This window comes from Dipodomys merriami, unplaced genomic scaffold, assembly GCF_024711535.1.
Source record: "Dipodomys merriami isolate MVZ:Mamm:240054 unplaced genomic scaffold, mDipMer1.0.p SCAF_59, whole genome shotgun sequence".
NCBI lineage: Eukaryota > Metazoa > Chordata > Mammalia > Rodentia > Heteromyidae > Dipodomys > Dipodomys merriami.
In genome coordinates, this window is record NW_027206168.1 from 5,039,935 (window position 1) to 5,098,597 (window position 58,663).

Sequence of the window (58,663 nt, forward strand, 5' to 3'; positions counted from 1 at the left end):
CTGTGAATGTGTCTTGGACTCCTAAGCATTCATCTTCAAGAGGCCTTCAAGTGACAGTCATGAGAAGGAGGGAGGGAAGAAAGAGGGTCAATATAGGTTAGGTAATGAAACACCATGGTTGATGCTTGGGGACATTCATTATTCTTTGACCTCATGATTTTGTGGGTCATTCTCTAGCCTGTCTTGATATTAGTCTCTGACACTGTCTGTTCTTTGTTGTTTGTTCTCCTAGGAGCAAAGAATAATTGATGCCTGATGATTTCTATGACCAGACTAAGGTGCAGTTTTCTCTGGGGTCCTTGGCAGAATAGTATTTTGTGCATTCACATGTTTGGCCACGTGGGAAGATTTCCTTGCGCCATCCACTGTATCATTGCTTTGTCTGGAACAGGATGTTTAGGGGTTGGCCTGTAGCCCTCATGTGGCCCTTCTTTGAGGAACCATTGCTCTGGAATCACAGTGGAAACCTATACCTTGTAGGAAGTTCATATGCATGTGCATGTGCACACATGTACATCCCCTCCCCCCACTGTTAGTATTATCCCCACCTTTGGTCCACCCAGACCTGAGCTCCTCCCTGCCCTAGAGTTCCTACCCAAGGTGATATAGACTACACACTTACATTCCAAAATGAAGAATTCAAAGGTAGAAAGGCATTATGAGACCACAGCAAGGCTGAGACCCAGCAGGATAAACATCCACTTTTCTAGCTACATGTCTTGCAACTGGGGCATGAAGTGAGATGCAATGGGCTTGGGCAGCCCTGACCCTACATGGTCTTGTTGGCTGTGGCCCACAGAGCATCTCTGCTAGGGTGTCTCTTCTTGCTGCCTCTGGCTTTCTCATCAGAAGTTCCATATTTCCTGGATTCATCAGTTTTTGTCTCCCTGATTGCATCTTTTACTTCATATCCACAGCTTCATGCATTAACTTCTCAGAGAGATTCCTTACAGATGTGTGTGTGTGTGTGTGTGTGTGTGTGTGTGTGTGTGTGTATGTGTGTGTGTGTATGTGTGTGTGTGTGTACATGTGTACCAGTCCTGGGGTTTGAACTCAGGGCCTGGGCAGTGTTACTGAATTTTTTTTTCACATAAGACTAGTGCTCTGCCATTTGAGCCACAGCTCTACTTCTGGCCTTTTGGTGATTAATTAGAGATAAGAGTCTCAGGGACTTTACCATCTTGGAACTGTAATTCTCAGATCTCAGCCTGATGTGTAGCTAGCTAGGATTACAGGCCTGAGTCACTAGCACCTGGCTCCCTATGGGGATTTTGATCCTAGTACATACTGCCTGGTCTCCCAGGGTTTCTTGTGAAATCTTGATAGATTCATTCATGACCTTCTTACCGTACATGCCTGCAAAATCAGCCTCACATATGCAATACCAAGGTTCACCACCAGTAGGGGCTGTTGTCAGTCATCAGATTACAGCTGCTGTGGCTTCTGAATGTCTGAACAGCTAAATGTGGAGCAGCCTGGGGTCACAGATGCCTAGCAGTGTTCTGTTCTCTGGGGGAAAGTCTCAAATGGGTGTATATCCTTAAGGTTACCATGGGTGAAGCCTTGCCATTTCCTGGGATGGCTTCAGGGCTGTCTTTTTAGTGGTATCAATATCTTAAGTAGCCTCATTTTCTTTGGCCCAACATTACCTTTGCTTATTTTCTAGCCTAAGTACATGTTTTACCAATCCTTTCACTTTGCTCTTCTTCTCTTTTAAAAATTTTTTATTGTTATTATAAAGGTGATGTACAGAGGAGTTACAGTTGCATAGGTCAGATAGAGTGAATTACATTTTGGGCAATACTGCCCCTTCCCCTGCTCTTTCTCAGTTTTCCCTCCCATCCCAGTCACAAGTAGTATAGTTCATTTTCAACATAGTGTACAGTAAATATCACTGCTGCATTTATTCACCTGTTGTGCCTCCGTTCTCCCAAAAAGCAGATAAAGGAAAAAAACAGAATAAAACGGAAAGAAAACAGCAAAAGGGAAAAAATGCTCTTGTTTTTGTTTCCTGGAGTTTATTTTGATAAATATTATTTTGTATGATCATATTCATATAAGCATGAAGCCTTTCTCTTCCTCTCCTAAAAATGTCATTCTTTGGTCTCTATGTGTGTGAATGCCTCACTGTAAATCAGCCAGAAGCAGCCACAAGTAACCATGCCACAGATGGAGCACTGGGCTCTCTTCTGATTTTCTTACCAGGTTTATCTGTCTGTCATGTGCAGTGGGGGCTCCAGGGCAGTGACTAAGTAGAGAGGGAGAGAAAGTCAACTTTTGCTTTTGAATCCTGGGTGGGATTAGTATGTGTGTGTTAGGCTTTGCTCTCATGAGTTGAAGACAATAATTAATTGAATCTGTAACGTGATTGAATCTTTTGTAATGTTATGATTCATTGGAATCATGGTTGTGTCACCAAAGATGGATGACAGTCATTTAGTACCCAACTACTAGCCTATCCCTGGATACTTGTGCCATTTTGCCCTGGTCAGTGACACAGGAAAGAATTTCAGGCCCAGAAATGCAATAGATATGGTAAGGCCCTAGCAAAGCTGTATTCAGCAAGTGCAGGAGAAAGCAAAGACACATTTCCTAGGCAAAGTGCTAGCACTGAGCAGAATGCAATGAGACTGCTAGCAGCAGGGGTTAAACTCTAAAGTTAGGGAGTGGCTTAGCTTAACATTCCTTTAGATTGGAAATGCTCCCTTATTCTGAGAAAGTGTGCACATCTCTTTGTTGTTACAATGTTTTGATATTTCCACTTTGGCTCTGACACATTAAGCCTTGGTCAGTTTTGACTAAATCAGACATATATGTTCCAAAGACCCACATTTAGTAAAAAAGGACCAACACTTAACATGTCAGAGCCAGAGTGGGAACATCAAAACATTGTACCAACAATGAGATGTGTATCCTTACTAAGAACCTTGGTGCTATTCCTGAGATTCTTTTGCTCAAGGCTAGTGTTCTATCACTTGATGCAGAACTCAACTTCTGGCTTTTTGGTAGTTTATTGGAGATAAGAGTCTCACAGACTTTCTCCTGCCTGGGCTGGCTTTGAACTGCAATCCTCAGACACTAGCCTTCTGAGTAGCTAGGATTACAGGTATGAGCCACCAGCACCTGGCATCATATTAACAAAGTTTCAGTTAACACCCACCATGTGACAGGTACTGTTGGAGGAACAAAAAAGGAAGTGGTAGCAAGACATTCATGGCTCCTTTCCTTAAATGCCACTATGTAGTGTGGAGGAGACAAGCAGTGAATCTGCAGGAATAATATCACATGTTGAGTCCTGGGATCAGGCAAGAGTGACACAGGATGATAAAACAGCATGGGGCCCTGCTACCTAAGCCTAATGGAGGACATGGCACTACTTTCCAAAGGAGGAGAACTCTCAACTAAGACTAAGATTCCATCCCCAAGCATCCTTCTTCTCCAACCTTCTTCTGAGAATCTGAGAATCGATTCCAAATCCCAAATACACAACTGAATCAATAGAAAAGCCAAGTCCAGCATGGACAGCAGCAAAGGCTCACATCCCCCACTTCTTTCCTTGTTCTGATTGAGAAACACAGAGAGCCAGATGCTCTGTGCATCAGCAAACTGCAGCTGCATGTTTTTCCTTTCACTGGAATCCAAGTGGTGCCCTTCACGAGTTCTAGGCATTGACTAAATATTTTAGGTTGAAATACTCAAAGAACAAACATGGTGATACACTTGTAAGAAGCCTTGAGAGGAATCTTGCCATCTCCTGGACATCCTTGAGATGCTGTTGTCTCACCTGTACCTGCTGTTACTTCTTGGCCTGTGAGAGCTATGGAGGCCATCTGTGTAGTAGCCCTGGCCCTGGACATGCAACACCCAGCAGAGGTTCATCCATAACTCTAGAGCTGGAAGGAAACTCGGCAAATTGTCTATGGATGGAGAAACTGAGGCCCCAAGCAAGGCCAGGAAGAACCAGCACTCAAACATAAGTGCTGAGATTTCAGATGCTGAGCTTTCAGGATCTCTCTGAGTCTCAACTCTTCTCCAAGAGTTCCCTGATCAGGTGAGGATGGGTCTCATTCAGGGCTTGGTACAATTGGTCTTTGCAGGTCCAATTCCAGGACCGGCTGAAGCTGAACAGCTTCCGCATCTGGGCTGGGCTGGTGTCCTCAGCCCGTACCTGCTCATACTGCTCCTCACTCAGTATCTGTCCATGCAGCAGGTCCAAGACTGAGTCCACGGATGTCACTCGGTCCACAAGCTGCTTCCGATGCCTGTCCACAAAGTGTGTCAAGGCCAGGCTACCTGAGGATAAAGGTGAAGCTGGGAATAAGCAAAGAAAGTCTCCCTCTTTCTCTATTTGTGATTCCTACTTCCCTCATGCCAGCACCCAGCCTGGCATTCTGCCTCATCAGGAGGAAGGAGAGGTTCATGATGGGGAATTTAGGTTCTGAGTGGGGAATGCTAGGACCTTTGTGGACAGAAGCAATAGCAATGGGGTGGAACTCTGCCCACCCCCAGCATGTACCTCTCCAGCCCATCCCTGCAAGGCTGGTGATAAGAGGAGCCCCTTTCTGCCCTCTTCTCTCCCTTCTAGGACTTTATGCTGCACCTGGCAAAACTACTGACTCCTGTGTGTTCTGAGATCTGTTACTGACCTTTGGGGGCTGGAGGTACTAGAGTAGTTGGTGATCTGAGATCTCCTGGAAGGAAAGAGAGATGAAGAAACTTGTATAGATTTGTTAGTTACAGACACACATGATACACCTTGAAACTCCCAGCCACCTCTGAGATGCAAGTTTCAGATCAATTCTGATAGAATTGTAAGGGCTGGAAGGACCTTAAGACATCATGTAGGCAGATGGCTTCCTTGTGCAAGTGGGAACCTTAACACCAAAGGCTTTCATCATAAACTAACAAGGAGAGAAGATAGCTAAATGAGCAATAGAAATATTTCCTACATTGGGCTGGAAGGTAGCTCAGTGGTAGAACACTTGCCTTGAATGCCTGAGGCCCTGGGTTCTTTTCCTCAGCACTCCATAAACAAAAAAAAAAGCCGGAAGTGGCACTGTGGCTCAAGTGGTAGAGCGCTAGCCTTGAGCTGAAGAGCTGAGGGACAGCACCCAGGCCCAGAGTTCAGGCCCCATGGCCGGACCGCCCTCCCAAAATATTTCCTAAATCATCTCTAAAATCTACTTGATTTTATCTTATTTCAGAATGAAGAGGTAAAGAACACATGAGGTTTCTTGCTAACCATTGTAAACTATTTGACCCCTTATTCTTAGTAGAAAGCTACTTCCTTGTCCTTGTTTCATCTTCTATATTCGCATGCTTAATATGTGTGTCTACAATTTGATTTCAGAGTCAAGAAAAAGAGTACCTTAGCAAACAGGACTAACAAAAGGGTTTTAATAAAAAGTAAAAAATTTAAAAAGCAACAGTAACAACAAATACTAAGTGTTAAACAAGAGCAGAGGAGAGAATGATGGAGATCAGGGTTACCCTGTGAACAAGCCCTGAGAGTTTGAACACCCCCTAAATTCTGCGTGACCTAGCAGTACAAGGTAGTGGGCACTAGGATCCTAAACTGTGATAGGAGCCCTGGATGGTCATGATGCAGGGAGGAGGGCGTCTTCCTATCACTGCTTACTGAACCAACTTGGTCCACTTTGATTTATATGTAAAATACAGCAGAGAATGTGATAGATGATTGGGTGGCTATGTAATCACCCAATCTCAATTAAGAAAAAAGTGAGAGAAGGGATGACTTAGGAGCGATGGGCGACAATGTTGTCAGACACCTTGCATTCATATACTGTTTTGTAGAATGGGACCTTCTTTATACAACTACTTAAAGATAATAAAAATTAAAATAAAGAATTAAAAATGAAGAATGAAGGAAGATGTAAAGATGCTTGACATATGGAGAGACATAAGGGAGGCCATGGTCCCTATTTATTTTAGTATTAGTAGGTTCTTTCTTTAGCATTAGTGAGTTCTGTCTTCTCATCAGCTAAATATGGTAATACACATCACACCCCTGTCCCTCCCACTCACTGACTCTGTGTCTTCCAACCCTGAACTCTATGGACTTGTTCCAGGTTTACCTGGTTTCAGCAAGGTCTCCCATATTAGAGTCCTATTTTTCTTCTCTTCCATTTTCAGCCTGATTGCTTTGTTCAGATCACTAACAGAGATCTCAGAGAAGAGCTGGGATACTCCAGGGCTCCGATAGCACAGCTCTAGTTCCTAAAGAGTGAGAGAGTCACCATGTGAGAAGCGAGTACTCATCCTACCAGGTCCTTTCTCCTTTGCCACCTTCTTGGTGCTGATCAACCTCATAAACACTGCAGTCAGGAGCCACCTTCAGACCACATGTTCTGAATCAGAAGGATGAGGACACAGCTGGGCACCACATTGTCCAATCAGGTATCATGTTGAATCATATGCTCACATATCCCAAGGCAGAACCTTCTCTACCATGTTGCAGGAGCCCGATTCTTCCAACTTCCCACTGAATCCATGTCTTGTCTCCACCTCATACCCTCACTCCTAATGTATCCTACCCTCAACTAGTTTACAATATACCAAAAATTTACATTCATTATCTTTCCTAAGTTACAGTAAAACCAAATCACGTGCTTTCCAACAACTCCCAAAGATACTCCTTCCCAGTTTTCTCAAACTCAATAATAGTACAGGCATCTCCTTTGCATTCAACTTTCAATTCTTAGCATCATCCTTGAAATCTTCCTTTTTCTCGTAATAGCTGTTAATTTGCCCTGTGCTATTGCCTCTACCTCCATAATTAGTTTAGACACCTGTTACAAAGCCTCATCATCCTTCAGGGTTGGGTAATTCCTTGTGTTGCAATTCCCCTAAATCTACCAACTTTCCTGCTTGTCTTTGCTGTCCAGGCAACCCACCATCAGTTTTCATCTGTGATATCACAATGGTGTTTTGAATTTTCCTCTACTTCTACAACTGTCCATTCATCAAACAGACTCCAGACAGTCAAGGCATCTTTGTTTTTCTGGAACTGGATTTTGTTATGTTGCTAAGGCTGGCCTCAGCCTCCAAGTGCTGAGATTATAAACATGTACCACCATGCTTGTCTAGCTTGGTGCATCATTAAGAAAGTACTGTGTTTGAATTTGGCACCCTGGGTATTGTGTATATATGTTCAGCAGAACTAGGGAAGGGAAGGGAAACAGCAAAACTGTGACACAAAGGACAAAGGGGGAACAGTATTACTCACAAGACAATCTGTTGGAAATGATCTGTATAACTTGTGGGGGAGGGGAGGAGGAAAAGAGGGAGAAAAATGAGGGTTAACATTAGACAAGAAATGTAATCACTACTTTACTTATGAAACTGTAACCCCTCTGTATGTCACCTTGGCAAAAACAAATTTAAAAAAGTAAAGAAGGTCTTGTTTGATCATGTTTAGTACCTTTTTAAGGACTCAACATTGCATTTAATACAAAATAAAAATTGCATACCAGGGTCAATTAGACCAATGAGCCCTGTGAGCTCTTCCTTTGGAATCCATCTTTTGGTATATGTACTAGTCTCTTCCACACTAGCACCTTTCATTTCTTTATCACTGATAAGTTCAAACTTGTTCTCGTACTGGTGCTTTTGAATACATCTTTTCATCCTGAGAAGCTCTACTATAAATCACCTAATGGACAAGTGCTGTTGTTGGTTTTTTTAATCATTTTTTAAAAATAAAAGCATTTTAGTCTCAATTCAAGTGATATCTCAGAGGTGCATTCCCTTACCCCCCTGACTATGTTACTCAATTCATTGCCTCCATGTTCTACTTCACATCATTAGGTGTTACTGTGCTTCATCAGGCTGCAGCCTTTGTAAGTGGACAGCTTCTGCCTGATATGTTGGGTAAGATTGGTGTTCTGATATTTCAACATCCTTCCTCATCTTTTATTCTACTCCTGACCCTTGCCTTTCATTTATCTTTTTTTGCAGTTTCTGTGGTTTATTTAAGCACAAATAAAGGTGTATGTGAGCTATCCATTTTCTTCACTGTGCAGCCTGGCATTGGGATTGGTGGCTCTGATGGCCAGCTGGGCTGCTCTTTCCATGATGGCTTTTTGGTTCTTGGGCAATCTCAGTGCACTAAGACTCATTGCACATGAGCAGCCCTTCAAGATCCTTGAAGTTGTGGACCGGTATCCACAGGGCAGCATTTGCTTTGTTTTCTTGTTGTTCCCATAACCAATATTTGGCATCAAGATGTGGCCCTTGAATCTCCTCCACAACCTGTTGTCAATGCCCCTGGGTTTCTACCAGTTACGCTTAATGTTGACTGGTGGATGATGAACTTCTTGGTCCTCTTTGTGATGACCTTGGACCTTACCTGAGGCCTGAGGGTGGCCATGATGTCTCCAGCAGGAGGAGAGGACAGCCACCTCCATACACAGCACCAAGGAAGAGGCTTTTTATGAATCTTTTTTACCATTAAAATGTGTATAGGGGGGGATGGGAAGGTGGCTCAGTGGTAGAGTGTTTGCCTTGCATGCCTGAGGCCCTGGGTTCGATTCCTCAGCACCACATAAGCAAAAAGAAAAAAGCGGGAAGTGGCGCTGTGGCTCAGGTGGTAGAGTGCTTGCCTTGAGCTGAAGAGCTGAGGGACAGCGCCCAGGCCCAGAGTTCAGGCCCCATGACTGGCCCCCCCAAAAAAAATGTGTATATGGGCAAGGCACAAGTGGCTCACTCCTTTAATCTTAGTGATTCAGGAGGCTGAAATCTGAGAATCATGGTTTGAAGGAAGCAAAAAAGTACATGAGAGACTTAACTCCAATTTACCACCAAATAATTGGAAGTAGAGCTGTGTCTCAAGTGGTAGAGTGCTAGCTTTGAGCAAAGATTGCTTAGGGACAGCACACAGACCCTGATTTCAAGCCCCAGGATCAGCACCATCATAAAACAACAACACAAAATAAAACAAAACATAAAAACAAGTAGTATGCTTCTTTTTGTGATTTCAAGAAGAACAAAATTCTCTTGTCATTCCCAGAATATAGCTGCTGCTCTGAAGCTAGCTGACCATCAGGTCTGTCATTCTCCATCTTACCCTAAGGAAAAACTCTAACAGCTATTCTTGGGAAGATTTTCACTAGAGTCAATACTTGCTGTACTTACGTTTGTTGCAAATGGGATAGTTTATGACGGGTATGAAAAAAAATGGTGGTGGCATTGTTTTCTTTAATGGACCCAGTTGATTTCGAATATGTTTTTACTGCTAAAGTTTTATGATTTGGGTCCTTGGCTTCCAGACTTCTTGCGACTAACAGCTCTTTCGGTTTGCCCATTGCCTGTGATATAGTTGTGTGAAGCATCCTGTCTCAAGTCTCAGATGCTGCTGCTCAGCTTCTGTCATGTCCCACTCATCTGGCCCTCGTTCATCTAATCACTGTGCCATGATGCTTCTCTGATTCTGAGCAGCAAACCCAGACAGGGCTGAAAATGGAGAAATCTTAGATTCAAACCTAGTGGTCCACTCTCCTCAGCCTTTGGTCAAAGAGTGTGTATGTGAGAGATATGGACAAGAGTAAGCAAAAAGGAATTAATGCAAGCCACACAACTGCACTTCAGTGCCAGTAAAGACTGATTTGAGCATGCAGCTCAGCCTGTACTGAAGAATGGACACACATCCACTCCACATGCGTTAGGAGACAGGCATAAGATATGGGTAGTTCACCCTCAAATCCCACTGTATGTAGTGACTGTTGCCACATTGACAACTTTCTGTTTGCGTCAATGTACTCTTCTAAGAGGTAAAAGTTGTTGAGATTTTCTAATATGAAGTTGTCCTACTTTCTGAAAATGCACAACCTAGAGTTCAGCTCTTTCCTTAGACTTAAACTCACCCAACAATAGACAAAAAATCCTACAATTCCTACTTTTTTAAACATTGTTTAACTGAGAAGCTCCAATTCCCTGTGCATGTTTCCTCTTCTGTAACAAATAATGTACCAGGTGGGTTCAACTCCAGGTGTGCTCACGGTGCATTCTGATTGGCAGGCATTACCAACTGCTAGCCCAGACACTGCCAGTGCCCCCAAGCAAATTCTTCTTCCAAATCATGAAGGTGATTAATTTTCCTGTGAACCATTTTCCTCCTATTTAGTAGCACTCAACTCAACACCCTCCTCACATTTTGTCCTGCCTCATTTCTTCCCAACAGACCCTGGGAATGCCTGAGATTTCCCCACAAGTTTTTCCAGGCACACCATGATCCTAGCAAGGGACAGATGCCTGGCTGCTCACCTGGGGGATGATATCCATCTTCCCAGATCCAGATACAACATAGCGAGAACCCAGGTACAGGGCATCCAGTGGGGGTGGCTTGTGTATTCTTACAAATTGAAACTTTTCTTCTTCTTCATCTATGGCCTAAGAAGTGTACAGAATAATGATTTAGGGAGATTTCTGCCCCACAGCTTCTAGTTTGAAGGAGGAGAGAGAGAGCAAGCACATCAGTGCATTAGTACATTCATTTGGGTGAAGAATGGCTATCACATCTCTGTACCCTCATTCCCCTTCTTCCATAATTTGACAATTGGTGAGACCACCCTTGCCTTCTGCCATGTTAGATGGGAATAGAGTCACTGACAGAAGGAGGAAGAGGATGGAAAAGGTACAATCTGGGGCATGGAGCTTTCTTGTGCATTTTGCTCCTGGAAAGATGCCACAATAAGTAACCAAGATATCAATGATGGAGCAGGGAATACAGCTGGGAGAACCCTTGTGTGAGGGGCATGGAGCATGGCTAAGCAAAGAACAGGACTGGTCACCCTTGTGCAGGTTCCTGCTTGGGAGAATCCCATCCTCCTTCCCAGGTGAGAGCTGCAGGTTTCTGCTGTGTTTCCTGTTTCCTGTGAGCCCACCCTGTCCCACTCCTCCTGGTTGTCAGTGTCACCTTCTGAATGCTGCAGTCACAGGGGATCAGGTAGAGGTGCAAGGTGACTTCATCAGGACTCAGGTAGTAGTACAGCAATGTGGTGCAGATGATGGGGATGAAGTGCCGGGCGCCAGGAATCATCCTCAGTAGAACTCCTATTGGTGAGAAGCTGGGATTCTCCAGGACTGCACAATGTGGCTCCACCCTGGCTGGCTTCTCCAGCAGCATCCCCTCCTCTTTAAAGTGGGCCACGTTGAACTGAGAGATGTCCACATGCTCACCTGTCAGAAAACAGATTTGAGAGTTGTGCACTTCAGGTCCCATCAGGCTTGGCGGGGACAGTAAGATCCCAGGGTTTAGGATCACAGATCTTCCCTGGGACCCAGTGTATATAGTCTGAATGACTGAGTCCTCCTAAAATTTCCATGTAGAAATCCCAACCTTTCCCCCCTTTTCCCATCAATGTAATGGGGTAAGGCAAGAGCTTTGGGTGGTGATCAGGACATGGAGATATTAGTGAATGGTACTAATTTCCGCATGAAAGAGTTCCAAGGAAATTCCCTGTGAAGGTGCAGCTGGTTGACAGCACCTGTGCATAGGAGTATGCTTCCTAGATACTGAATCTACAGACATCACCATCTTGGATCTCAGCCTTTAACAATTTGATAAATCCATATGGTATTAATAGTGTTATCTAGGGGCTGGGAATAGATCTTAGTGATAGAGTGCTTGCCTAGCATGCATAAATGAAACCTTTTATTGGATTCCTCAGTATCACATAAACAGAAAAAGCCAGAAGTGGTGCTGTGGCTCAAATGGTAGAGTACTAGCTTTGAGAACAGAGAGGCTCAAGAACAGTGCCCAGCCCCAGGACTGGCAAAAATATAGTGTTACCTAGGATATGCTATTTTCTTATAGCAGCCTATAGAGACTATGGTAGGGAAGGAAGAATGGCCTCAGATGCTGTGGACCATCTGGTCTCTGGAGTGGGACTATCACAGACACCTTAGGCCTTGAGTCAAACTCATAGATAAGCCAGTCCCAGGCCCTGGAGCTGAACAGACACAGAACCTGTGGTTCCCTGTGCTGCTGTGGACTCTCCCTGTAAGTGGTGGTGGCAGGTTTGACTCTAAGCAGGTAGCGAACTGTAGGTGGGAGGGGCTGTGGGAAGATGGAGTGACCAAGGGCAGACTCCACTGATCAAATGTCTGGCCACCATTGAAACTCTTCTATTGGGAAGCACCATGGCATCCACCATTGTGGAGGTCATGACTCCCTCTTAGGAAGCTGCTACTTCCTGGCAGGTCTGTCAGGGTTGTCTAAGACTTGAATAAGTATGTGCTGCTAGCCAGGACCTTGAGTTCAGAGAGGTGAAGTTGAGATAAAGGGACAGCTGGAAACAAGTTTGGATGTGTGATAAACAATAGCAATATTTTATCATTCATGGACTTTTTTGCCTCAGCCCTTACCACAGATTGATTGATTTTTCCTGGAAAATATGCTGCATTTCCCATATTTCTGGGATAGGCAAACACCTAGACATGCATTTAAATGCCAATGATCCCAGGCATTGATGTTATAATATAGAAATAACGTGATAAATATTTTAATGATAGAAGGCTCTTTTTGTTCTCTAAACAGTACCTACATATTTCCTTTAAGATGTTTCTTCATAAATAGCTCTTTGAGAACAGAGACTATGTGTGAAGCACTTTGCAAATTACTCTTTCTAAAGAAATCGATGCTGTTGCTTTATGCAGTCAATGAGCATTAGCTTCACTTGTATATGATTCAGTGTCTTTGTTTATTATTCTACCTTGCACTTCGGAGTTCATGTTCCATTTTCTCTAGGTACATATTTAAGACTTTTGTTCAGGACATATTTGTTTTTGGTAATCTCTCTGCTTTTAATATATTGTAAAGATCTTTTTAAACTCAAAATAATTGTATTTTTGTAATTCACAGTTCTTGATGGACAGTTATTTCTCAGGACCATGAAGACATCTTTCCACTGTCCTCTGCTTTCCACTGTTGCTGCTCAGGAGTCAGTCAACATATCTCTCTAAGTAAGCTTTCCTTCTGTAGGCAGTAACCTTTGCTTAACACTTGGGATTGACAAGTTTTGCTATAATGTTGATTTGTTTCTGTCCCTTTGTTTTTTCTTTTCTTCTTTGCACTTTTTAAGTTCTCACCCTGAGAAGTCTTACATTTCACAGTAATTCCCTTGGTAATTATCTCTTTATCTGTCAATCTCATCTGTTCTTATTTTATCATTTGTACTATTTCTTGCTTCATGTTCATATTTTACCAATTTTAAGTGTATTTTGGACACATATATATGTTCTATTCCTGATAATATCAGAGACTAAAGTTTTAATGGGTTGATTTGTATGATGCAGTTTTCTGCTGGGTTTCATTTCTGGTACACTGTAGTTTTTTTGTGATATTTACTTTTTTCCCCAGACATTGTCTTGATATGTATCTCAGACTGGAACTTGTGATCTTCCTGCTTGAGCCTCTTGTGTCCTGGCATGGTGGTTATGAGCCATTGTACCCAACTTTCTCTGTGAGGAATGGAACTGTGAACTTGTATTTCTTACCGGAAAAAATAGTGGTTGGCTATTTTGACCATTGTCCATTTTGAGCCATTTTTGTGTGACTCCAGATCTTAAGTGTAATCTGGCAACATTATGTCTTCTCCCTGCCTGACAGGAGGTGGTAGTTTCTCAGTGATGATTGACTCTGGGTACTAAATATTTTTAATTAGTTCCTTTGGTCTTAATTTGTACACAGACATGTATTAGAAAATATTTTAAAATGGAGGTACTGAGAGAATTCTATGTTTCCTGATGAGACTGTGGATGTAAAGAGCACTGAATAAACTTCAACTAATTATCGCTGAGGACATAGCTTTATATTTGGGAAACTACAAGGTAAGTCTAGGCAGAAATAACTGTATGACTTGGAGACATATGGTTCCAATTATGTTTAGGGAAGTAGGGGATGAAGAACAGTCTCCAACTTCCATACCCTCTCCACCTTGCTAGCAAGCTCTGGGTTGCTCATCCTCTTTCCTCACACTCTATACTATGTTATATCATTTTTCTGGGCCCTTATTCTACCAATCTCATCCTATGTTTCCATTCTTTACCTTGGAGGTCCACAAAGTGAGGAAGGTACACAGCAGCCACAGTTCCTTGCTCAGCCCTGATGCCAAACAGAGGCCCTGCTATCATCCAGGTGTGCTGCAGCCAAGTCTTGTCCAGGCAAGTGTCCCAGGAACAGAATTCAATGGTGATGGTCACTGCCCTGCTCACCATAAAGCTCAGACCCATGTTGGGACAGTGGTAGAAGCCAGCCACAGGGAAGTGAACACTGTAAAGAGGGAGAGGCAGACATCAAATTACACAAATCCACCAAGCCCCTTCTGGATGCCAAACACAGTAAAGCAGCTGTGGGTAGTCCAGAATAGCTAAACCTATTCCACCAAGGTCACAGGTTTAGTCCTGGCTCCTCTGCTCTCTGAGGAACTCATTTAGCTTTCCTGATCTCAGTTTCCTCATTTATAAGTCGTAGTCACCATACCTTACAGAGCTGCAAGTGACGAGTAATTTAATGTAAATCAATAGATTAACACCTGCTTGGGAGCAGCTGGTCAATGCTATTATGATGGACATGACAAAATAGGAAAGTGTTCTTATTTTTTAAAGCGTATACCTATGTTTGGAAGAGGAATTTTACCAATAGTGACTAAACCTACATGCTATTGCTCATGAGCAGGCTTTGTAGCTGAACACAGATCAAAATGATTTTTCCCAAGGATCCCCACTTGGTGTGTAGTTGGGTGGTCAGATGATAGCTTCTGAAGTCGAGGTGGAGTGCATTGTTCTTCCCTGCTGAGGCAGTGCCTGTGGCAGTGAATGACAAGTGACAGCCTGTTGGATTGAGCTCATGGTTCTGGCTAAATTGTTAATTATGAGACTGGGAGACCTTGGAGGACAGGGTTGCCATGTTCCTCATGACTTCATAGGTATTCTTAAGAAAAGGGTGCTTTGCACCTAGTGCTTATGAATAAAGCAGGAACATACAGATTATAAGATACTGAAATGAGATTAAGGAGAGAAACCAATCAAATACAATGAGAAGTCCTTATCAGAAGCTGGTTAGGACAAATATCAGCAAGAATGCACCTCCCACAAAGGAGAAAAGGTGAAACAGACTGCATTTAGATAACAGGAAAGACTTAATGCAAGTTTTTTAGGAGGCAAAAATTACGTTGGATTAGGAAAAAAAGGTCCTTATTTGTGTTAGTTGAGGTGTATAAGGGCCTAGTTAATGCTTAAAAAAATCATCTAATATCTGGATTTAATATCTGGAAGAAAGTGATTGAAAGTCATTTGGAAAATGATCACTGGAGCTAGATCAAGGAACAAGGATATTCCTAACATGTTCAGCTTTTGTGTGTGCTTGAAAATTTTATAATACTCCTATTTTTCCCACAATCAAAGTACACATTAAAAGCATGCTGTCTGAAAATGGGAGTCAGGAGACCGTGGGGAAATTTCAGCGTGCGGTAGCAGAGCCCCTCACTCACCAGCACAGGTGCCTTTCGCTGTCAATCAGCTCAGTATTCACAGGCCCTATGGGACCCAAGAAGACATCTTCTGTTCCTAGACAATCCCCGGTCAGGATGGTTTGTGAGGCGGCAGTAAGATATGAGACCAGCTCTGATACTAGTTGGGCATCTTTCTCTGGAAGAGCAGGACACTTTATTTCTAGACTGTCCAATGAGGTCTTCCCAGGAATTCATAGCTGGCCTATGCTGGGCTTTTCTCAAGCCTAGCCTTCCTAGGTAAATCAGGAGTGTGTTTGTGGCCTCTGTCTCTGCTGCTGTGATCATGTTCCCACTTTTAACTATACCCATCCCACTATCCCGCTGGCCCACACTCTGCCTACTTCTCCGTCCCACTGGTATAGTCTTGTACTTCCCACCATGTTGCCTGTCGGAAGGATGGAAGAGAAACTTGGTTCTACAGATGAATGGACATGGATAGAGAGAGTTTCTCAGGCCTCAGAAACCCAGAATAGAACATCAGACATGGGACAGGGTCTGACAGAGATACAGATGATGGAGGCAGGTAACACCAGCTCCTGAGGCTGGGAAAGAGGATAGATTTTTCTCTAAGCCCTTGGAGCACATGATCTTGCATGAGATGGACTCTTCCAGGTAGGAAATCTTCTCTGGCCCACATGATGGTCAGTTGATGAAGAGGAAACTCTACCACAGTTGCCCCTCCCCAAGTCCCTTTAAATACCTGAGTTTAGTCTCTGCTCCTTGAGTGAGGTGAGGCTGTTATCTATCTCTCCTCCATCTGATCTCTCAGTAAGGGTCAGCTCACTCGTCTTCCTATAACAGAGAGATGTTGACTCTCCCTTAGATGTAGGGGATATTTTTCACAAAAGATCCCAAGCACCCTACATTACTTTAGTTCTGTAGTTTCTTGTTTCCTTCTTACCTCTGTTTATGCACCATCCAATGACTCTACCTCTTGGCTCTAGAGCAGCTGCAAAGGCTCAGCCCTGGCTCTGGGTCTGCCAGGCCCAACACTTACCACAGTGTTGACATGAGCAGCTCAAGTCTCTCTTCCTCTAGAGCCTTCAGTTCCTCCTTCACTGTGTCACTCAGAGAGGTCTGGTCTAGCCTGCAAGCACAAGGGGAACTTGATTCTCCTGGGTTCCACATCACAGGATCTTCAAGCCCTCAGGCCCAGGACTCTGGACTCTGAGACCTGCTGGAGGCATCTGTCTCAGTCAGGTCCCTGGGAATCAGGCTCTGAGGAGGGTGACTAGGGATTGCTGTTGGGCTAATACCAGGTCAGAGGAAGGAAGGGCAGCCGAACTGCGCAGAAGTAGGCATTACCTTCAAGGTAGACTCAGTGTAGGCACTGGTCAGCTCACAGGGAGTTCTGAACCCAGAATGACCCTTTGGACCTGTCCTGAGTTGGGAGGAGGGGCTGAGCTTTTATGATCTATAGGGCTCAGGCTTCTAACAGGTCATCCAAGGAAAGAGACAGGACCATGGATGAAGTTGTTCATGTTAGTAGAATGTGAGCCTGAGCAAGCAGCATTCTCAGTGCTGGGAGGCATTTCTTAGTTCATGAAGAGACTTTGAGTAGAACTTTAGAACATGTAGAACAGCTGTGCACAGCAGGGGCCTGGGTTTTCTCCTCAGAACCTAGAAGATCTGCTGAAAGGAGAGTCCTGGTTTCCATCTTACAGACTTCAGGAATTGTAGTTTCCATCGGATCTGGGATGGTTACAACCCTCTCCGGGCCTGTCCATCCCCATCACTGAGTGAGGACAGGTCGTTCTTGCTTGGTTGCTGTGAGGCAGGACAAAGCATCTAAGAAACCTGCACCATGATCATCATTACTCTGTCATGGCAGCTCTCCCATGGGAAGGTAATGGAATCCTGAGAGTGTAAGTTTGCCTCTGTCCACAAGTCTTTCGGGTTTATGAGGACAGGAAGGAGGTAGAACCTTCTTCTACAAGATTTATAAAAGCCAGCTTTCCTCAGAGGTAGCCAAAGTATCACAACTTAGTATTGAGCTATGACCTGAATACAGATCTACTGGCAGAGACAGGTCTGGAGAGGAGAGGGGATGCAGCAGAAGGTGATGGTTCTGAGGGCTTGGTAGGATGCAGGCTGGGGAGTAAAGTTGACCGGGTTGTTAAGGTCAGTGTCAGCTGCAGGAGAACCAGCGAGCAGACACTTTTTATTTTTGATGCCATTAACCTGTTCTGATTACTCTGTGAAGATGAAGAACTGGCTGAGGGAAGCCACTGGGCGTGGAATCCCTTGACCCTCTCAGCTTAGGAAGGGACGGGGTTCTGAATATGGAGACTGAGCACATGGCAGCGCCTGTCCGGGAGCTACAGAAAGCCTCACCTGGTAGCTGTCTGTCAGCTTGGATTAGGAAGACAATGGAAGAAACACTTGAGAGACAGATTGGGGAAGGAGGGCTTGTTGAAAGACAGGCATGAGGAAATGGAGATTATCCTGGCTTGTATGAACCCCAGGGCTCAGTGTCAGCTTCACATGGCATTGTCCAGCCTCTGGTGCTTAAGCTCCCCTTTTATTCTTCAGGATTGAAAGCCTTGGAGGTCCACTGATATAATTCTAACCTGTGCTAATGTTTAACTTTACAGTATCTGTATTTTGCTTCACAGTGCTCAAAACAGCTTATGAGTATGTTTTTTTGGGGCTGATGGGTGGTCCACACTTCTCCCCTCTTCAGTGTGTCAGCCACAGGAGGGCATGTCCCTCCAGTTGGTTTCTAGGGCCTGACCTACTGCTTAGCACACAAGAGCGATGCTGTGAATGAAGGCATGAGCAAATGAATGAGTGCAGAAGCTCTGGAGTGAGGAGAACTGGGAATCTCTAAAATCATACTGCCTCAATGACATGAGCTCTCTATCATATCTGACTCTGCACACTGTGCACTAAAATGCATTTTAATTCATTGTAATCCATGAGGTGGAAGTGATACTCCCATAACATACAGGTGGAAACTGAATCTCACAGAAGACAGTGATTTGCTCAAATCACATGGTGTCAGCGTAAATGGCCTAGCATGCAAGGACTGGCCTGACTGAGCATTTACTGTCCCTTTTCTTCACCTGTAAGGCTGCCAAGAACCTCCCCTCTGCCCTTCTTCTGCACCCGGCGTAGAAGGGACCCCCATGGCCTTACCGTAGGAATGTGAGTTGGCAGGCAGGATGCTTGAAACGCTGGCAGAGCAGCTTCACACCAAGGTCACCCAGGTCATTCTGACGCAGGTCGAGTTCCCTCAGCCTGCAGCTGTTGCTAAGCACAGAGGCCAGGTCCTGGCAGCAGCTGGAGGAGAGGCCACATCTTGCCAGCCTGCAGCAGAGACACACAAGCTCACTGTCCTGAGGGCTCTCTCATCTATGTAAGTGGAGTCTAATTCATGTTCTCTGTGGATCCTGAGGTGTCATTAAAGGAAGAGAGGCTTTCCTGGCTGAAGAGACCTGGGAAGTTCTCATTTCCTCATTTAACCAAGTCCTTAGGATACAGCAACCACCCTTACTTCTGATAAAATTCACAGGAATTTGGCCAACCATCATCTCATCCTTGTGTTAACAATTTACTCAGTGTTCTAGCTGTAAACCTGGGTTTAATTGTTAACTACACTGGCCCTGCCAAGTACCTATAGGCAGTGAACAATGGCTCCATAGAGATGTGTGGAAGTTAAAAGAATCTCATATCCAGGAAAAATAAATCAGTGAGTTTCTAATATAATAACTAATGTTGAGAGGAATACTAAAGGTTTAGTGGAACTGAGGATCAATCTTGGCTCCCCAGTACATGTGGAGGTTAGGAGTCAGTGCTGAAGAGCCGAGGGACAGCGCCCAGGCCCAGAGTTCAGGCCCCACGACCATACCCCCCCGCAAAAAAAGAATTCCCACTCTTCCTGGGATTGCTGAACCCCTGATATTAGGAGATCTCAGCTTGCTCTCATGTCCTTCTTCTCATCCCACCCACCTCTTGTTCAGGAAGATTGATGGGAAGCCTGCAACGGCTCTGTGAAGATGAAGATGTGGTATAGGGATAAAGGAGAGAAATGCAGGTAGAACCAGGGTTATGAATATCTGATCTTAGAAGCCAAAAGTGACCTCCATATAAACTGAAAGAGTGTGTGCACGCATGTGTGTGTCTGTGAATAATTGTGTGCAGTAGGGACAGTAACTTTTTGTGTTTTTTGAAGAAGTGTGCTATAATGTTTTAGTACTGTGTCCTGACAATGATGCAGCAGGCACTGAGACACAGGTTTTATTCTGGCACAGTGGGAAGTGTAGAATATGGTGAGTTTCGGGCCCTTCCACAGGAGGATGTATCATTGGATCAAGAGTTGCAGATGGAGACCTGACAGGCAGCTGTAAAGGTGCAGGAAGGAGGCAGGGAGCTGACCTTGGGCCAGGTTATGCTTCTTTAGATTGGATACCAAAGACGTCTCCCGCTTTATCGTCCCCTTCTCTCCTTCATCAAATAATAACTGCCTGCCCATTAGCCCCACCTGTATACTTTTTGGTTCCTCTGGACTTCCTTACATATCTGAAAGTCCAATGTGAGCTGTATGGAAGGTGTGTCCTAGCACTTGGCATTTGAGAGCACTTGTCCACAGACAATTTATATTTCGTCACTGTTCCCAGTGTTGAGATATCAGCGGTACCCCCAGAAAGCCAGCATCCAGGCAGCATCTGTTAGAATAGCTCATTGATTACTATCTTTAGCAAACTCTGGAAAGATTTTTCTTTAGATGGTGATAGGGCTTGAACACAGGGCTTGTCCACTGTCCCTCAGCTTTTTTGCTCACCACTTGGAAACACAGTGCCACATCTGATTTTCTGGTGGTTAATTGGAGATTGGAATCTCATGGACTTTCCTGACCTGACTGACTTTGAACCATGATCCTCATGTGTCAGCCTCCTGAGCAGCTAGGATCATAGGCTTGAGCCACTTGTACCTGGCTTCTTTTTTTTTTTTTTTTTTAAAGAAAAATCTTTGGAAACTGGCTGATCCTTTTTTTCTTTTTTTTTTTAATTTAATTTAATTTTATTTGTGAACATACTGTACAGAGGGGTTACAATTGCATGGGCAGGATAATGCTGTACCTGGCTTCTAAAGATCTTTGTTCACACTAATAACTCTGGTATCTCTCCAAGTCTTGGTCAAAGAGTGAATCCATAAATATTTGATGGCTACAGAAACCAAGCCAAGTTCTGTACTTAGCTTTTGCCTTTGATCTCTTGCCCATCTCCGTTTTTGGGAGAGCCCAACCCAGCTCTGACTCACCTTAAGTTCTCCAGGTGGCACTGGGGGTGTCTTAGGGTCTCACACAGACTCTGTACTGCAGAACAACTCAGTGGATTGCCACTTAAGTCCAATTCCTTCAGGCTTCCACTGACCTTGAGAGTGGAGAAGAGAACCTTCCACGAGGTATCAGTGAGTGGGGCCCACATGGACCTGAGGCAGAGAGAGGACCAGGAGAGCTGTATCATGGGTAGACAGGGTCTGAGCTGCGCAGCCTTGTACAACAGTGCAGGTTTGTTCCGTGAGCACCAGGCCTCCATGGACAGAGACATTTCCAGGACTGACTATCCTACATAACTGCCCTTTGTCCCCAACACCTGACCCCTCCTCTATGTGGCTGCTCATTCTATCTCTTAAGTTCTGCTTCAAGCTACATAATGATACTCTTGTTTCTTTTCAGATATCTCCACTTCAGTAGCCCAGTAACTCTTGACCCAGTAGGTTTCAATAGGTCTCTAACCATTCAACTTTTCCTCAAGTCTGAATAGCTTGTATGGACAGGGAGATGAGACTCTGAAGCCAGCAGGTTGCATGGTAGGTCTGGTTCTGTGACTATTTATTCATCTGTAAAACCAAGGTAATAATAGTACCTGCTATGAAGAGGGTTTGTGAGGATTATGAAGTCTTTCTGAGTCCCCCAAAGATGTACATTCTGTTGAAACTTTTAACATTTCAGAAATATAAACAGTGCATATTCTTCAAAAATGTTACACTTTTCCAATCGTGACTGTAGCAAAAGTTAAAAAGTATATTTTTCCAATTTAACAACATGAATTTAATGTGAAAGATACCAATGAATAAAATTTGCAAGCGATATCTTTTTTGATGCTAGTATCGCATTTACATTGTTTGAAATAAAAATTAAGACTTGGTTATCCAAATGCATGAGGTTTAATTATGAACCAAGGAACCCGGAAGCCTCTCGTCCACCATCCTCACTCCTTCCTATCACAGGCTGCTACACAGCTGGGGCCAGTCTTCCCCAGGTCTGTGTTCAGCAGCCTCCTTCCTGCCCCCTGCCCTTCCTGGCTGACTCAGGGCCTCTCATTTCCTTGTACTTCAGCAGCAGAAGCTCCAACTTTCCCAAGATCCTCTCCAATCTCCACAAGCCGTGGTCCATTCCAAACTGGCTGGCTCTGACCTGGTGTCCCTGCACTCTCTGGACTCTGTCCTATTCCTGATCAGAGCTCTGCTGAAAACCATGTCAAGCCTCAAAGTCAAATCATGTTATCATCATGAAAAATTAGAAACAAACTTACAGATAGGAGAACAGGGCATTGGTGGGATCAGCCATAAAGCTCCCCCAAGGGGACAGCACATGGCCATGGGACTAGTGTCATATCAGCCTTCTCAGTAAAAGGAGGTATAGCCTTGATATATTAACATCACTAACTAAAGCTGATTACAAGATAAACTATATAGCATGGCTCAATTTCCCTATAGGAAGGACATGGAAAAATGACTCCGTAGGTATACTTCATTACTGCATGATGAAATTGAGATTTATATTTTCTTTTTCTTTCTTTTTTTGGTCTGAGACAGGGACTTGAATTTAGTATCTGATGCTTTCACTCACTGGCTAGTGCTCTACCAACTTAGCCGCACCTCCAAACCTGTGACTGACATTTCCTTCTTCGTAATTATCCTTTCTCAAAGAACATGGGTTTTTATCATGATAAACCTCTTTAAAAAGTCTGAAAATAGAGGAATCATATAAGTAGACCATTTCTTCCTTTGAGATCTTTCCCTTTCTTTTTTTTAAATTTAATTTAATTTTATTTGTGAACATACTGTACAGAGGAGTTACAATTATGTGGGCAGGATAATGCATACATTTCTTACCAAGCATTGCAGCCTCCTCCTTTGTTTACCCTTCACATCCCTTCCCAGCCTCCCCCCTCCCCAAGATCTTTCCCTTTCTGCTCCCCATGTTGATCACTTCTTCCTCTGTACCTTTGTTATTGTATTATATTGTATCTCTGTATTGGCATTGCTGCCTGATGTGTCTTCTCTCCTAGTTTCTGAGCACTTTAGGGATTTTGCTCTTCAATTATGATATTTAAGGCCTGGAAAGCTTAATGCTTAGTAAGAGAATTTTTGAAGAGTTAAAATCATCAGCTAACACACCACTGCCCAGGGCTGGCATGGTGAGAGGCAGGAACTCCGGGAGGGGACATTCTCAGGGTGGCTAGGTTGAGGGTAGTTAGAGAGCACTACACTTCCAAGCTCCCACTTGGATTCAGGTTGACTGCCTACAACAGACATAAACAAGGAACCAGGATTGCAGGGAAAACTCAACATTTCTTCTCAGACACCTGTATTCTGAGGTGATGAGAAATGGTCTCAAGGCCAAGGTCACTGAAATGGGGAAGGGAGTATCTGAAGTGCCTGAGTGACAATTTCTCAGAGAAAGCCAATGAAAAGAGAGGCCCAGAGGCAGGATTTTCTGAGTCTTGGAGAGGTTAGGGCCATGTGAAGATCAGCATGAAGTTAGGAGAGTGACCAGCAGAGGAGGTGGTGGCCATCTTAGAGCTAGGAAGAGGGACAGCAGGACTAGGCAGGTCTGTCACACAGTCGTACCAAAGCTCTTGGGTGGGCAGACAATGGACGTCAGTTTGGGCAGTTAGAAGTCACCAATGACCTCCATTCAGAGAAATGGGGTCAGATTGAGCGTGTTTCTGGTACAGCACAACGGGGCTCTTGAGACACAGAGTAGCTGGAGGAAAGGGTTTGGTGGGATACTCACAGAACTACTCCAGGGAATCTCTGTACTTGTCTCTGTGGTCCAATCAGCTGAAGCCTCTTCACATGGCTGCAGAATTTAATACAGAAAATGGCCACCAGAAGCTCCATGTCTGTACGGAGGTAAATTCTGGCTCTCCTGAAGCTTTGCATAACTTGGGTCAGAAACTCTTCATCCTGAGTCTCATAAAAACAGTGAAGCACTTTCAGCGAAAATGGCTGCTGGTACCTGGATTTCATCTGTGCCCAATATAGCAGCTCCCGTTTCTCCATCTGAGGCAGTTGGTGGGTAATGGATTTTATCTCTTTTTTTACTTTTTCACTTAAAAGACCAAAGAGGAAGTGAATGGTTGGTTCTTCAAACAGGCTATGCCTTCTATACTCTACTTGCAAGTCTTTCTCTGCTCTCTGGAAGATAGGATATTCATCCCATAAGGCAAAAAACACTGTTGCCAGGAACTCCTGGAAACATAGGTGAGTGAAGCTGTAGCTCATAGATTGGTGTTCTTGAAGGATACCAATCCCTATGAAATTGGAAATGACATCCTGTCCTAAATCATAAATCCTCAAGTCATCTATTGTGAATATAGTCTTTCTAAAACGGATGCCTTCAGCAGCCAGAGAGCAGATCCCCCTGAGATGTGTCCTCAGGAGCTGGGCTGGGAGATTCTGGACAAGGTAGTGCAGACAGAGGGCTGTGGTGGTTTGGGGGGTGAGTGGAAGCTCCTCCCCGCGCTCCATCTGTTGCTTGAGGCATGTGCAGACCAGCCACGACACCCAGGGAACCAGACACAGAGTCAAGAGTTCGGAGTTTGACTCAACCAAGCTAAAGGCTCTGAGTGCTTGGCTCTCATCTGGGAAATATTTGTAGAAATATTCCTTCCTGCTGAACTCAGCAAATCCCAGGACTTCCACCTGACATGGCTGCTTCAAGAAAGGGACAAGCTTAGAGAGAGCTGTGGTCCGCGCTGTGATGAGCAGGGAAGCCTCAGGAAGCATGATTCTACTCAGCAAATTGCTCAGTAGTATGTAAGTTGGCTGACGCTTGCTCCAGTGCAGACCAAGGTAAGATATCTTCCTCTCTACAGTCCAATGTAGCTCATCCACACCATCTAAGATGAAGAGCAGCTGCTCTGGCCTAGACAGGATCTGATGAATGGGAATTTCTGGGACAGCTGGGTCCTTTTCAAGAAGCTCAGCCAGACTTGAAATGCCACGCTGGTCTAGCTCCCTGCAACTGATGAAAAAGATGTGCTGGAATCGGTCCCTGTACAGCCACCCTTCTTCCCAGGCTCCTCTCATCTGCCTGGCCAGAGTCGATTTCCCAATTCCAGCAGGCCCATATAGTATGACTGTTGGAGATTGTCCCTGAGTGTCTAGACTTGGGCCAAATAAATCTCTGATGTCAATCAAATGTCCTCTCTTCTCCACTTCATCCTGATACCAGCTCTTCCTGAAAAGGGGCTCCTGGTCTTTGGGGTAAGGTTTTTGTAGAAGTAGCAGTTGAGTGAAATATTCATTTTTCCAAGGGAAAGACTTCTTTGTCTTCTGGTTCTTGGATCTTATTTTTCTGGCTTCTAAGTAAGGGAGGGTAGAGGGAACATAAATGAATAGGTTAGAATGATTTATGATTTATTTGTTTGTTAAACAATGATGAACTTTGTGCAGACTCTAAGCTACATATCACATCAGCTGCAGACCGTGGAGCATTCTTGGTAGCACAGTGAGGGAACATGAACTTAGACAGAGAGGATTTTAGTTCAAATTCTGATGTGACCAAACCAGATGCATGAATTTCTTTCCTTTTTAAAGTATGTATCAAGGGCACTGCTTCAGTGGCTAGAATAAAGACTGAATTTCCACTGTTTTTTGGTTTCTCATCTCTGACTACTTGAAGGCTATGAGAGCAGGCTTAGATAGTTGCAATGAATGCCTATAAAACATACTTTGGGTGGTGAGGTATAGGGCCTTGTTTTCGGGGCCTGGAGCTCTCTCTTAATTTTTTCACTTGAGGCTGGTGCTTGACCCTTGAGGCATATTCCCCCTACTGGCTTTTTGTTGATGAATTGGAATTAAGAGTCTCATAGACTTTTCTGTCCAGGCTGGCTTCAAACTGTGATTCTCAGATACTGAGTAGATAGGATTACTGAAGTCTAGCAAAAACCAACATCCTATTGTTCTGTCTTTACAAACATATCTCTACCTGTGCTTCTAATATTTCAAAAAATGCCATATGGGTTTTGTACTTGTTCTGAGATGCTATTTTATTCAAGTGCTCCACCGAAGAATTCCCTGAGAATTTAAAGTCAGGTGAAAAAATGCAATTCTTTGTTGAGAGGTGACATTGACCAAGACCCATTGTATTCATTAACTGCTTTGTTGAATGGCCACACCTTTATACAGCTAATAAAAATATTTAAAATGCATTTCTATAGAATCAGCCTTTTCTTATGTATGAAAGCTACCATTAAATCCATTTCATATATATCCATTGTGGTACTTGCTTGGACACTCATCACTAATATAAATATCTTTTATGCCTACTAATTTGTCCTCCCACTTTTTTCATTTCAATTTTGTGTGTATATCATTTTAATGGTTAGTTCATTTGCATGTTTCTGTAAGATGATTCTAGTCCTTTCTTCCTTCCTTGCTTTTTCCTTTCTTCCTTCCTTCATTCCTTCTCAAGCCAGATAGACTAAGAAAAAGGGAAGTATAGTCAGCTTACAACAAATACAGGAGATATTCCTTCAATTCCATTAAGATTATGGGAACAAAGTCATTTGGTGAAACAGGAAAACTTAAGGAAACTGAGGCCTGGTGAAAGAAACTTGGAAATATAGTATTTAGAAACATAGAAATGGTATCATTGCTTCAAGAGACAACAGGTTGCATTCATTCCTGATGGATGTATTTATGTATGCCTTTCTGAGAAGAATGCCTTCCCAAACTTAAGCCACCTGGCTTAAAATGCAAATAGCCAGGTGCTTCCTTATCTCAAGGATAGGATTTGTTTTTTGGCAGGATGCATTCTTACTTGGAAACTCAGAAAAGAATGCCAGATGTGGTTAGAGTAAAGACAAAGAAACCAGCTTTGCATAACTTGAAATGTAGACCCCCTGCCTTTATCTTATAAATGCCCTAACAGGCCAAGGAGCAGTATGTCTTTCACTATAAGTGCAGGCACTCTGGGGCTGTGGGTTTAGCCCAGGGGAAGTGCGCCCACCTGGTGCGCGCAAGGCCCTGGGTTCCATTCTCTGTCCTGGAAAAAAAAAAAAAAAGAGCATGCACTCTGTTAGAGTGTGCTCCAGCCCTTCTGAGTGTTTGTCTGCTTGCTTGCTTGTTTACTTAACAAAGCTCTGCCAAGTTTTCTTACCATATTGACTTGTCTAGAAAATTTTTGCAATCAAAGTCAAGGACCCTAAATGAAGAATTCCTGCATTTTTTTGTCGGTAGTGGGGCTTGAATTCTGGTCCTAAGCGCTGTCTCTCAGCAATTCAGCTCCAGGGTAGTGCTCTACCACTTGAGCCACAGCACCACTTCCAGCTTTTTCCATTTATGTGGTGCTGGGAATCGAACCCAGAGCCTCATGCATGTGAGGCAAACCCTCTACCACTGAGCCAACTTCCCAGCCCCATGAATTCTTGCATTTAAAGGAAACTACTCAACTCATCTCCTCCCAGTGACACTTTCTTCCTTCTTCCCTATTTTGGATGAAGAGTGGTATGACTTATGAAGTTAGTCAATATACATGGAGCATGGACCACATTTTAGAACCATGAAGTCTATGAGTTTATTCCTAAATTCATGTAGAACAAATCCTATTAATTGAACATCTCTAAGATTTCCAAGGTGGCATCTCCTAATGCTGAGAGGCAGTATAATTGATGGTTAAGACCATGCCACTGGACCCTGTGTGCCCGTGGCTTTGGTGTACCTGTGCTCATTACCCAGATGTCATAGGGCATAGGACTTCAGTGCTTAATAAGATAGAGATGTGGACTATGGTGAAGGAGACAGTGATAGTTTAATTCCAGCTCTGCCACTAACTGTGTGACTTTAACTTTAGAGCTTTGCTCATCTCTACAGCGGGACAATAGTTGTCTTTGTCACAGAGTGGTTGTGAAATTGTAGAGCATGCAAGTGAAGCCCTGGGACCAAGGCCTGACCTGGAGTGAGGTCATTTGAAGGGACATGACTTGTTCTAGACACTTGGGTAGAGAGATGCTGAGGGCCCCTGTGGGACCCAAATACTGCTCTCCTGATCCCAGCCTAGTGTCCTGCCCACTAAGCCAGGTGGTGTGTTTCCTGTGCTGAAGAATGAACCTGCATTTTAATACCCCAGGCTTCTTGGAGGCAGTGTCAGAGCCCATTGTTGAGACTTCCAAGGCAGGGTTGGTAGAATTATTTCAGAGGATTTCTAGGTCTTTTGTGTTCAGTCTTTCAATCAGGTCCCCAGGGGATTGACTCTTGGTTCATACCTTTGTTGTTCTCCTCAAAAAAAAGTAAAGAAAGAAAGAAAGCTGGTGCTGGTGGCTCATGCCTGTCCACTAGCATTTTAGGAGGCTGAGAGCTGAGGAATACAGTTTAAACCCAACCTGGGCAGGAAAGCCTATCTCCAATTAACCACTAAAATGCCAGTGGTGGAGTTATGAGTCAGGTGGTAGAATGGTACCTAGCAGATGGGAATGTGTCTTGCTTTTTTTTTTTTTAATGAACCCAGTGTGGCTCCCAGGGCCTACTGAGTTCTCCCCACCTCCCTAGAACCCCTTATTGTGAACTATCATCTGAGCAGTTCTTGAGAATGCACACACACTTTGAATCATCTAAATTTAAACCATCCTTTTTAGCCATCTAAATGTGACCTAAATGTTCATCATAATGAACATGACTGCCTTCTACTGTCCACCATAACACCATTCAACATGTGTCCTTGACAAATTATACTTAAGCTTCAGATCCCTTTCCTTCCCCACTCTTTGTTTCTCTGACCCTGCTCAGTGTTGCACGGATTCTTCTACAATAATGATTAAAGCCTGCTCATGTCTGCTGAGGTCTCTGACTTCTTCTTGATTGTTCCTAATGCTCATGATTCAGTTTCCAGCAGATGGCTCCCTCCCCAGGAACAGTGTTGCCCTGGAGGATTCTGGTCCTTGTAGGGGATACAACATTTCTCTATCTCTCTCTCACCATCTCCCCTCTCTTCTTTCCTCCCCAGAGGCCTTCTGAGAGACAGTTGGTCCCTCCTGCTTACTATAACTGAATGATGGTCAGAAAGGGACCTGGAATCCCTGGTTCTAGCTGCTGAGCTGCCAGGAAAGGATGCTAGGCCTTGACCTAGGCATATTGACTTGACGGGCAAACTCAGTTGTAAGAGCCTCTCTCTCTCTCTCTCTCTCTTTCTCTTTCTTCTTCTATCTTCTCCTCTTCTTTCCTCTCTCCTCTTTCTTCCTCTCTCTTTTTTTCTTTTCACAAATAGTGGCTTTCAGAGAGCCAGACCAACAGGGGGGATTTTGCACCCCTTTGAGCCTACTAACATGGGGGATTTTGCACCCCTGTTCATCCCATCCAATTATCCTCCCCACCCTGTGGCCAAATTGTTGGCTGTGTGCAACTAGAAGCCTCCATCCACACCAGCTCATGGCTTCAGCTGCCTAAGTAGGTGAGGGAAGATCTTGACCTAGGTCTTTATTGACTGGATTTGTAAACTCTGTTTGTTAGCTATTTCCTCTAGCCCCACCTCTCAATAAAAGTTATACCAGAGTTGTTTGTTTTTATTGAAGTCAATGGCTTCACAAGGGAACCTTCACAAACCTTCCCCTGTATTGGGTGGCGTGGCTGTGACAATACTCGTCAGTGTCCTTGTGAGCCTCACCTTTCTTCTATGTGAACTCTGGGAGTCAGTGGAGTAGCATCCAGAGCCAGACATCCAGGCTCCTAACATTGATAACACCATTCCTTGTAATCATTTTTTATTCTTTCTTTTTAATCAATTTAGTAATGTCTGTAGTCAGATCTCCTGGCTTCTGCCAGTGTTAATTCTATCTATAGTGATCATTCTTATCTTAACCTTTTTATATTACTAAAAAATATTTTCAGAATTTTTTCATCCATCTCATAACAACTATCATACAAGCCACCACCAAGGAGCAAGTCAAGGCCATCCTACTACAGTAGGCTACTACTAAAGGCTTCGCTTAACACCTCCCTGACCAATGCAGAACTGGCCCCTGAAGACCCCGGCCCCAGTGACCTCTTGGGGCCCCTAAGGCAGAAGGAACTAGCCAGAAAAGACCACAATGTCCTTCAACTTTTTATATCCCTTCAGGGTCTCAAGTGATGGGAATCTGTCTTGATTGTTTTTATAACCCAATGTGCTCCCATGGCCCACTGAGCTCCCTTGCCCTCCCTGGGACCCCTTATCAGGAACTCCCATCCTGAGTAGTTCTTGGGATCTTCTCACCTAACACAACATAAAATTCAAATCACAAACACACCTAAATTTAAATCATTCTTTTCAGCCACAATAGATGGCAATGTAGACTTTTGGCCTAAATGTTTGTCATAATGTCTACTTTACTGTCTGCTACCCTTGACCTTAACTCAATTCAACATGTGTCCTTGACAAATTGTACCTAAGCTTCAGACTTCTCCCCTCTTTGTTCCTCTGATCCTGCTTCGTGTTACATAAAGTCCATCTGCAGCCATGATTAAAGCATGACTTGTCTCCATTTGATCTTTCTGAACACTCATGACTCAGTTTCGTCACAGTATCCTTGAGCAGAAAAAGCTCAAGGACAGTGCCCAACCCCTGTGTTCAAGCCCTAGGACCATAAGGACCTGAACACACACACACACACACACACACACACACACACACACACACACACACATACACACACACACACACACACACACACACACACACACACACACACAGAGTCAGTCAGGTTGGCCTCACCTATGTGGTAGTTTTCACCTGCTTTAGCAAAAGGCCGTTGTATCTCTAATATTGTTAGATTTCTTGACATTGTGTCACATCCATAGACTTTTTCTGAATGGATGACCCGTGTATCTGGGGATGTTGAATGTTGGGCTCCTTGTCTAGTGATTGATGTTGTTGGCGTTCCTGAGTGTGATTGAGAGAGAGGTTTTCTGGAGAGAAAAATGACAGGAATGAAATGAGTTAGGAGATTTGCTAGGGCAGTTGAGGAACTCCATGTTTGATGTGATTTGGGGGGACCCTTGACAGAGAATGGCCTATGGGGAAGGACACAGTGAGGTTGGAGGCTTATTAAAGGCAGGGGCAGGAGACAAGGCACTGAGGCTGGGTTTCTTTACATTACTTAGGAGCCATGTCTTAGCAGTGGGCACTAAGATCCTACAAATGCCCTGCAGCCTGTACACAATACCCCAAAAACTCATGCAGAAAGTGAAGCTCTCATATGTGCTGCTAGGAAAGGTTCTGATCTGAGATACAGGGAATCCATGCCCATGTTCTGGTTTTCACTGCTCCTCTGTGTAATTACCATTCCCCTCTCAGTCTTGGCACTCACATGGGGGGCTATGAGCTTCCACCCTGCAGTTATATGAATCGTGATCAGAACAGTAGCAGTGGCAATAGCAAAAGCAATAGAAGCACTCCTAGTTGTTGAACATTGGACTCTGGTAAATGTTTACTATAGACGATCACTTTTACTTCCTACAAATCCAAGGGGTTCATCTCTTCATTTTACAGATGAAGAAACAAAGGCAGACAGTGAAGTGATTTCCCCTTCAGCTCCCAAATATGTGTTCATAACTTCATTGCTGAGCAAGCACTCCTCTTGGAAGCTAGTCTTGAACTCATATCTATCCCTGTAGTGCCATTCTGAATGGCAGTCTCTCCCCTGTTCAGCCCTGGAAGACTTTATCCTGGGTGTTATGGCAATCACATGGGGTCTGGGAATGCACTGGAGTAGAAGAAAATGTGGGACTCTGTTGTCCAGTAAGGCCTCCCCAGTCATCCTCCCAGCTTTGGCCTAGGGTGAGCTGGAGTCCTTGGACTAGGGCCATGCAAGTCACCACCTGAGGAGAAGTTGGCAATTAGGTATCAATAGTAGTGGGTTGGGGTCTTGCTTACTCACTTGATATCCACAGCCGTTAGGCCTTGGGCCACAACTTCCATCGGCCCATAGGTGCCACGTACCTGGGGTTAGATCCTTGGCTCCGAACTAAGCCATCAGTTCTGAGGTCGTCTTCATTCCACTTGCTTTCTGTGACTGAGCCATTTTTCCCCTGGAGGTGCTCTTCAGGAGTGCTTTGTTGAGCAGACATAGCTGGAACTCTTCTAGAGCCTGCTTCTGTGGTAGCTCCAGGTGGTGGCCCCCAAAGCTTGGCTTGTTCCCTGTACAAGATCTCCTTAGAGACAAACACAGAGGGTAGGAAGTGAAGGGCATGAGGCAGTCAGAGGACGAGATCTCCCTGTGCCTTGGGTCCTACCACTTCCGAATGTGAGACTCTTATTGTGTATAATTTCTGTTTGCTGGGTAAACAACTCCTAATCAGCATTCAGAACCCAGTCTGTAACCCCCAAGGCATCAGCTAAAAGATGGTGTGGGTGGAGGGCAGCAGAGAGATAGGAAAAGTCATAGTAAAAAGGAGCCCTGGGAGACTGGAAAACACTCAAGGTGGTCAGATTATGTGGGGCTCCTGGACAGGGCCCAAGACTAGTCAGAAAATGTGAAGTGGAGCAGGAAACAGGAGGAGGATGGGAGGATAATGGATCGGAGGCTGCAGGAGTAAGGGACAGCAATATAGGGGAGGGTGGTACTCACTGATTAGCATTAGGATCCTTGCTGTTCCATGCTTCAAGATTCCTGAAATCCCTTCTTGAGCTTCAGTGCTTCTGGTAGCCTGTGTGTGCTGTGTACTGTGTGTGTGTGTGTGTGTTTGTGTGTGTGTGTGTAGATTCAATGCTAAGGCTAAGCTCAGAGCTCAGGACTGCACTGGGCTGCCCTTTTTCAAGTGTCTTCAGAAGTCTTTAGGTCCTAAGCCACAAAGAAATGAGGAAATACCTTCCTGTAAGCCAAGCAGGAAGTACACGTCACTCAGAAAACAACCCCCACAACTTCGAGGGTGTGACCACGGAAGGGGCTGTGCCAGGACAAACCTCCACAGCAGCAGGTGCATATATAGCACACAAGGCACACAAGCGTCCTGCCACCACCCAGAACTTGCCTGCAGAGCTGGGGCACAGACTCCAGCCCAGGACTGGGCTCAGGATCACAGGGCCCTGTGTCTACACGGCAATTACTAGTGGAAACTTTAGAGCTGGGCCAAAGGTTAGTTACTGCTTCATCACCACAAACCCAGGCAGGAGGATGACTAGCACAGAAGTTCTTCCTCTGTCACATGAGCAGCACTCCAGGGCTGCAGAATTGAGAAGGATGTCTCATCACTCCATCTGCTGCTATGAAATTACTCTGGGAATTTTCTGTTGATGTCTTTGTTTCCTCTGGGCTAGGAGACCCCATACCTGATGAGCTGCCTCCATGTGCTTAGACCCTGACTTCCTAGGTGATCGATTCATTTATCTAAGCCTTCACTTGAATTTTTAAAAAAACATTAAATGGGAAATTGTAGGTTTTCTTTTTCATTGTAAGTTTTCTAAGAAACAAAAGCTGTTGAACACAGATCTGACCTTTTGGATAGTGTATCTTTTCTTTTGTCTTCAGCCTACATTACTCTGGGCAGTAATTGATTGCCTGGGTACCAAACTCTTTTGTTGGCAGACCTACGCAAAGAGGTCCACTTTTTGCCAGAGAAATAATTGATGTATATCAAAAGAAACACCATGACAATAAGTGAGAGGGTCTGGAGGCACTGCTCTAGGAACAGTAGTGGGTGCTGAGGACCTGAACTTATCATGGCTGCAGGTGAGAGGGACACAGGTGTGGCTGGAGCAGGTTGGGTTTTGTTAGCCTTTCTCCTGAACACAGTGGTGAATGATTGCTTTTTGTTTTTGTTTTGTTTTGTTTGTTTTTTTTAGGACAGAGAAAGGAGATTTATTCCATAGTCATGATGGAAAGATAGCACTTCAGTACATCTTCAGCAATCTTTAGAGGTATAGAAATTAGCTTCATATTAAATAGGAAGAATTGGGAACAGAGGATAAGAGTAGTATACATAGTGAAAACAATCCTAAGCCACAGGTGTGTCTTGATTGACCATTAGCTCAGGCTTGGTCCCAGGAAGGATTCTGGAAAAGTCATGGTCACTTTATTATTGGAGAGAACAGGAGTGATTTAGGTCTCCTGAACTCTAAGATAATAAAGAGAAGACATGGTTTGCTGGAGGGGCAACTTTGCTTCCCATGTAAGATGGTTGTCATCATTGAATCTTCTCTTTTCTCTGGTGAACAAATGATGTCAAAGAAACTGCAGCAGAGAACAGCTCAGATCACAGGACAACCGAGACAAAGCAGAACTTTTAGTTCACTCACAGTATCCAGCAGAGCACCTTTTAAGTGGTTGTCTATTAAAATGTCCCCCCTTCTGTTTGAAAGTTCCCCAGTCTGGAAGAAACTATACTTGCATGGAAGGAGACAAACCACTGAAATACGTAGGTCAGAATATAAGAGGAAATAAAAGTTCGGAGGATATGCAACTGAATCAATTTTCTGAGTTCCTCTATTTTTCTTTTTCTGATACTGGGGCTTGAATTCAAGGTCTGGGTGTGGTCCCTGTGTGTTCTTGCTCAAGGCTAGTGCTCTACCACTTGAGCCACAGCTTCAATTCTGGCTTTTGGGTGGTTCATTGGTGCTAAGAGTCCCTTGGACAATCCTGCCTAAGCTGCATTAAACTGTGATCCTTAACTCTCACCCTCCCTAGTAGCTAGGATTATAGGCGTAAATCACTGGTACTGGTGCTCAGCTGAGGTCCTCTTCTAAATAATCCCATGTGAGCATGGACTATTAAAGATGTTGGGAAGCCAAGTGCCAGTGGCTCATGATTGTAATCCTAGCTACTCAAGAGGCTGAGATCTGAAGATCAGGGTTCAAAATTAGCCCACACAGGAAAGTCTGTGAGACACTTATCTCCAATAAACTATGCAGTAAAAGCTAGAAGTGGCATTGTGGCTCAAGTGATAGAGCACTAGCCTTGAGCAAAAGAAGCTCAGCACCCAGGCTGAGTTCAAGTTCCAGGACTGGTGAAAAAAAAAATACAAATGTTTGGCTTTTCTTGAGTGGATCCTGCAGCAGCTGGCACAGTGCTACTGGCATGGTACCTTCTCACAGTACCCCTCCCCAGTCCAGTCAAATACCCTATTGTGGTCTTGGCAGCTTGCTCTTCTCCATCTCTTCTGCTCTTCTCCATGTGGGCTCTCATAAGGGCTCATCTTATTGGACTTCCTGAGCACAGAGATGTTCATTCTAACTCAGTCTTGGAAAATCTAGACCCACTGTTGGGTCTTTGTCCGTCCTACGAAAGACGGACAGGGTCCGAGGAAAGGTAAAGTTTGGCCGCTCCCCCATCCCCCAGCCACCCTTAGCCCAGGAGACTATCAGACCCAGCAGGGAGTCAAGTCAAGCAACAACTCACTTATTAACATAGAGCAAGCCCTTTTTAAAGCAAAAGACTGAGTGGGAGGAGAGGAAATGGAACCAACTAATCACTGTAAAGGTCACACCTTATCATGCACTTAAGCTTACAGGAGCTTTTTACCAACTGAACTAGACAAATCAGGCTCTGCCCACTCAACTTCCTCTCAGGGCCATCTTTGCTTCCTGTGTTCCCCACATCCCACTAGAGGTTCAACTCCTGGATTTGGACTCAGCCTATATCTCTTTTTGTTGATCCTGTCTCCGAGACTGCCCCCTCCCTATCCTATCCACCCATATATCCTTACCAAAACTGACATCATCCTGACTCCTCCCTCAGGGCTGTGTTTTGAATGTGTCCCTCAAGTTCATGGATGGGAACATTAGTAGTGGAGAGGTGGGAAAATTAAAGAAGTAAAGGGAAGATGAAGATTAGCCCCCATGAACAGACAATGATATCATCATTGCAGAAATGTTTATATTATACTCAGAGAGGGTTCTGTATGGAATAAGTTTGGCCCCTTCTTGATCTCACATGTGTGTTCTTTGTTCCTTCCACCTTGTGCCATGAATGACAGAGCAAGAAGTACATTTCTAGGTAGAGGCCAATGGACTCATTATTTGATATGTTGAATTGAAACCTATTTGTACAACCACTTAAAGATAAAAAATATTTTTATAGATAAAAAGAACATGAAATGATCTCTCCCTTCTATAGGTATTTTATTTCAGCCAAACAAAATGAACTAAGACATTTGCCCGGCCTGAGGGCTAATCACTTGACAATGTTTCCCTTGTAGCTCATTTTTCTATTATGTGCTCGCCACTTCTTAAGGCTTCATCTCAGTCCCACAGCCTGAATAGGTGACTAGAACAATGGCAACATTCTTGCCCAACTAATTGTAACTCCTCTGTACAGTATTTTCACAATAAAAAATAAATAAAAATTAAAAAAAAGTTTCCCTGCTCCAGCCCCCCTCACATCCAAGTTCTATGCAGTAGCTGATTCTCAAATCCCAACATATGCTGCTACTGCTGAAACCCAGTGATGTCTTTTCTATTGGATCTGGAGAAAAAAAGTTCTTGCCATGGTCCAAAGGGTCATACTATAGTCCCTGATCCCATCCATTCTTATTGGTACCACTTTCTTCCTATTCACTGCTTCTAGATTAGTGCATTTTAATATCACCTGGAAAGCTTGTTAAGAGAGACTTATTGAAGTCAACAGTCCTCTCCACAGAGATTCTGATTTAGCAGGTCTGCAGAGCAACCTGAGATCTCACTCCTGAGTACTATTGAGGCAGATAATGTGGCATGGACCACATTTTGATTAGCACTGTTCCACATGATATAGAACTTAAGCAGGGAGGTAGGAAATCTGAGGGCTGACAATTATGACTTGAATGTTGATAAAGTCACATCCTGACCCACTCACTTAAAGGAATGGTTCAACATAGGCTTGTTGACCTGAAGCCCCTGAGTCCACCAAAAATACAAACCAAGACTAGAAATTCTTTAACCTGTTTTGCAGAACTGATGAGGCAAAACCCAGGCTCTGGAAGTAGATGACACATTAACCCAGCTTTCCAGGACTGGCTATCTCCATAGACTCCAATCAAAGCTTGTGGTCTTAGAGTCTTAGCACAGTGCTCCTTCATGAGTCTGGCCACTCTGGTATTGGAGGGTGCATTTTAGCTTGCTTTCACTTTGCTTTGCACTAATAAACCTGCTTCCAATGAAGTCTCCTCTATGTCTACTCCTGAATTCTTCCTTGGATAAGGACTCTGCATTAAATGACCTAAATCTGGTGACATATTCTGCTGAGCAAACACAAAAAGGTGGACAAGACCTCCTTACCTGGGATCAAGTGGTTATCTTCTTTCGATCCTGATAACCTGTATCTATTCCTATTCATCTTGATGCTTGCTTCTTTTTCTCAGCTACTTCATCTCATTTCTATTTCCCTACACTGTTCCTCTGGAGGGGAGGGAAGGAATTTTTTTATTATTAATAAGATTTTTTATTGTGAAAATACCATACAGAGGGGTTACAATTACATGAACAAGGTAATGAGTACATTTCTTGTAGAGCATTGTTGCCTCCTCCTTTTTTTCTCCTTACCAAACCTGCCTTCCTATCTCCCCTTTACCCCCCTCTCCCCCACCACCAAAGTTTGTTTTTAGACATAGCATCTTGTACATTTCATTGTTGCAATGGGTCCACCTGTATCCCTATTTAAACAATGTGTTTTTTCCCTTCCCCTCCAAAAATTATACCAACATCTAATACAGTGAAAACAGGGGTTATACCATGGGTGATGGACATACAAAGCAACAAAAAATCACCTTATAAGTATATTAGAAACAATAGCAAGAATGAAAAACCATTTGAGTCCTTATCTTGGGATTTATTTCACATAACATCAACTTATCTGAACTTTTCTGCTTCTCTCAGACATATACAAGTAGTTGTAAATAAAGGAAACCATGGAACCTATGTTTCTTTGGGACTGGCTTACTTCACTTAATAACACCCCTTTATGATGAATGCTCTGGAAAAACTAGGAATCCATGGAACATTCCTTAATACAATAAAGGCTGTATATGACACACCTACAGCCAGCATTATATTTAATGGTGAAAAACTAACGCCATTTCCTCTTAACTCAGGAACGATACAAGGATGTCCACTCTCTCCACTCCTCTTCAACCTAGTATTAGAATGCCTAGCTACAGCAATAAGACAAGATGCAAACATAAAAGGGATCCGAACAGGGAAAGATGAAGTACAACTCTCTCTCTTTGCAGATGACATGATCCTGTATTTAAAGAATCCTACGGCCTCCACTCCCAAATTACTCGAGCTGATTCAAAACTTTGGCAAACTAGTAGGGTATAAAATTAATCCTCAAAAAATCAATGGCTTTTCTGTATGCCAACAATGAGAAGAGCGCGGCTGAAATCAGGAAAGGAATTCCATTCGGAATAGCTCCACAAAAAATAAAATTCCTAGGAATTAACCAAAGAAGTGAAGGACCTCTATGATGAAAACTTTGAAAACCTGAAAAAGGAAATCAAAACAGAACTGAGAAAGTGGCAAAACCTTCCATGCTCCTGGATTGGAAGGAGCAACATCGTGAAAATGGCAATACTTCCCAAGGCTACCTACAAATTCAATGCAATACCTATCAATATTCCATCCTCATTCTTCAAGGAAACACAAGAGGCAATCCAAAAATTCATATAGAACAATAAAAGACCCTACATAGCAAAAAGGATCCTACCAGAAAGAACAGTGCTGGAGAAATATCAATACCAAATTTCAAACTCTACTATAAAGCCATAATAATCAAACCAGCTTGGTATTGGCACAAGAACAGACCTCTGGATCAATGGAATAGAATTGAAAACCCAGAAATGAACCTACAGACCTATAGCCAGCTAATCTTCGATAAGGGAGCTAAAAAATAGAATGGAAGAAAGACTACCTCTTCAGTAAATGGTACTGGCAAAATTGGTTAACTACATGTAGAAAACTAAAGCTATATCCTTATATATCACCCAGCACCCGAATCTATTCCAAATGGATCAAAGACCTCAGAGTCAAAGCAGACACCTTGAAAACATTACAGGAAGGAATAGGAGAAACCCTAGGTCTCTTCGGCACAGGCCAAAATTTTCTTAATAGAGACCCAGAAGTGCAACAAATCAAAGAAAGGTTGGACAAATGGGTTGCATGAAATTGCAGAGCTTCTGCATGGTAAAGGACATAGCTAGTAAGTTCAATAGAAAGCCCACGGATTGGCAGAAGATCTTCACTAGCCATACAACGGACACAGGTGTCATATCTAAAATATACCTGGAACTCAAAAAAATCCCCCAACAACAAATCTTCAAAGAAACAACTGCCCAATAAATAAGTGGGCTAAAGACTTCCAGAGAAACTTCTCTGAAGAGGAAAAAAGGATGGCCAATAGACACATGAAGAAATGCTCAACCTCTCTAGCAATAAAAGAAATGCAAATCAAAACAATACTGAGATACCACCTCACTACAGTTAGAATGGCTGTAATCAAGAACTCTAATAACAACAGACGCTGGAGGGGATGTGGACAGAAGGGAAACTTACTGCATTGTTGGTGGGAGTGTAAACTTGTTCAACCACTTTGGAAAGTAGTGTGGAGGTTCCTCAAAAGACTCCACAAGATCTCCCCTATGACCCAGCAATCCCACTTTTGGGCATTTACCCAAATGATCACAAACAAGACCACACTAAAGCTACCAGCACAACTATGTTTATTGCAGCATTATTTACCATAGCTAAGATATGGAACCAACGCAGATGCCCCTCAGTAGATGAATGGATCAAGAAAATGTGGTATATATACACAATGGAATTCTATGCCTCCATCAGAAAGAATGACATTGCCTCATTTGTTAGGAAATGGAAAGACTTGGAAAAACTTACATTAAGTGAAGTAAGCCAGGCCCAAAGAAACATAGGTCCCATGGTTTCCTTTATTTGCAATAACTAGTATATGTCTGTGGAGAGGAATTATGTGATTATTTTTGCCTCACAGTAAGCAGACATTTCACTTTAGGGCAATGCTTGATTTTCACTGAACATTTAAATGTTTGTATGATACATTGAGGGGAGGGGGGCCTTGGGAAAGAAGAATAAAAGGGTTGACATTGACCAACATGCATTGTACTCATAAACTGATATGTAGAATTGAAGCCCCCTTCTATAACTATGTAAATGTAATAAAATAAAAGTAAAACAAGTTTGTTTTATTTTATTTACTCTTAAAAGTCAGTGATCAAAGATTTCCTCTCATGTGTGTCTTATATACTACTTGTTCTGTTGTTATGATGAAACACAGGTTCCCCCTTGTTTTACCCCTCCCCGCCTCCTGGCCACTCACAGGGCTTGAACTTGGGTTCTGTCCTTGAGCTTCTTTTGCTGGACTTTTCTGAGTTGTTTATTGGAGATAAGACTCTCACTCACAGACTTTCCTGCCTGGGCTGTCTTTTAACTATGATCCTCAAGTCTCAGCCTCCTGAGTAGCTAGGATTACAGGTGTGAGCCCCCAGTGCCCACTTTGAAACATACTTCATTAGAAGTCTGTCTCATTCTTCAGGAAGAAACTTGAAAAGACTAGCATTGTTCAGACTTAGCTCAAGAATACGGGCCAGAAGATGAGAGATCAGAGTCTGCTTAAGAGGGAGAACAATTTTTTGGCTGTCTGCTGAAAAGCTACGGTGCCCACAAAAAACTTGGGAAGTACTCTCCCAAAAGGTTTGCTGTAGGTACAGAAGATCTGCACATTAGAGCAAGGAAGGTAGCCATCAAAGAAACCCTGTCTCACATGCAAGCAAAAGAGGCATTGGAAACAACACTGCCCTCTGCCCCAAAAGATGCGGACCTGTTGACCATGTCTGGCTAAAGCTGAGGGTCCCCCTAAGGCCATTTACAGCAGAGAAGAGGATCTCTAGATAAACCCAGGGGTGAACAAAGCATGCTACATTCATATCAATATGGGGGACCATCTTTACATCTTTCTTTTATTCTGAGCCCTTATTTTATAAAACCTGTACTGTTTTGAGTAGTTATGTCTTGAGTAGTTACTGCTTGGTAGTTATGTCATCGTCTAATGTTTGCTGGAATATAATTCTATAACTCTTTGACTCATATAAGACAAAAATGGTTAAAAGGGTCTTTTAACTGACAAGTAGAAATAAAAAACACATTGCTTTTATGTATGAAGATATGGTTACATATTAGAGGAATAGAGGATGAGACGAGAGAATAAGAGTAAGCACATGCAAAATACTATGATGAGATGCCTTGGTACAGCTAATATAAACTCAAAAAAGAATGATCAGATTGTAAATCAGGCTTTTTTTTTGGTCCAGTCATGGGGCCTGAACTCTGGGCCTGGGTGCTGTCCCTCAGCTCTTCAGCTCAAGGCCAGCGCTCTACCACTTGAGCCACAACGCCACTTCCAGCTTTTTTTCTTTTTTGCTTATGTGGTGCTGAGGAATCAAACCCAGGGCCTCATGCATGCAAGGCAAGTGCTCTACCACCTTCCCAGCCCAAATCAGGCTTTTTTGAGTAGAAGGTATCAGCTGAAGTATGGTGGTGAATGATCAAAGTACATGTATGAAAATAGAACAGTAAAACCTGGTAAAATGTAAGAAGAGGGAGTGGAAATAGAAAGTTAATGGGGTACATTGCTTGTATGTTTATATGGAAATGTTATGATGAAATCCCCTTAGTAAAACTAATGTAGTCTAATAAAAGTACCTTGAAAATAAGCCAGACCATGAGAGCTCACACCTAAAATCCTAGTTTCTCAAGAGGCTGAGATCTGGATGATTGCTACTTGGAGGCTCTTGGGTAGAAAAGTTATCAAGACTTCATCTCCAATTAAGCATCAAAATGCCCAACTGGAGACACAGCTCAAGTGGTAGAGCAAGTGGCAAGGGAGTAAGTTGAACATGAACACAGGGCCCTGAGTTTGTGTACCAGTGTGGGCACAAAACACCTTAAAATCTAAAACAATTATAGGAGTTGAAGACTCCTATAGGAGTATCCCACTTTTACCAAGAAGGATGTCATGTAGGCAAAAACTCAACAACAAAGAAACTTCTCAGATTTAAGTGACACCATGGACCAAATGGACCTGGCATTTAGTTATAGAATATTTCATCCTGCAGCTGTGCAATACATATGGAATAGTCACCAAATTGACCATATTCTAGTTTCAAAGAAAAGTCTCAGCAAATAAAAAATGAAAGAAGAGAAATCAGACCTCTGTTCTGTCAGACCATAACAGAATGAAATTAGAAACTAACAGTTTGAATAAAAAAACCTACACAGAAAATATGCACAAGCGGAGAATGACCACATTATTGAATGCTGAGTGGGCCACTGAAGAGATGAAATTTTCCAGTGGCCCACACCTGTAATTGCAGCTACTCATGAGGCTGAGAGTTGAGGATCATGGTTCAAAGCTAGTTCAAACAGGGTAGTGTGTGAAATGCTTAGCTCCAATTAATTATCAAAAGCCAAAAGTGGAGCAGTAGCTCAAGTGGGAGAGAGCTACCCTTGAGCAAAAAATACAAGCCTCAGGACCAGCACACATAACACACACACACACACACACACACACACACACACACACACACATCCCATACATTCAGATACTTGCACACACAAGGGGATTTTCAAAGAAGAAAAAGCAGTGAAAATACAATAATTCCTAGACTCTAATAAGAATGAAAACACATTAGAACCTTTGGAACATAACAAAGGAGTTCTAAGAGGAAAGTCTATGGCTCTGGGTGCCTTTATCCACAAAATGGGGATATCTCAAATCAATAACCTAATGGTAGGCCATAAGCTCTTGAAAGCCAAAAAGCCAAACTCCAAACCAGTGAAACAGAACAAAAGGATAAAGATGAGAGCAAAAATAATGAAGTAAAGATTTATAAAAATCTATACAAAGAATCAGTAAAAAGTTGATCGACTGAAAAGATAAGTAAAATGGATAAACTGTAAGCCAATCTGACCAAAAGGAGATCTCTCTTTGCCTTTGCCCCTCTTGTACTGACTACTTTCATTGTTCCAACTGGCACACTGTGGAGCCTGTAGTGCTACTGGCTACTGCTGATTATACTATGGGGCCAGAGGACACTTCCTCTCTCACTTTCTCACTCACTTGTTCACTCAGGCACTCACTTTCATCTCCTTACTTGTCTAACAGAAGGGTTTAGCCAGGTTAAGTGATATAATTTCACTACCTACCAAAGATACCCTACATCACTCAGGCTGTGTGGTTTCTTGTTTTCTTCCTGGCTGGCTCTATTTGTCTCTCCCACCACCCCCGGCTACTTTCCCAATCTCTAATATCTGGACTAGGCACAAAGGGCTCATCCCTAGTCTGTGGTCAGCTGGAGGGAGTTCCACTCCTTACCTTCCAAAGATGACCAGCAGGTAAGGTTTTTCTCCTTTCAGAACCCTTAGTTTTCTCCTTCACCTGGTCACTATGAACCTCCTGATCCAGCCTGTAAGTGCAGGGGAAGCCTGGATGTCCTGGGATCCACATCCCTAGGCCCTCAGGATTCAGGATCCTGGACTCTCTCAGCTGCTAAGATATCTATCTGAGTCAAGTCCATTGTAGTTGGGCTCTGAGGTGGAGCTACACGGAGGCTGCCAGGTAATGTTCTCATACTAACAAAAGACCAGGGAAGGGAGAGTATGAGAACTGGGCAGAGTGAGATATTGGTTTCAGGACAATCTCAAGAGGGGCCTTAGCCGACTCTGGGAGTTTAGAATCCAGGATGATTCTTGAGTGCTGAGGAGAGTGGAGGGAAGGGTTGGGCCTTTATAGCCCAATGAGGGCCTGGCTTTGCATACAGATCATACCAGGAAAGAGACCTGATGAGTATGTGCTGGCTCTCCTTGTCAGAGGGCGTTCCTATAATCAGCAGTAGTCCAAGTGTCTGGTGGGTATGCCTTTGTTTTTGAAATGACTCTGGATAGAACTCTCCAGTGTCCCCCATAGGGTAGCTGTTTAAAGTGACCCTTTAGGGCATAGCCCTGAGATTTCCTCCCCAGAGTCTGGCAAGTCTGCTAGAAAAAGAGAGTTCTGCTTTCTAACTCACAAGTCTCAAGTCCATGGATCTGTGTGATATTTCTTGCAGTCCTCTGACTGCTCACCTGCTCTGGCAGGAGCTGAAGGGCTCCTCTATTGTCACCATTACCTGTCAGAGCTGCTGCTGCTGAATGCAGAGGGACAACTGGAAGCATACCTTTCTGTCCACAAAACCCAGGGTTCCTGGAGGGAATTAAGTAGACACTCTCTTAGGCTTTAAGGAGCCAGCTTCTCTGTGAGGTGGCCAAGTTATTGGTTAGCAATGCCTGAACCCAGGACAAGTGGAAGTTCTCTTATGGCATGTATGCCATGACAGGGCCTGGCCAGGGAAGAGAGGAAGTGCTCTGAGTACCTGGTGGGGCCTCACAAAAGACAACCGGAAGTGTCCTAAGCCTACATTGGGCCCTAACCAAATAAGACCGGAAGTGTTCTGAGCACATGGCTGGGCCTGACTTGGGGTGACAGAGAGTGTTTGGCTAGCCATGGTCTGTGAACTTGTGTTAAATTTAGGGAGGGGGAAGAGTGAGGAAATGGCTGAGAGACAGCATGGCAATAGCTTTGGAGAACTTGGATCTCCAGGGCTGCAAGATGTTGTTCCTGGCTTGTGTGAACTCTGGGCTGGACAGTTACTCCATGCCAGTCACACAGGACTGGTCAAGCCTCAAGTGATCTGGCTCCTGTCAGTTCTAGGAAGTTCCTGTTCATTGTGTGACTTCTAACTTAGCCTGGTCAGTTTTTATGTGTCCTTCAGACCCCAAGGAAGCCCTCTCTGGTTTTAATTCAATTCCACCCTCTCCAACACCACCTTCTCCTAATACTTTGTATAGTTCTTCATAGCTTTCAAACAGCTTATGAACATATGTTCATGGTGCCAGCATATCAATGCTTCTCCCTTCCCCCTGGCTGTGTAAGCTGCTCACCAGATTCCTAGGGCCTGGTTGAATGCTTGGCACCCAGGAGCTACGCTCTGAATGAAGCAAAGAGTAAAAGAAGTGAGTACAGTGCTGTAGGACCGAGGAGAACCAGGGAGTCTCTTAGATCACACAGTCTCCCCGACAATAAATCATTCTGCCATATCTGGTTCTCTCAGCATTGTTCTGGTTTGGTTGTTTTTGATGCTAGTCTTGGGGCTTGAACTCAGGACCTGGGCTCTGTCTCTGAGACGTTTTGCTCAAGGCTAGCAAGCTACCACTTGAGGACAGCTCCACTTCCAGGTTTTGTTTGATAATTTAGTGGAGACAAGATTCTTCCAGACTTTCCTCCCTAGTCTGTCTTCAATCTATGATCCTCAGATCTCAGCCTCCTGTGGAGGTAGGATTTTAGGCATGAACCATGAGCACCTGGCTCCTTGTTTTTACATATATACATTTTATTTCACTGTAACCCATGAGTTGAGTGTGATACTGTTCTTGCAAAGATGTGGAAACTGAATCTCAGAGGAGACAGTGAACTTGCCTGAGTCACATATTTTCAGAGTAATTGGTACTATGGGTAAGCACCAGACTGATTACTGTATGTTAACTGTCCCTTTCCCCTGCCTCTGTGGCCTCCTAGGACCCCATCTCTGCTCCACACCTCTCCCTGCCCAATACAGACCCACAAGGCCTTACCACAGGAACATGAGTTGGTAGGCAGGATGACTGAGTCCCTTATAGAACAGCTTCACACCATGGTTGCCCAAGTCATTCTGCTCAGGTAAAGCTGCTTCAGTCTAGGGTTGGTGCTGGGCACAGAGGCCAGGTCCTTGCAGCTTCTGGAGGTGAGGCCACAGCCAACCAACCTTTAGGAGAGATATACTCAGTCATTGTCGAGAAGATTCAATCCTCTGGGTACCTGGGGTTTGTTCTCCCTTGTTAGTAGCTGTAGGTCTTGGGTCATGGGGTAATATTAGCCAGGGCAAATGTGGAGCCTACACATGGCTCCTGAGGTTTTTTTTCTCTCAAGGTTAGTGCTCTACTACTTGAACCATAGCTTTACTTCTGGTTTTTTGGTGGTTAATTGCAGGTAAGAATCTCATGGATTTTCCTGCCTGGGTTGGCTTTGAAATGTGATTCTCAGATTTCAGCCACCCAAGTAGCTGGGATTACAGGCATGAACCACCTTTGGCTGGCAACTTGCGAGCCTTTACCTCCCTTGTTACCCAAGGAGTCTCTCATTATGCAGGTCCTGGTGTGATTCACAGAAATCCTGTCCCCACTGTATCAACCTGAGAAGAATAACTTATTCAGTGTTCCATTTGTACACCTGGGGTTAATTGTCAGTCACAGTGGCCCTGCCCAGTACTCAGTCAGTGGAGTCAATGTTAATGATATTTCCAATACAGGAGAAAAATCAGTGAGCTTCTCCTCTAATGTTGAGGGAGAGTATGGTGAGTTCAGTGGATCTTAGGGCAAATCCCAAGCTTCCAAACAGATACTGGGATTTGGAGTGCTTTCTTTTTTTAAAAAAATTATATGCACATTTTGATTGTAAAGCTACTGTACAGAGGGGTTACAGTTACATGAGCAAGGTAATGAGTCCATTTCCTATGGAATGGAGTAAGTGTTTTCAAGACCAGGGTCAAGTTTGATGCCCTGCATTCAATGTGACAGTGATAAGATCTCTAGTCTGATTTACCTAATCTGAATGGACAAATCACATAGCTCCCATAGATTATCTGTAGGCCCATCAGACACAAGATAGGGGTCCACTAGCCAGTTTTCTGCTGGGCTAGGATGATGGCTGTCTATCAGGAGGATCGTAGATCTGGATGGTCTGGACTCCATGATGTCCAGGACAGTAGGATCCCTCATTGTTCAGGAGCCAGGAATCACAGAGAAGGTGGGAGTTAGTTGATCTGTGAGAAGCCAGGATGGAGGGGTTGGCTGGTTTACTTTGTCTTTTCAGATGAGAAAGTCTTCCCTTTCCTTTCCTCAAACCAGGTTTTGGGTCAAGCCTGACTTCAGTTTCTGGGGTTGCTGCTTCCTAGCTATGTGACCTTGGGAAATAGGGAATCATGTTGGCATAGAGGTGGAGTGGGAGAGCAAAGCTAGAAAATACCAAGAGGGAGGGAGATAGTTCTCCAAGTGATCAGAAGACATTTGGACCTGGTTGAGAGCAATAATGAGCCTATGTGATGGGATCTTTGCATTACTTTGGGAAGACCCCTGCCATGGTGTGTACCATGCTGGGTAGGACAGTATGTATGAGGTTTGGGCTGGAGAACATATGCCTGGGTGTCCTAGCAGACCTGATAGTACTCTGTGAGTGATTCTGTAGCTGTGGGGGCCAGGGAGACTTCTAGATTGAATAGGAAGGCAAAATCTGTTGGCTGTGAGAGAGGAGGCAATAGCTTTATGGGGATATGACTAGGACAGTTATACCACCTGCTCAGAAGAGCCCACAGATTGGGACTTATTGCTCACTATTATACTACCTTGGATTGATGTCATTTTCTGATGGGACAATGGACCCTCAGTTCATGTTTGATCTTACCTCTAGCCCATTTCCTCCCTTTTTCCTATGCAGGAAGAGTTCTTGGCCACAACTTTCCAGCACCCATATTCCCAGAGTCCCGCCCTGCCTTACAGTTGTGGGGCTTGAACTCTGGGCCTGGGCACTGTCCCTCAGCTCTTCAGCACAAGCCTAGCACTCTATCACTTGAGCCACAGCGCCACTTCCAGCTTTTTTCTTTTTGCTTATGTGGTGCTGGGGAATCCAATCCAGGGCCTCATGCATGCCAGGCAAGTGCTCTACCACTGAGCTACCTTCCCAGTCCTTTCAGTTTATTTCTTAACTTTTGCATGTGCTGGGTAAATGCTCTAATACTGAGCCATACCCTGAAGTCTTGTTGTGTGTGTGTGTGTGTGTGTGTGTGTGTGTGTGTGTGTTTTGGTCTGTTGTGGGGTTTGAACTCTGGGCCTGAGCTCTGTCCCTCAGCTCTTCAGCTCAAGGCGAGTGCTCTACCACTTGAACCACAACACCATTTCCGGTTTTTCTAGTGGTTTATTGGAGATAAGCGCCTCACGGAATTTCCTGCCTGGGCTGGTTTTGAACTGCAATCCTCAGATCTCATCCTCCTGAGTAGCTAGGATTACAGGCATGAGCCACCAGTGCCCAGCTTCTTGGTTTATTCTTATTATATAGCCCAGAATGACCTGTAACTCCCTCTGAGGCTGAGGCTGGTCTTGAACTTGTAATTTGCCTTCACCTCCTGAGAACTGGGGCTACTGGCTTGTGCCTGCCACACCTACTTCAGTTCTTCACGATGGTTCTCTCAAGAGTGATGGAATGCTAAATGATATTAATTTTCATTTCCACACATTCCTATTTTCAACAATAGACAATGCAAATTAATGTGTATTATACTGAATGATAGGGATTCATTGAGACATTTTTGAGATAGCTTTAACATACTTTGATCATTCTTGGCCCTTTAATACTCATTTACCCTTCCCTCCCCCTCCATCTTCTCCCAGCCCCTTCTCTAATAGTCCTTACTACTATGTTTTTCTTTTTCTTTTTTTTGAAAAAATAGAGTCTTGTTATATTATCTTGGCTGATCCCAAGCTCCTGAACTCAAATGACCCTTCTGCCTCAGTCCTAGAACCTGGGATTACAAGTTCCCATCACCACACTCAGCTGGAAGGTAAGTTTTTATCAGAGGGAAAAGCTTTACAAAATTGAAACTGGAAGATGTAATAAACAAGCAATTTCTTCAGAGAGTCTCTCATCTTGTAATACCCATGTGTGAATACTTCCTTCCTTGGGTCACTGTCGGTTTATTCACTGCAGTTGTCACACACTCTTGTCACTACTGAGTGAATGTGTTTCTCCTCTGCTGTTTTTGCACTCCTTCAGATAGTGTTTATGGTCCTTGATGTGTATTTGATAGGGCCTGGCCTAGCTCAGTGTCTGATAAATATTTATGAAGAGAGTTGTCTAGGGGAGACAGACAGACTGACACTGACTGGTCACAGAGGCAGGGAGCTGGGCGTTGTCAGTGGGGTGGAGGGTGGTGAGGGAGCACTGCTTTCCAGGCTCAGGCTTCAGGGTTGAGGGGGAGTGCCTGAGATATCATTGAAATAAACAGAGTCAGATTTTCAGGGAAAAAATGATGTGAGTCTCAGATTCCTGCGTTCTGAAGTGATGGGGGAAGATCTCATGGCCGAGGTCATTGTCATGGGGGAGGAGTGTCTGAAGCAACTGCAAGCACTCTCCTTCAGAGGCAGGGGAAGCATCTCGCATGTGGGGGCGATGTGAAGGTCACCATAAAGGTGGGAAAGTGTTCAGGAGAGAAGTGTCCAGTAGTGGTCAACTCAGAGCTGGCAGACAAGTGACAGAATAAGGCAGGGCCTGTCACATGGTCATGTCAGCAAGGGATCTAAGGTGGATGGGGAATGGTGGTCACAACTGGCAGCTAAAAGTCACTGATGATCTCCGTTCTTAGGTCTTGGGATAGGCTGAGAGTGTCCCTGGTGCTCAGAGCATGGGGGTTCCTGATACCCACAGAAGAGCTGCTGAGAGGAGCCTATTGGGATACTTACAGAACTAGCCCAGGGCTGTAGAGAGCTGCGAGAGGCCGCATCTGGAAGATGGTGCCAGCTTCCGCCCTCCGCCTTCCCGATGGCAAGTGCTCTCTGTGTAAACAACTCCTTATATGGCTAAGGCAAAGAATCTGGCTTGCTTCCGCGCACCTGAACCTATTGGTGGTTCCCACGTGGCGTATCAGGGTTGTCTACCCAGCGGGTACTTAAGGCTGTGGGGAATTCTCCCCGGGGTTGGGGTCAGAAGATTACTAAAAGGCCCTTGAATAAAGGGCAGAGAGAAGAGTCCGGTGTCGCGTCTTCCTTGCTGGTCGAGGCGGTAGCGACACGTGTTGGCCCGGACGGGGAACTCAGCCATAACCCCAACGAGGACTCAGAACTCTCTGCGGTCAGGGTGGTGCACCGGTAAGTCCCCAGGTAAAAGGGGAATCCGCGACAAAAGCGGGGGTAAGTCCCCAGGTAAAAGGGGAATCCGCCACAAGAGCGGGGAGTAAGTTCCCAGGTAAAAGGGGAATCCGCCACAAGAGCGGGGAGTAAGTTCCCAGGTAAAAGGGGAATCGGCCACAAGAGCGGGGGGGGGGGGGATTTTTGCTCTTCTCGGTAGATAAAGAGAGAGTGAGAACCCGGGGCTAGTCAATAGAGTAGCCAAAAGTGAAAGTAAAAGTTTGTTTACCAGCTTTAAATGTTTAAAACATGGGCGCTTCTTCTTTGCACCCAATTTTTTTGGCTCTCAATGAGCTACTGCACTCAAAAAAGTTAAAAATAAAAAAGAGTACTTTAGAGAGATTTTTGAATGAATGTGACACCGTTGCCCCATGGTTCGCTGTCTCCGGAAGCCTCACGGTGGCCTCTTGGGAGAAACTAGGGAGGGACCTAGATTTTGCCTCTGAACAAGGAACGCTTAAGAGCGGAGTGAGACCAATATGGAAACTGATAAGAGGCTGTCTCGAGGACCAGCGTTGCAGTGAGACGGTAGAGAATGGTCAGGCTGCCTTAGAAATGCTGCAGGAAGAAAGATCAGAAAGGGCAGACAGCGAAAAGGAGGAGAGCAGGGGGGGGTCATACCCTGATTTTGCCGAACTAGAGACCTCTGAGTCTACAGACTCAGAGGAACTACAATCACTCATAGAACAAATAGAAAAAACAAAGATAAGAAAGAGGAGGAAAGGGAAGGAGAGAGAGGACCCAAATAAAGACGAATGCACGCCCTCCATGCCCCGCCCCACACCTTCGGCCCCTCCGCTCTATGCGGAGGACCCTAGAAGTGGCAGCCCCGGCTGTTCTTTCAGCCCAGGCGTGTGGAAAGCGGTCAGAACCGAGTTACATCTAGCCTGTCCAATATTTCAGGATCCACAGGGACAGCGGTATCATGAACCCTTAGATTTTAAGGTTATAAAATCTTTAGCTGAGTCTGTGCGGACATACGGAATCACAGCCTCCTTTACTGTAGCCCAGGTGGAGGCCCTAAACAGACACTGCATGACACCCGGTGATTGGAGTGGGCTCGCACGAGCTTGTTTGAGCCCAGGTCAGTATTTAGATTGGAAGGCCTTTTTGATTGAATTTGCTAGTGAAGAGGCTGCGGCCAATCAGGCTGGGGGAAACCCAGCTTGGGACAGAGATATGCTGCTTGGACAGGGGAGATTCGCCAATCAGCAGATAGGCTACCCGGTCCAAGTTTATGAACAAATCAATAAAATTGGCATAAAGGCATGGAAGGCCTTACCAAATAAAGGCGAGGTGAGTGGCAATCTCACCAAAATCCTGCAGGGCTCTATGGAGCCGTTTTCGGACTTTGTTGCTCGTATGGTTGAGGCCACTGGCAGAATTTTTGGTGACTCAGACGCAGCCATGCCATTAATTAAACAGCTTGTTTACGAGCAGTGTACTAAGGAATGTAGAGCCGCCATAACCCCACATAAGAATAGGGGACTAGAAGCATGGATGAAAGTTTGCAGAGAGCTGGGCGGACCACTAACTAATGCTGGATTAGCTGCTGCTGTGGTGCAATTAACCCAGAAGAAAGGAGGAGGCTCAGGTGCGTGCTTTAGATGCGGCAAGATGGGACACATAAAGCGTAATTGCCCTGAAAGAGGAAGTGGTGATAGAAACAGGAAAGGGACAACAGCCTAAGCAGCCTGGGCTGTGCCCTAGATGTAAAAGGGGGAAGCACTGGGCAGTTGAATGCCGATCTGTGAAAGACATCAACGGTCGAACCTTAACGCAGGCCCATTCAAAAAACGGGCAGCAGGGCCCCCGCCCTCAGGGCCCGCAAATATATGGGGCAGTCGAGAACCAGGACAGGAGCTACTACCCAGAACAGTGGCCGACCCTCCGGCACCCCAAGGACCGCGGAGAGCCACTGCGGGCTCAGCAGGACTGGACCTCCGTGCCACCACCAGACTCGTATTAACTCCCTGAATGGGGGTCCAGTTAGTTGACACAGACTTCCAAGGACCCCTTGAGCCTGGCACGGTGGGATTGTTGATAGGGAGGTCATCCACAATTCTGCGGGGCCTTAAGGTGCATCCTGGTGTGATTGACCCAGACTATACTGGAATTGTAAAGATTATGGTTGAATCTCCTAAAGGAATTTTAGCCATCTCCCCAGGAGATAGAATTGCTCAGCTTTTGATTTTACCCAGTTTACATGACCATTTTGCGGCTCAGCTCAAGCTAAGAGGAAAAGGGGGTTTTGGATCCACGGGAACAGACTTAACATTCCTGTCTCTTGATTTGGACCAAAGACCAGTTCTTGAACTCAATGTTGATAATAAGAAAATTTTGGGCCTTTTGGATACTGGGGCAGACAGGAGCATTATTGCCAGAAAAGATTGGCCATCAGGATGGCCTGTACAAGCGTCCTCCCAAACCTTACAAGGTCTGGGATATGCTAAGGCCCCTGACATGAGTGCGAGACAGCTGCACTGGAGTGATGAAGAAGGACATTCTGGTATAATACAGCCTTATGTGTTAGAGCTCCCGGTTTCCTTATGGGGCAGAGACCTTATGAAAGAAATGGGATTTAAATTAAGTAATGACTATTCCCCTGCATCACAGGACATGATGGTGCATATGGGTTATCACCCCAGTTTTGGACTAGGTAAATTTCTACGAGGGAACAAGGAGCCTATTAAAGTGTACCAGAGAAACCACAGGCAGGGCTTGGGTTTTTCCTAGGGGCCACTGGGGGAGGGATCCCCATATCCTGGAAAACAGAGGAGCCGGTGTGGGTGCCTCAGTGGCCACTTTCCTCTGAAAAATTAACTGCCGCCAGGACATTAGTACAGGAACAGTTAACCCAAGGACACATTAAACCATCAGTATCCCCGTGGAATACACCCATTTTTGTTATTAAAAAGAAGTCTAGAAAATGGCGTTTGTTACACGATTTACGAGCCATCAATAACCAGATGCAAATTATGGGCCCCGTACAACGAGGCCTACCTTTGCTTTCTTCCCTGCCGGCCTTTTGGCCCATTATTGTGATTGATATAAAGGATTGTTTTTTTTCCATTCCCCTACATGATCAAGACAGTGTGAGGTTTGCTTTTACTATTCCCTCCTGCAATCATGAGGAGCCAGATAAAAGATATGAGTGGGTAGTTTTGCCTCAGGGGATGGCCAATAGTCCTACTATGTGCCAACTTTATGTGGATGAAACTCTTGCCCCTCTTAGACAAAAATATCCCAAATTAAGATGCATTCATTATATGGATGATATTTTACTAACAGCAAAGAGTAAACATATGCTGGAAAAGGCGTATGTGGATTTGATTGAGATGCTAAAGCACAGAGGACTGTCTATAGCTCCTGAAAAGGTACAGCAGGACCAGGTTATAGATTACTTAGGAGCGAAAATATGTAAAAATTGCGTTACTCCACAAAAGGTAGAGTTGAGAAAAGATAATCTAAAAACCTTAAATGATTTTCAAAAATTGTTAGGAGATATTAATTGGGTTAGAAGCTATTTAAAGCTACCAAATTATGAGTTGAGACCCCTTTATGCTATATTACAAGGAGACTCTGCTTTGGATTCTCCTAGACAGTTAACCAAAGAGGCAAGAGAGACTTTACATAAGATAGAAGAGAGATTACAAAATGCCTGCTTACAGAGAATACAGGAAGACAAGAGTATTACCCTGTGTATACTCCCTACCTTGTCTCAACCTACTGGGTTGTTGTGGCAAGAAGGCCCGTTGTTTTGGATTCACCCGAAAATATCACCGGCCAAGTCCATTGAATATTACCCTACTGCTGTGGCTGGTGTTGCACTCTCTGGAATTCAACAATGCTTACAGTATTTTGGAATTGCCCCATCTATCATTATAGTTCCTTACACCAGCCATCAAGTTCAAACTTTGTGTGCTACTATAGATGATTGGGCTATTTTACAATGTAGCTTTACTGGACAAATAGACAACCACTTTCCAAAACATCCCCTTTTGGGGTTTTTCAAGGAACACCCAATTATCTTTCCTAAGGTAACGACTTCTCAACCTATTGTAAGTGCCCCTAATGTATTTACTGATGGCTCAAAAACAGGATGTGGTGTATACATGGTTGAGGCACAATGACCGGTACAACACCAGTTTCAGCCCGGTGCTCCTCAGATGGTAGAGTTAAAAATTGTTATAAAAGTTTTTGAAGCATGCCCGTTTTCTTTTAATTTAATATCTGATTCTGCTTATGTTATTAATGCTCTCAAGGTTTTAGAGGTTGCCGGACCTATTAAGAGTTCCAGTCCGGTTGGTCCATTGTTTCAACAATTACAACAGTTGATTTGGCAGAGAAAATCATGCTTTTATCCCTTGCATATTCGGGCTCATACGGGCCTGCCAGGACCCCTGGGCAAAGGAAATGATGTAGTGGATCAATGGACCAGACAAGAATGGGTATTTATTAGCTCTGCCTTAGACAGAGCCAAAACCTTTCATAAAACATTTCATGTTAATGCAAAAGCACTACAACAAAAATTTCAAATTTCTCGAGCCGATGCGAGACAGGTGATATTAGACTGTCCTCGATGTGTAATTTATCAGCATCCGCCTAGTGTTGGGGTTAATCCCCGGGGTTTGCTCCCGCTAAAAGTTTGGCAGATGGATGTGACTCACATCTCTGAGTTTGGACACCAAAAATATGTACACGTGTCTGTGGACACCTGTTCAGGTGTTATACATGCCACGTCCTCGGCTGGAGAAAAGGCACGCAATGTTATTGCCCATTGTTTGGAGGCCTGGGCAGCCTGGGGAAAACCTTATCAACTTAAGACTGACAATGGACCTGCGTACACAGGACAACAGTTTGCCTCCTTTTGTCATCAAATGGAGGTGCAACTTATACATGGTTTGCCTTACAATCCCCAAGGCCAAGGCATTGTGGAACGTGCTCACGGCACGATAAAAGAGTGCCTACAAAAACAAAAGGGGGGAATTGGCCATGGCCGTACCCCAAAGGAAAGACTTTCTCTTGCTTTATTTACTATTAATTTTTTAAATTTGGATGCTCAGAGTCAATCCGCAGCAGATAGACATAATGAACCTTATGGCCCAGCAAAAGGGATGGTAAAATGGAAGGATGTCTTGACAGGGCTCTGGCGTGGGCCCGATCCGGTACTGACATGGGCACGAGGCTCTGTTTGTGTTTTTCCTCAGGACCAACAAGATCCGGTGTGGGTGCCTGAACGCCTCACTAGAAAAGCCCAGTGTGAAGAGGCACGAGATGCGGGGGGTGATGGTCCTCCTGCTCATCCTTGCGATGGTGCAACCGGGAAGACCAGTACCGAGATGGGGAACCCTGTCTGTGTTCCCGAGACCGATGCCCATACGACATGATGCATAACTGTTTCCTTGATTACAGCCTCTTCGGGTTCTGGTACCGTGACTGGTGTTGTTGCAACTGCTACGGGTTGCGGCGGCCAAAGTGTTAAACCTAAATCTTCTATTACTCACAGGCCAACCTCTGTGCGTGTATCCCCCATTTTTGTTCATTGTGAGTATGGAAGAACTTACCTTGTGCATTAACCCAATGCTGGAATGCCTCAAAGTTTAAATATGCTTTAGTTACCCGAATGCCTCATTGGGTGTCTGTGCCTGAGGATGCTCCTAATGCTATGACCCAATCATCTTAAGGAGAAGGGCTGAGAAGGTGGCCAAGTGGTAGAGCGCTTGCCTTGCATGCATGAGGCCCTGGGTTTGATTCCTCAGCACCACATAAGCAAGAAGAGAAAAAAGCCGGAAGTGGCGCTGTAGCTTAAGTGGTAGAGTGCTGGCCTTGAGCTGAAGAGCTGAGGGACAGCACCCAGGCCCAGAGTTCAGGCCCAGGAAAAAACCTATTCAAAAAACGCTGCAAATTTGTCTAAACAGTTGTTTAGTTATCTTTTAGGTAATTGAACTGGGGAGTTCGACAGCCTGATGGAACAGCTCAGGGTTGCCATCGTCATGGTGAACTCGACCCGAGTGGATGCCGGATTGGCGGAGGGGTTATCTTCATGGATCTCCGCTGCTATGATTCATCTCAAGGAGGGGGCGGGTTTGGGAGCCCTGATAGGCCTCCTGGTGTTAGCTTCCTTGGTATGTCTGTGGTGCATTTGCCAAATTAGAGGTTCTCAGCGTCGCAGTGCAGCCATGATTATCCAAGCCTTTACAGTCATTGGAGCAGGTCAGTCCCCCCAAGCGTGGCTTGCCACCCTAAAACAATGAACACAGATTGCAAAGCCAAAGTACTGCAGTCGAGAGGCATGAGTTTTGCCCTCGAGGAGAGCATGTTTGATTGCACACGGGTTCGATTCGCCTTTTCCCGTCCTTGTGAAAAACGAATCAATGGACAGGCTGAGTCATCCCTAGAGAAGGCGCCCTCTGGGAGAAGGCTTGTATGCAGTCCTTGCAATTGCACAACAGGGATCAGACCTCTGTTCTCATCTGTGTTCTTTAAACAAAAAAGGGGGAACTGTAGAGAGCTGCGAGAGGCCGCACCTGGAAGATGGTGCCAGCTTCCGCCCTCCGCCTTCCCGATGGCAAGTGCTCTCTGTGTAAACAACTCCTGATATGGCTAAGGCAAAGAATCTGGCTTGCTTCCGCGCACCTGAACCTATTGGTGGTTCCCACGTGGCGTATCAGGGTTGGCTACCCAGCGGGTACTTAAGGCTGTGGGGAATTCTCCCCGGGGTTGGGGTCAGAAGATTACTAAAAGGCCCTGAATAAAGGGCAGAGAGAAGAGTCCGGTGTCACGTCTTCCTTGCTGGTCGAGGCGGTAGCGACACAGGGCACCTCCATGCTTGGCTCTGCCTTCTAGCCTCATTCAGCTGAAGCCTCTTCCTATCATTGCAGAATTCAATGCAGAAAGTAACCACAGGAGCCTCACCTCCATCTGAACACATATCCTTCAAAACCTGTCATCACCTTTGTGGTAAAGTTTTTCATCCTCCATTTCATAGAGACTGTAGAACAACTCTGGAAAATATTGATATTCCAGGGCCTACTTCTGCAGCTTCGACTTCCAGTCCAGAAACAGCCTGCACTTGAAGAGGTGTATACACACACACACACACACACACACACACACACACACACACACACACACACACACACACACACACACACACACACACGATGACATGGATTACATATTTCCATTCCCAAAGGGAATATTTAAAGGTACAAAGGCATGATCAAGTCCAAGACCCAGCAGGATGAGCCTCCAATCTTCTAGCTACATATCTTGCAACTGGAGCATGAAGTGAGATGCAATGGGCTTGGGCAGCCCTGACCCTACATGGTCTTGTTGGCTGTGGCCCACAGAGCATCTCTGCTAGGGTCTCTCTTCTTGCTAGCTATGGCTTTCTCATCAGAAGTTCCACATTTCCTGGATTCATCAGTTTCTTTGTCTCCCTGATTGCATCTTTTACTTCATGTTCACAGCTTCATGCATTAACTTCTCAGAGATTCCTTACAAGGATATGTGTGTGTGTGTGTGTGTGTGTGTGTGTGTGTGTGTGTGTGTGTGTGTGTGTGTACACAAGCACACCAGTCCTGGGGTTTGAACTCAGGGCCTGGGCAGTGTTACTGATTTTTTTCCCCCACAAGGCTAGTGCTCCACCACTTGAGTCACAGCTCTACTTCCAGTCTTTGAATGGTAAATTAGAGATAAGAACCTCAGAGATTTTCCTGACTCTGAACCACTATCCTCAGATCTCAGCCTGGTGTGTAGCTAGAATACAGGCGTGAGTCATCAGCACCTAGCTCCCCACAGGGATTTTGGCCCTGGTATATATTGCTTGGTCTCCCAGCGTTTCTTGTGAAATCTAGATAGAAACCTCAATGACTCTGTAAGTAACATGCCTGCAAAATCAGCCTCACATATGCAATACCAAGGTTGACCACCAGTAGTGGCTGTTGTCAGTCATCAGATTACAGCTGCTGTGGCTTCTGAATGTCTGAACAGCTGAATGTGGAGCTGCCTGGGGTCACAGATACCTAGGACGCCTGGGGAAAGTCTCAAATGTGTGTATACTTTATACCCTTGAGGCTACTATGGGTGAAGCCTGGTCACTTCCTGGGATGGTTTCAGGGCTGTCTTTTAAATGTCAATGTCTTCAATAGCCACATTTTTTTTAGCTTACAGTTTTTATGTTTTTTTTTTAATTGTAAAAGTAGTGTACAGAGGCGTTACAGTTACATGAGTGAGGTAATGAGTACATTTCCTATCAAGCATTTCTACCTCCTCCTTTGTTTTCCCCCTACCATCCCTTTCCTTCCCACCTACTCAACTTCCCCCTCCCCCCCACCAAGTTGTAAAGTTTGTTTTCAACATAGTGTCTTGTACATCTCATTGTTATAATGGGTCAACCTTTATCCTTGTTTCAGCATTTTTTTTAAAATTTCCCTTCCCCTCCCCAAATTAGAAAAATGTATATACAAGATGCAGGGCACCAATGTCAAATACAGTGAAAACAGGGGTTATACCGTGGGGGAAGAACATACAAGAGAAACAAAAGAATCACATAGTACATTTTAGATATATTAAAACCAGTAGCAAGAAAACTAAAGCTAGATCCTTATATATCACCCTGCACCAGAATCAACTCCAAATGGATCAAAGACCTTGAACTCAAAGCAGACACTCTGAAAACATTACAGGATGGAATAGGAGAAACCCTAGGTCTCCTTGGCTCAGGTCGAAATTTTCTGAATAGAGACCCGGAAGCACAACAAATCAAAGAAAGGTTGGACAAATGGGATTGCATAAGATTGCAGAGCTTCTGCAGGGCAAATGACATAGCTGGCAAGATCAATAGAAAGCCCACCGATTGGGAGAAGATCTTTACTAGCCATACAACGGACAAAGG

The 58,663-nt window shown here is 44.5% G+C and overlaps 1 protein-coding gene across 2 annotated transcripts; it reads right to left on the reverse strand.

Annotated features, from left to right (window-relative positions):
• Positions 1-1,713: 1,713 nt before the first annotated feature.
• On the reverse strand, positions 1,714-32,578 carry LOC138813312 (NACHT, LRR and PYD domains-containing protein 1-like). 2 transcript variants are annotated; one of them, XM_070001703.1, is made up of 15 exons: positions 32,369-32,578; positions 31,741-31,952; positions 30,514-30,707; positions 23,557-25,129; positions 20,793-20,963; positions 18,669-18,839; positions 16,528-16,617; positions 16,231-16,322; positions 15,510-15,666; positions 14,067-14,290; positions 10,934-11,196; positions 10,282-10,407; positions 6,096-6,237; positions 4,647-4,691; positions 1,714-4,293 (listed from the first exon to the last, which is right to left on the reverse strand). In XM_070001703.1, the coding sequence occupies exons 2-15, from the start codon at positions 31,866-31,868 to the stop codon at positions 4,022-4,024; spliced, it is 3,648 nt and encodes a 1,215-aa protein (XP_069857804.1). In that variant the 5' UTR covers positions 31,869-31,952; positions 32,369-32,578; the 3' UTR covers positions 1,714-4,021. The 2 variants fall into 2 exon arrangements, with proteins under 2 accessions (XP_069857804.1, XP_069857805.1); XM_070001704.1 differs by lacking the exon at positions 4,647-4,691.
• Between the last annotated feature and the right edge of the window lie 26,085 nt (positions 32,579-58,663).

Coding starts and splice junctions, on each gene's coding strand:
- LOC138813312 (XM_070001703.1), bottom strand. CDS start 31,868: ATGTCTGCTCAACAAAGCACTCCTGAAGAGCACCTCCAGGGGAAAAAT. Junction 16,323..16,527: donor CTGCTCATGTCAACACTGTG/GTAAGTGTTGGG, acceptor TCTCTGTTATAG/GAAGACGAGTGAGCTGACCC. Junction 11,197..14,066: donor TCACTTTGTGGACCTCCAAG/GTAAAGAATGGA, acceptor GTTTTCTGACAG/GTGAGCATGTGGACATCTCT.